Here is a 70,687-nt window from a genome sequence, read left to right as displayed (position 1 = left end):
GAACGTGCCAGGGTGCTGGCATACGTACCGTGTTTCAGAGACACAAGCAAGTATGCAAAACCTGAGGTTGACCGCAAACATCAGCTCCGCTGCCTCTCTGTCGCTCTCACACACGTCGGTCTGTCTTTTTCTCCAGAATTCCCACAGAAAAAAAAAAAATCAAACCTGGTTTATTCAATAATTTTATATTTTTGGTTCCAAGTTCTCATTTCTTGCACCATCACCTTAGTTATATTTATGTATTTGCAAATTGCAGTGGATTTATTATAGGCACTTTACTTTGCAGAGTTTTAATAATTTTTCAAGATTTTTATTCTAACTCATCTTTACCTTTCCACAAGTCTTTTGCAAATGGTGCAGCGGTCAACTGGTTGTGATTCAGCAGGATAATATACATCACTCATATGGGAATACTGGAGATAAGGAGCCGGATTGGGAACTGGTGGGACTTTGCATTCCCACGAAAGACTGCATGTGTCCTCCAGTGGGCAGTCCTGCAATTATGGTCTCAATAAACACTCATAAACCACACAGACATGCAGAGAAACCCATGGGCCTTATCGGAATAACATAAACTTGAGTGCGAAGACTGTACATATATCATCTGTTTTCACAGCAAGATAAGCACAGACAAAGAGGAGTGGAGAAAGAGTGACGTTTTATCTGCACTGAGGAGAAAATAAAACATCTCCATGAGATTTTCCCTCTTGTGTCCAAAGAACACAATAAAGGGCCTGTGGGTGTTTGATGAGTTATTTTGAAATCAGCCCCTGTTGCACAGAGGAAAGCCCACACACTCACACTCACACACTCACACTCACACACACACACACACACACACACACACACACACACACACACACACACAGCGAAGCATATTTCTGTGTGCAGCTTGACAAGAATCACAGTGTATCCTCCTGCTGAGGGCCCACACCTCCACTCCACATCTGTTGTGATGAAGGGAGGCTGGACGAAAACAATAGGCTGCTTTTATGTCGGCCTCCCACATCTGAACTTTGTTGCCTCATTAGCAACAAAGTCACATGTAACATCTGTGTGTTGTCCTGCTTTACACGACTCTGTCAGAGGGTGAACTATGATGTTAACAGTACAGAACCAAATGTTTTGCTGTCCCCTGCCCTTTTTGTAGTAAACTATACTGATAGCACTCGTTAAGTCATTGACGCAAGTTGGTCTTTATCTTGACCCTATGAATCCATGATAATAATAATAGCTTGAATTTATATAGCCCCTTTCAAGAGACTCAAGGACGCCATCATTTCCCAACAGGGAAATGCTATCAAGCCTATATAATTATTATGTCTGCAACCCTTTTCTTTACTAGAACTCATGGAAAGCTGTGATGGGTATAGAAAAACCAAACAAAGAACAAAAAATTGCTCTGCAGATTCCCACAACATGGAATTTGACATATTTTTTAGTTCAACAACAAATAAGACTCAGGGTACTTTCACACCTGAAAGTCCAGACCATGGTTCAAACCAAGGTTCATGTCTTTGTTAATGCATCTACAACTGATCCAGTTAGTTTTGGTTTCACGTTGCAATTTAGGGAGCAGACTAAAGACTATTGTCTGACATACGTACGTCCTGTCAGCATCAACTATGTGACACTCGTCTACTTATTTTCGATTGGTTTGTAGACATGAACTGGTTCAATAGCAAAATGAACGTCATTGCTTCTTTTTCTTCTCCTATTCTTTAATCCTGTCTTCACTTCCTGCAATCTGTCCTGAAGTCCGAACCATCCCAAAAAGTGTTTTCACACTGCAAAACGAATTGAACCACAGTTTAGTTTAATCCAAACTGAAACCATCTAAATTTTGATAAATTTTGGACTGTTGGTCTGGACTCATCTGAGGCACCTTTCACTTCTGTTATTGTGGTTCAGACTTAACTGAAAAGAAGAAGGTCTGGACCAAACAAGGTAGATGTGAAAATGCTTTCAGAGTCTACAGCCATAGCAGCTCTGTGAGGCTGTATTAAGACACAAAACTGCCTGGAGCTCTAAGATAAAGTCAACATGTCCTCAAATTCACATCTTAAGTCTGACATAAGTTCACGTCTTTGCGATATGAGGTCAACATTGAAAAAGAAAAATCTCATCTTGCAAAACGTACATCAGAAAGGAAAGGAAAAATTCCAAAAGGGACGTATCTCAATAATACACTCAATAGTTGTATTTGATCAGTGTTGCACTCCTGGAAACTACATCCACCTGGGGGTTTTGTGCAGTGATTTCTAAACATTTAGGAGTCTCCAGCGGAGTTATAATACCTGTGTCAGCATGTGTGCAGGACTTTATGGTTAGCCTGACCGCTCTAGAAAGAGAGCTTGTGACATTATGGCAGGGAAGTTGCTTCCTCTTTCCACAGAAGGCCAAGTCATTGTCTGAGTGGTGGCTATTGGATATTTATCACTTCTCCTTTGCTGCAGTCTTCACAGGCCACAATATGAACCACAGAATGAAGGACAATGCAGTTGGGGCTCATGGGAATGTGAGCCCTTGTGATTTGAGTTTTTGCTGAACATCAAAACCAGAAGTAACTTCAGTGTGCTGATAAAACACGGTAACTCCCCATGGGCTTTGTTGTGTTTTATTGTTTTCTAACGCTGAATCACAGGGATTTAAAAAGTTGTGATTAATATGAAAAATTTGAGTTAAAAACACTTGAAGTTGGACAGTTAACTATTTCACAATACCCACTGCAATCTAAATGGAATGTGAATGGGACAATCAACAATCAACTTCTGTGTATGATGGTGATAAAAACCCAGGACATTAAAATGCCTCCTAATAAGAGAAAACATATGGAAGAAGAATTCTGATGAAAGGCAAATAACTAATAATAATGGAGGACAGAAATCAGGCTTAGAAATTCTTTGTAAAAGAGTAGACTTAGTTGTTTTTAAAACAGCAGCTGATTGAAGTGGTAGTATTATTGTAAAGTTACGCTTTACAAAAAGCATTTCTACACTTCAATTATCCAAAAACGCCAACATTTTATTTTCCGTTCTACAGTAATAAATAACCAGGCTCAATAAGGATTGTTTTAGGGAGACACCACTATTGATATTTGTTTAAGTAATATGCATGTATATGTATACAGTTTTTTCACATAAATGTGTAATATAAACAACATTTTTGATGAGGATCCCTTAAACTGAGAGCCAGATATGTCCTGAGTGGGTTGAAGAACAAACTTGCATTATGTAATGGAGACAGATTTGTGCTGTAGTGTTTGGTTACTCATCATCAAGCTCCTAAAATGCGGAAGATTGGCTCTGATGATTTATTAGATGAGGTCTGTAAAAAGTTCAGACTGACTGTAAAATACAGTCAGTCTGAACTTATAAATGAAAAGAAGCAATATGTATTTGTCACTATATGAAAAGCACAGGTATTATGAATAACATCAGCTGTTTCTGTTTTAGTCAAGTGTCCCCATAAGTTGTGACAAGAACACGACCATAAAATGAAGCAGCTCAAATGTAATTCAGCCATCACTGATTTTATTATTTATTTATTCCTCCTCTAAAAACTCACAATGTAAATAATGAAAAAAGCCTCTAGGTTTTCTAACAAACGTCTCACATCATCAGATTAGATGTTAATGTCTCAGTGAAACTTTTTGCTGGCTGGAAAACATCTGTGTGACTGAGTGGAGCCTGTGATAATCAATACTGTGCAGCATTTTGAAACCTTCAGGATAAGGCAGTCCATCATAAATGTTATTTATAAATATATTATTGATAATTGCATATACAATGTTCAAAAAAGGGGGTTTCATCACTGGATTTAAAACATTAAAATTAAACCATTATCTATTTATTATTTTTCAGATTTAAATTGTGATATAAAAAATATTTTTAATAATGTTTGAAAACATTGTACTTTTCTTTGGATTATTTTCTAACTAACACACTGCAGGAGATAATATGCTTGAAAGGAAATGAGAGGAGACATGTTATAGTCATGCATAATGTAATATAGCATATGTGTATTTAACACATTAAATAGATTACTAAAATTAATAAAATCCAACCCACCCACTAGGTATCACTGTCCAAAGTGACTTTTTCATGTTTATATATTTAATAGATCAGTGCATAAGGATCTTTCAATGAGTCAAGCGACCTGTTGCCATTAGCTGGATGTTTAGTTCCTGACTTGTTGCACTGATGCTGTTCTGTCTTTTGGCTGAAGATGGCGCCATTTCATCACCTATTTGGGAATTCAACTGTGGCTCCCATAAAGACGAGATCACAAAGCATAATGGTATGATTTAATAAGATTATTGTAATCATGCTGTCAGTGATGACACGTTTCATACCTCACAGGTGCCTAATTTTTCCTTTTAATAGATGTAATCTGTCAACTGCTGCTGTGTACTTTACAGATGACTGGGATTCTCAGAGGCCGGCGTGAAACAGACAATAATGAGGCTCCTCTCGTCATCTCGCACTACATTGTGTTGAGTCTCCTGCCAGTCCTATCTGGGTTCTGCATGGATGAGACTGTGTGGAGACAGTCCAATACTTTGAGTCACTGTTAACATTCCACATCAGTCTCCCTCCACACCGACACTGCTGATGCTATCACGCAGAACTGGGTATGACTACAAAGACACACAAGCATTCATCACTCACACACATGCACTCACAAGTGCATGTGAACACACACACACACGCACACACGCACGCATGTTTGAACTTCTATCTTAGTGAGGACACTCAGTGACATAATGCATTCCCTAGCCCCTAACCTTAACCATCCAAACTAAATGCCTAACCCTAACCTAAACCAAGTCTTAACCCTTAAACAGTCCACTGAAAAAGTGAGGACCGGTCAAAATGTCCTCACTTTCCAAAAATGTCCTCACTCTGTAGGGTCTATGCCTAAAATGGTCCTCACAAAGATATAAGTACAGGAACACACGTTTGCACAGCAATCCTCATTAGGAATGTACGTTGACTTCCACTCATGGACAGGGATGAGAACCGTATTCCTAACCTTAACCATGACCAATTCATGACTCACCCTTACCTTAACTTCACACCTTATCACTAACCTTAATTAACCAGGAATATATTTGCCCTTAATTACAAAATGAGGCACACATAAAGGCACACACAAAGAGCCATGATTAGAGGCTTTAGATAATTGCTGTATTTTTAGGTCAATAAACTTTTAATAGAGAGCATTTAGCATGCAGGTATAAAAGTCACACAACCAAACAAGCACACCTGCAAACCCACTGCAAAGCACGCAAACACGCACACACACGCAAACACACACACACGCACGCACGCACGCACGCACGCACGCACACACACACACACACACACACACACACACACACACACACACACACACACACACACACACACACACGTGATTGCAGTGCCAATGGCGTCATTTAGAAGAGCATCAAACAGAGAGGAGCATCTCTGTCTTCGGTATCCTACAGGCGCAGACCTGTCGGCTTCAGTCAGCCTATTTCACCATATTTACCCTCGTATATCTGCATATATCTACTGTCACTGCAGAGAAAACAAGCAGTTCACAGATCAAAACACAATAAAGCTTTGTCTTGGTGCCACAGTGTGACTGAGACCATCCTGGACCACAACCTCTTCCTCACTGCAGAACCTTGTCAGCTTCTAATTGGCGAATTCACTCAACTTGTCCGGGCACGATCACCACTGGATTCATGACAAAGAAAATAACTGCCATGTTTTCTTCATGGTGTTTCACGTCACCGCTTCGTTTTTTACTAAAGGCCCCCTCTTTTCAGCCTAAGTTTGACTTAGGTAAAAAAAATAACTTTCATTTACCCTGAAACATTTTCCACTATCATTGAATATACTGTATATAAACCAGTTTGACTGCAATTAAATAAGTTATTCTCCTTTCTTAAATGCTTTTAATTTAGGCCAAACTGACTCATTGTTTCACAGTTGGTAGAGTGATGCTTTTGAATTTATGAGGTAAGAATGTTTTGATTTGCTTTCTGTACGAGAGGCGACGCTGCATCACTCAACTGTTGCTGGCTCATGTTCATGCTGTGGACCATTTTGTCTTTGGTTTCCTCTTTCTTTATAATCACCCAAAATTCAAAATCTTCAAAATCAGTTCTGACATAAAGTGTATTTTAATGTCTTTTATTGTATTTTCAATAAAACCTTGACTAATGCGTTGCATTGGGTTTTTACGATAGAAAAACTCAATATTTTAAGGAGCTTAAAAATTATTAAACTTTCAATGAAATTGATGGTACCTCCAATCTGTTCAGCATTTCACTCAATTTCACTCGAAAAATGTGTTTCTCTATTATCCGCCTAAGATTATTTTCACATAGAGCCAACCATTAACATTTTAGTATTGTTTTGCCAGAAAACCAAATTTCTGTCAGTTTCTATTTTAAAGTTTAAATAAGGAAAAAGTGTGACGTAATCATGAGTTCATCTGAATTTTTATTAAAGACACAATATGGGAGGAATAAATAGACTCTGTTGTTTTTGCTGCTTCTGTCTTCACAACCTTGTTTCCTCTTCATCCCCATTCAATCCCTGTGACTGACCATGTGTGCTGCTGGCTGGGCGTGGCTTCCTGTTTACTGATGTCCTGCCAATACTGCGATACCTGAGCTGCATCTCCTGATCAAGACCACAACACTTTGCAGTTCATAAGGCTACATCCACACTTAACTAAAACTGAAACTAGCGTTTTATCTTCGTATCAAAAGTAATCTCCATCCATACTAGCTCACCTGAAAATGCAGATCATATGTCCAACAGACATGCACATGCCAGTGGAAACAGGAAGCCATACTACAAATGAGATACAGCAATGGTGATAAGTAAACGCATGCAGGGATTTCCTTTTTTTGTTTGTTTTAAGTCTTGGAAGGAACATTTGCAATGTTTTGCATCCACCACCTGTAGTTGTGACTCATGAGCCAATCAGGAGGGGAATACAGGTGACAGAAATGCATATTTTCTAATTTGGACACAAACCTCTGATGCTCTATCTCTCCAGCCTCCAGATGCAGTGCTTTGCTGAACTCCATGACCCACAGAAACACACAGGGATATAACTGATATAACTGCCCACTTGCCAGCAACCCCTCCTCTACAACTCTCGCACGCCCCACCTTGCATCCTCACTACCTTACCTCATCCCCCTTCCTCTGCTGCTTTTTCTTTCATTCATTCCTTTCCTTTGTACTGTGAGATGCAGAGAGGAAGAGAGGGACGGGGGGAGGGATGGAGTGAAGGAGAGGGACCTTTTGTTGGCTTTCAGGTGGTTTCACATGAAAAGCCAGAGCACACACCTTGGTTGACGCCACCGGCCACTGCGTCTCACTTACTTCCGCTGAGTATACCTGAGTTGGCCTTCAATCGCTGCACAGCTCAGGCATGCACAAATACAGACACAGGCACATTTGAGAGCGCACTCATCTGTCGACATGCACATACAGGTGTGCACAGATACACACACACACTTATGCCGACTCTTGGCAAGTTTAGATTGGAAAGGTGCTTGTGGGTGTTGGGGGAGGGGCGGGGAAGACATTTTGGGTGTGTGCGGAGTGGTGGGTGTTGGTGGGCGAGGGGTGGGTGCGGAGGTGAGGTTGGATGGAGTGTGTGTATTGGGGGTTGATTGCACGGCTACTTTCTCTTACTGCAAGGAGCTTGCATAGCCTTGTGTGTGTGTGTGTGTGTGTGTGTGTGTGTGTGTGTGTGTGTGTGTGTGTGTGTGTGTGTGTGTGTGTGTTTTATTCCCAGGTAGACCACGGTGAGTGCTCTCAAGTTAGTGTCAGGTGTCAGGTAGCTACTTGTCTTTGTGTCTTCAAGGCTGCCGTTGCTTGGATAGTGTTTACAGCCCAGGGAGCACGGTGGAGAGGGGGGGATGATGGGGGAGTAGAGGGGAGACAGCACCGGCTTTGATCTGATGCAGACTGTTTGATAGCGTGTAGGTGAGTGAGAGGGGTGAGTGTGAGAAAGAGGGAGGGAGGGAGAGAAGGAATATAAGTGCATGCATTCTTTATCCGTGGCATGTTGGATTCTGCACACTCGCCTAAAAACTGTGAGTTTGAGCCATTCATTTAATGCAGGGCCGGGCCAAGCCTCTTTGGGGCAACAAGCAGAGGAGGCTCACATCAAATGCCGCATGTCACTTGAAGCATTTATTGCAAACCAGACGCATCACAGAGCAAGTACCAAGGAGCAAATGTGATCAAACTGCTGTTTTTCTTACAAAGTGATGTGAGGACATGCAGGGAAATAGAACACTGACATATTGTGGTAAACATTTTCCGATGTTGTTGGTGCGTGTCGCCCTTAACGCTACTGGAAGAAGCAACTTAGTTTAGTGAAAAGCAAGTGATTCCAATCCGCTAATGGTGAACATCAAGCTACATGATGACACACATGAGCGTGTCCTGAGAAGCACCAGACAAAACCACAACATCAACAACACCCATAATCCCAATGTCAGACTGCATCCTTTGATTTCTGCTGACAGGCCACACAAGTATTAACTACCTCAAACAGCAAGCACATTAGAGTAGTTATGATTGCTGTGTCAGCAAAAAGTCTGAACCCAAGACCCTGGAGGTGACAAGACCTTGTCCAGTTTAAAAGTTGGGTTGGCAAGTGCAGGGTACATAAAATTGCAGGTGATACGTCCCGTCCCCTCTCCGAAACAAATGAACGCAAACTGACTGACAACTGCTAGAAGCCGACCTTTCAGTGACTCGCTCACTAACCTATGGCTTCAGTGTTTATTACCGTCCTGCGAGGGCCACAGACACCGACATTAAGAGCATTTCAACAATTAGGCTGAAGAGTTTCAGAAACAATTAGTCAACCAAACCTTTAGTTTGATTTGAACTTTTCCACCTCAAAAAGTTGAACTGCTGACGCCTTGGCATCAGTAGCAGCTTGGCTCATAAGGTAGGGAAATGCTCTTCAATGCCCCAGGTTTAGTACAAAATAGACCAGTATTAACATAATTTGAGACACACAAAAACTAAACTTAACCTCTAAACATAATTATACTGTCAATACTGTTTTTTGTCGAGGGCAAAGGTGAACAGGAAGCTTGTCAATCAAGAAGAAACTGAATACATCTAGAAAGTCAATACAGTTTAGTGAGTGGAGCTGCTACTTAACCCTTAAATAAACGGACTAAGGAGATAAATGGGTTTATCCTACCTATCCTACGTATTTCTGGATTGTTGCAGTGTATTGTTTGATTTTAATAATGTATTTTACTGATTTGCTTGTTTTATTGGGTGTGGTGGTTTTCCCATTGGTTTGTTGTACAGTTAGTTTGGGTGGTCTGTATAGTGCACAGGAATTTTCCATAGGTATTTGTAATAATTTAGGTCATTTTACTTTATTCAGGTTGACTTGTCTATAGGGTAACAGATGACAACTAACTCTAGCTTATTTACAGCATTGATAGAAGCAGTGGAAGCTATATATCATAATTTGCATTCCTTCTGATTGCATATGAGTGGTTTACAGTCTCTCGCATATAAACCTGCACACATCCATCAAAACGGCGTCAGAACAGGTGCAATGAAAACAAACACGTACGTTATTTTTGTACCAGTAAGGAGCGCTGTGCTTGGTTGTGTGCGTATTTGTGATTGAAGGGGAGGAGGATGACAAAAAAGGAGAGGAGAGCGGGAGACAGACAGAGACAGGCAGGAGACCAGACATGCAGGTTATTACAGTATGTGTGTTTTAGGGCTCCCCCGGGGCCAGACAATTAAAGAGCATTTAAAAAGATGACAGAGCTCGGTGCGCAAGAAGGGGAGAGGTGGAGAGCCCGGGGAGTGGAAGAAGTTTGCAGGTGCATGAGGTGCATGTGCATGTTTTCGTATGTGCCCATGGGATTGAGTGTGCTCGCGGTTTTCCTGTGAAGAGTCCATACATATCTGCCTGTGTGCAACTGAAAAGTGAAAGAAAGATTTATCATAAAACATCACTTGAAAACAATTTGCACAACTGACAATGGACAGAAGAAGCAATAACAGACACACAGCTACAAAGAGGAGGAAAAAAGAGAAGAGAGAGAGCAAGAGAGAACTGCTCTGAAAGAGTTTTTGTGGGGCCATAACAAAGGCCCCTCAGAAAACACAGTGGCACAGGAATGTTAATTAATTAATGAGAAACTATTCAGCCTACAGAGAATTGTGGAGAAAGAACGACAGAGAAGGAGAGAGACGGAGCAACATACAGGACGAATGGAGCTGTAAAAAAAAACAACTCAAACTGGGTTTAGAGACATTTAGTAATGAATGTAATCATAAATTTACTTTGGCTTTGCATGTGTGCATTTGCGTGCGCATAAATGTGCTGCTGCTGCTGAATTAAATCCTAATTTCCCCAAGCCTCAGATTTCCAGGAATTGAGAAATGCATTTTTCTGTTAATCCACTGGAGCTTGAAAAGATTTTACGAGCCAGAGTGGTTGTAAGATTTTATCAATTCGCCAAGGACTATGTAATCCCTCTAATAAAACATGAAAGTCACAAAAACTGGAGTTATTAGGTGCGATTAAATGCTAAACCCATTGCTCAAGTGCATTGTGATCATCGGTTGGTATCGTGTTTTAAAATGTTTTCTTTTAGTGGAAAAAAGTCATTATCGCTCCTCCCAACTGCAACATTTTTGTTTATACATTATTGCTTCCTGAATGGAAATCCAGTTTTTCTTGCTTTGAATTGTTATAATTACAAAATGCATCATTAGGGTCTCATGTAACATCCTGTTCTTTCATGAATCACATCCTGTCATCTATAGGCTCCTTATTGAAAAGCTCAGTTTTCATTTTTAATATTAGGTCTACGCCAGCAGGACTTATGTGCTGTAATTATAAAAAGGGCAGTTTGATGAGAACATTTTAACGATTATGTGGAAAAACACAAGTGCTTGCAGATAAACTGTGAAATATACAGGCTTTATCCCAAGGCACGTTTTCACAAATCCACAATCTTCTCTCTGTATACTAGAGTGTGTGCATGTGAAACAGATATGAGGACTACTTTGCGCCGGTCACTCATAATCTTTTCTTTTCTATGGGTGTCTGTGTGTGTGTGTGTGTGTGTGTGTGTGTGTGTGTGTGTGTGTGTGTGTGTGTGTGTGTGTGTGTGGCAATCGTGACATTCCAGCAGCAGAAACCTGAGAAGGTGGGACTCACAAGACACTGGATTCTGCTCTTTCTGGGGACCGAGGGGTGCTGAAGTGTCAGAATTCCAATTTCCGAAAAAACTGTCACTCCCAGTCACACACTCTGACCCTCTGCATCTCTCTCACACAGCCAAACACACTCTGCTGCCTTCATTCTTATCCTCTGGAGCTTGCTTTTTTCCCCCTCTTTCCTCTCTTTCAGCTGTAAACACTGTCTCATTTTCTCTCAGTTCCATTCATAAGGTCCCACAAGGAGAAATCGTGTCCCACACCACTGTACTGCGTTGCCACCCCCTCCTCTCTCCTTCACCCCTTTCCCCTTCCTTTCAAACTAAACACTCACTCACTCCCTTCACAGAGAGGCAAAGTAAAACAGGCAAAAGGAAGAAAGGGAGAGAAAGAGAGGGAAGAGTTTGAGAATCACGGGCCCCTCCTACTTTTCGGAGATGCTCCAGCCCATCCCTAAATTGTGGGCCAATGAGGGTGGCTCATTCACAACTCATGCAGTCCTTCTACAATAGGTAAGGAGAGAGAGACAGAGAGAGGAAGAGACATTTACAAGGAGAGAGTGAGAGAGAGAGAGATAGAGAGAGAAAGGGAGGGAGAAAGAGTGACTGTGTTTGGGGGAGAAGGACAGTGAGAAAGGAGAGGGCAGGGTGAGAGGGAAGACAGGAAAGTGGGGAAGGAAGTTACAGCAGAGTTAACCCCTGGGAATGAAGCGGTGAAGAGAATGAAGAGATGAAGAGATGAAGAGGTAGAACTTATGACAGGGACAGACTTTCAGTGAGGACAACCTGCACAGGAGGAAAAGATCAGTGAGGGGCTTCCAAAGGGAGACAGCAGATTTAGGACAGAGAAGAATCAGTGGAACCTCCTCATCTTATCACAGCTATCTCTTAGGACATTAGAGAGGACAAGAGAGAGTGCAACAAGACAGGAGACCCTGCTGGTGTAGATGCAGACAGGTGGACAGTCAGACATGTTGCCTGTGCTTCTGCTTCTCTGCGTGGCTGGAGGAGTTTGGGGTTCCTCCCCTGGAGTGTGGGGGTACGGACGGGTCCAGGACAGACAGGGGCCGCCGGCATCACTTTGCCCGTCTCCATGTCAGTGTGAGGAAGATGGGATATTCGTCATGGCGGACTGCTCAGAGTTGGGACTATCATCTGTGCCAGCCAACCTCAGCCCCCTCACCACTTACCTGTGAGTAACACATGCTACTGTTGAGTTAGGGTGCTTGATCTTGTCCTGTTTCATCTTCACCTTTCCACATGCAGGCCTCTGACTGTGTCCTGCATTTCCTTGACCTTTTGCCATTCTTGCCTTGTGTTTCCACTTTGTGTGTCATCCTGAAACCTTCTACTTGATCCCTAAACCTCCTATTATGCATTGTGGTACCAACTCATCTGATATGAAAAAATGAAAACTTGACTGCCAATAGTGAGTCCCAACTTAAACATTAATTTGGAAATGAAAATACCTTGCCAAGTAAGATTAGAATCACTATACATTGCATCTGGGATTTTAAAAATAGAGCAGTGGGCAACAGTCAGTTGGATGTGTTACCAGGAAACTGCGTACAGATAAAAACGGACTGGGGCCAAGTGGGAACATGTGTGTGTGTGTGAGAATGTTCGTGTGCGGACCACTATAGCAAAATTACTTGACCACTTCGTTCAGTGTCAGGTTTCCGAGCGCCAACTGGAGACCCAGCGTGAGAGTGTGTGTGTACATGAGCATGTGTGTGCCTTTGTGTACATGTATGCATGAGTGCTTGTGCTTGTGTGTCTGTGTGTATGTCTTCTTCTAGATACTTTTCAATATCCTGAATATACAGTAAACATACTTGTATATATATATAAATATATAACAGACTGAATTTACATATTCAGTATATTATATATGAGTAGGCATAAGTTGCAAGCACATGACAAGCATGTGTTTGTGTGTGTGTGTGAGGAAGAGTTTGTGCAAAGATGTCTAAATGTGTTTGGGATTAAAGGTGGAGTAAGAAATTCAGGAGAAAGACTTTTAATATTTGAACTCAACAGCAAAATAAATGCACCCCCTATCAGTGCTCCTGCAGTAGCCCCGCCCCCCAAATTCATGGATGTGCATCGATAAGACGACACAATGGTGAAATACTGAATGTTTTATATGGCCTGGAAGTGGATACTGTCGGCTAAAGCAAAAACTTAGAGGTAAAAATGTCATCAAATAAAACACTAATGGAGTAAAATGTGTTGTTTAGATATTATTATTTATTTTTTTACAAAGCTGAATCATTGGTTTGTAGCTCAGCTAACAAAGAAGGTAACGTAACCTGCCACAACATTTTGAATTATGCATCCAACAAATAAACTTTTATATTTAGACCTTGTGGCTTTAAAACCTATCACATATGATGATATGGAGCAAATAAGAAGACAAGCAAACAGTTGTCACAATTGCCGTTTCAAAGTTAGCATGAGCAGAACATGTGAAGGAGCATGATGATACTGATAGCAATACTCACAAAACTCCTGGTACTATAGGTAACATCATACCAACAACTTGGCAAACTAGAAATATCCTTGGGCAAGAACTTTAACATTACCTGGCACACAGATTTGGCACCTGTACCTGCTTGCTAGTTAACCCAGTAATTAGCTAACCAGCTGGTGAGGTGGCTATCGCATTAACAAACGGTAACCCACCTATTAAGCAGAAACAACCTCTGCAAATGTCTTTATGCCTTTCTACTCACTGAGATCTCTCCACCATAATCCATAAAAGCCGTTTTATGACATGACCTCTGGGTGAAATCCGGAGAATTGGCTGCTGACTTTATCCGCAGTTTGCCTTTCACGTGCGTTATTCAGGCGAGAGGTGGAGCAGCCAGGTGCAGAAGACAGAGGCAGAAAGTGACGAATTAACTTCGCTGCGTAGATCATGTGGTTACAGGATCCCGTCACTGTCGTCGTCTCTTATCACCACAAACTCTCTTGACATCTTCGTCGGCGTCTTCTACGCGTATGGCACCGCTTTTTCACAAGGAGATATTTGTTTTTCTTTTTTTTCTTTTTGCGTCTCATCATCATCAACCCCCCATTCGCTTGCGGTGAATCCAGCTTGGATCCCCTGATGTGTTCACATATCAAATTCTCAAGGATTTCTACAGACATTATACTAGGAAGCCAGGCAGATAAAGTCCGTAGAAACTGTGGAGCGTCTCACTTGGACATTTGTGTTCACACATGCACGTCCTCCAGAGAAAATATGGAGGAACTGCAGAGTTCAGAGAATGTCTGAAAGCAGTTTAAGACTCATGGGAGAAATCTCTGTGGTCTTTCAAGTCGGCTGCCATATCTCCCATTTACTGAGCCAAGGTTGTGTAGGAACACCAGATTTTTATCAGAATACACAGAATCAATATTGAATTAGAATCGCTTACTCCACCCTTTGATGATGTGTTTTAGTCTACATACATGTAACTTACTGTTTTGTAATACTAAAACTCAATAACTAAAAAGGTGAGAATTGTTGGCATTTTACCTAGGAAACTCTTAATTCTTTATTTTGATTGATAAATTGACAAAATGGTTTATTTGTGGGACTTAATTTGCAAAAGCTGACAGCTCAATTTTAAAATATGATTAGTGATTAGTTATGCTTGAAAGCTCAATTGGAGCACCTGGCAGATTACTAAACATACTGTAAGTACCATTAAAACATGATTATTAACATTATTCATCAATATTTTTTTTATTTTACGATAAAAAGTTGGGGAAATCAAGCCCACTTCCAAAACACCACCCTGCTGTGGCCTACAGCCAGATCTTTCAAATTGCCTCACTGCGTAAGGCTCTGAGGATAGATTATAGGCACTCTGTGATAACTGATATTGAAGTGATAGAAGTCGAATCCAGGAAACAGGGTGTGATAGAGCAGTTGCTCACTAGGGGCTCTGCAAGTATTACAGGAGTGGAGGGATACAAGTCAGAAGGAGTGAGGAGAGATCAACAGTTTATGTTGCTAACGACTTTTAAAGAGGGACATAAAGGAAAGACAACTCCACTTGACTGATGCCCAACTCTGCAGCTGTCATGTGAGCCTGGGACTCCAGATATCACTGTGGCCATTTGAACGTTAAAACACATGTAGAGTTTATGGTGTTGCTAACCTCATCCAGGAATCACAAAGGGCATGCCACACAACTAGGCCAGCACATACACATGCACACACACACACACATACACAAACACACACACACACACAAACACACACACACACACACACACACACACACACACACACACACACACACACACACACACACACACACACACACACACACACTGGAAGTGACTCAAAGAGGAAGAGTGTCGAGCCTCTTAGTCCTCCTCTAATATAAAAACAGTGATGACCTGAAACTCCCTCTTTGGAAATCTACTCTGCTCTTAAATGAACCACTATAGCCACGCACACACCCACACATGCACATGCGCGCACAAACACACACACACGCTCTCTCTCTCTCTCTCTCTCTCTCTCTCTCTCTCTCTCTCTCTCTCTCTCTTCCTCACACACACACACACACACGAGTAATTGTTCATTTCCCGTCGTTACCTAACGATGGAACTGGACCAATTAGTGAGTTTGAGGGCTGATTTAGAATAAGATAAATAAACTCAGCGACCAACCGCACATGCCCACACACATGCAAACACACATTACTGCAGACGAGAGAAGGAGGGAATGTAGGGCAGCAGGAGAGATGCCGCAACAAATTAAGATACCGCACACAAGAGTCGCAGATTTCTCGTTTGCCTTGCTGATAAAAATCATCAAACGCAAACAAAACAACATCCCCTCCCTAACCCTGCCCACATGCACACACACACACACATAACCCAGAACATTGCACAGCAGGCCAAAGTTTCTCATTTCATCCTGGAGTATAAAAGGTTACAACAGCGGAGAGCCGGTCCAGTCCCCACCAGGATCTGTCAAACCGTCCAGCACGCCCCACTGTGCAATGGAGGCTGGATTAGCCTTCCGGCACATACTGTAGGCTGCCGAGGTCACAGAGATTTGCTTGGGAACAGTCCACATTACAAACCACATCCACATAACGCTGTGAAAGTATATGACATCATCCACCCATGTCATTGGAGAGCTCTTCAAAGTGAGCGCAACTGTACGTGCTATAGAAACCAAAGGGGGCAATCCAGGCTATGAATGCTTCTCTCCATTTTCTTGGACGACTCCAATCCATAAAGGTAGAAACATAATTAAATTATCATCAGAGAAAAAAAACTATTATAACAAAATAGTGAGGTGAATGCAGGTTTACTCTGCAAAGGAATTCAACTCTTCGAAGGCAAAGATGCTTCAAGCAACTCATAACAAAGTGGGTAGAGATTTATGGCAATAATCGTTTCCGTGGGCAACGCATAAAATGAGCTGTCATATGAAACGCTTTGAAAGTACTTCTCTTTGATATCAGATTAGAGAGGAAAAACACTGCCCGAGGGTGTGTGTCTGTTCGGGGTGATGTGCGTGCATGTGTGTTGATGTGTGATGAGTTGGAGAACACTATGTGCATCGGGGTTTGGTGCTGTTTTATGTGTAGCTGCAAGCAAAGTAACATAAGAGATGGCTCCACAGTGACACGATAAGTAGGCTGTCTATCACAACTGTTGGCCGAGGTGCAAGAGAGTTAGTCAGCTGACCCCTAATAGACTTACACCTATTTAGGAAAGAATTTAATTGTGATGAAAGTAAGTTATAAGTTCATGCTCTGGCTGCTGTGATATCCTGTACATAAAAAGTCAGTTTTGGAAGGTTGTCAGGTGCTTATGTTTACACATCTCACGTTTCTCTCAGCAGTGTTCACTGTGTGCACACAGGTGTGTGAGAGGGATGGAGTGTGTGTGCATTCGCTTGTGAGTCTGAGGCTGGAGTTGAGCACCGATTAGGTGATGCTTTGTGGTAGTGGTGAGTGCGGCGAATGTCTAACTGTGTTTTAACCAAGGCCAGGAAACCACGACGAACGCATTACTAGACAGAGGAAAATCATGGAGTGTGCAAACGCATTCATATGTGTGTGTGTGTAAAGACCACCCAGACTGCTGAGGGTTTTTTTAGTCAGTGGAGGTGAAGCATGAAAAATTGAAGGAGGCAAGATGAAGAAAAAGTGATAGAAACTGACAACGCGAAGGGCGAAGGATTCAAAATCGTGACAGAAAAATATGAATAGGAAGATTTTTGAAGACTTAGGTCAAGTTTAAGCAGGAGAGCGCGCCCACTCACACACAAGCATGCAAAAACACATGCGCATACTTTACGTACACATGCAGGAGAAAACATCCTGCCTCTTTGTGGTGGCCGAGACTGTAACAGTCGTGTGCGTGTCATTTAGCCATTATGTTGATGGAACGATTCCTATCATGAGCAACCGGGGGTCATACTGTAAACAGCATGTCTGAGAGAGTGAGACACACACACATGAAAAGAAGGAGATGTTGTGAGGGATGGAGGGGGGAGGAAGAGTTGAGGGGAATGAATGAACAAAAATAAGAAAATTGCAGAGAGAAAAGAGAACTGTGTGTGTGTGTGTGTGTGTGTTGTCAATGGAGGGTCCTCTATACAGCCGCTATCAGCTCCAGCATCAGTGTCCTGGCTCCAGGCGTCTATGGTAGCCCCCCACCTCAACTACACTTCCCTCTCTCCCTCTCTCTGTCTATCCGTCTCCCCCAACCTATTCTGCTTTCCTCACCTGTTCCCTCTGGCCCCCCTTTAGTTAGAAGAAGAATCCATACATTAAGAGCTTGAGTGTGTGTGCGTGTGTGTGTGTGTATTTCTTCAGAGCAGGTGTTGAAGCTGCTCATACAGCGCTAAGTGCAAATGTATGATCACTGATGTGCAATGTGCTCCTCAGAAATTCAAAATGAGTGCATATAGCTCAGGGCAGCGGGCTGGAAAAGGGAAGGATGTGTACCCAAGCCAAATGGTGTAAATGTTTTCAAGGTGTGTGTATGAGGAGGTGTGTTGGATCTAAGCCGACGAACTGCCAGCTGTGATCAGAGTTGGAGAAGAGAGTTGGACCTCAGAATATACAGAGGAAGTTGGACACATGCGATCACAGTTGGATAAAGATGCACAAATGTTTTCCTTTCTCATTTCCTTCAATCTTTTTTTTCCAGCCCTTCATTCACTCTTTTGTTGCCGACTTCCTCCCAGCAAGGTTGAAGTGTTTGCCTCAACGTGTCTCTCCTAAACTCCCTGGAGGCCCTGCAGTGAACAGAAGAAAAAGCCACTTCCGCCTGCAACAAAAGTGATATTTATGCCAGAAGGGTGTTGGGGAGAAGGGATAGGCAGTTAGCGTCGCAGTGCAGTGGTTTGTGGTTTCCCGAGAGCAACCTGGGAGGCTTTTAAATGGCGCTCAGGGACAGACGGCAGGTAGGCAGGTAGGTCGACAACAATGGAAACAATGAAAATTCCCTTAGGAGCGGCAGGCAGAGGCCATAGTGTGCTCCACCGCTCCATATCCTGTCCTTTAGAAAAACGTAGAAAGCAATCACGACACGAGATCTCGGAGAGAACTAGGGTGGAGGAGACAGGGATCAGGGAAGTGAAGTGGAGTATGTCTTTGGACTGTGTGCACATGAGCCTGCATGTCACAAGCCGACGTGGACTCCACAGAACGGTGGTTGGTATTTGTTGGGGTCAGAGCCGTGCTCGTTGACTGAATGTGTGAATCTGTATGTTTCGTGTGATCGCAGCATGACGACACAGGGGCTGTGGAATGTGCTCCCTGTGACGTGTGTTTGAAGGGTGAAGGGCTGCCTCTGACTGAGAGGATTCAGAACGCCTGCATGGCCCAGATTCCTACTCAGCCCCTTTCCAACCCTGGAAATCCATGGGAATGTGAGTGTGTGTGTGTGTGTGTGTGTGTGTGTGTGTGTGTGTGTATGTGCATGATTTGCACTAGCCCTCTTATTTCCACTACAGAGAAGGCATTGTCCTATCCTGGGCCGGGCCACGACAAATGTCCCCAACTGTCCTGGTGTACATACATGCATATGTGTGCATCTATACGCATGTGCACCCATGACCCATTCAAGCTGTCATTTGTATCTGTATATGGTGGGTTAGATAACACATGGGTTAGATGAGCTGTCTTAATAGTAGCAGATTGATTTAAACCAAACTTATCATTTTATGTCCCCACATATAAAAAAGTTACCTTGTCAGTCTCTTCTCTTCTCTCCCTCATGTAAAGCAAGTCAACAACAACCAGTTTGAAAAGGGCTAAAAGTGAAACCACTACCTTTTGTCAATTAAAAAGGAAAGAGGACTCGGCTACTGATTAACTTCCTTATTTTTTATTTTTTTATTGTTTTTAAAATTCTAATTAACAAAACAGATTTTACTTGTCAGATTTATTACAAGGCATAATTAATGTGCTACAGTAATACATGAGAATGCATGTACATGAGTGCTGATAGCAGTACGTGTAAGACATAGCTCTCTAAGTTCCCTCTGTAGCTCAACATGAGTCTGTCTCTGCCTATCTGTGTGATCGCTGGCCAGGCCTGCCGACTAAAGTGGCTCATGTGGGGTTGGCAGTGTGCAGGTGATGACTAGTAAGAGCTAATGATACTTAATGCTGTTTCCAGCAGTACACACACACACACACACACACACACACACACACACACACACACACACACACACACACACACACACACACACACACACACACACACACCACGACTGCAAGACCTTCATGTGCACATTACACACAAAGAAACACATTGCACAAGCATGGATATATGAACACATATCCGTTCTTCTACACACACACACACACACACATGCTAACGTAATGATGGGTAATGGCCTGTCCAATCTCCCTGTGTAGCATCAAAGCATCCCATAGAGCAGTGCTGATACAGTGAAAAGCAAGAAGGGATTAGGTTGGGAGAATGGACCACTGGTACAGGAGTTAGCTGAGGAGAACAAATAAGCTATTACAGACACACTTAAATGTCAAACACCTCAGGGGACACGCACACAGCGCATCGCCAAACGTGGGTATAACGGCTCAGGAATGTCCAGAGGGTGGAAGACGGGATGCGGAAAACAGAAGGTGAAGAGGTGAACGAGGAGGGAAAGAGGAAGGAGTGATAAAATCTTTTTTTCAGAGGTCTTAATTGTGGAGTTTTAGGTTAACTGACCTGAATGCAGAAACAGCAGTCAGGTCACTGTGAGGCTATAAGGCAATATTATTACTTGTTGCTACGAATGGACACAGGTGTATTTTCCATCTGTTTTAAAGGGAGGCTGGAGGCAGCTCTGCCACTGCAGCACTTCTGCAACTGAAACCAGACTCGCTCACGTCTCTATAACATGTCTGAGAAGGAGCAAAAGAGGAAATCTGGACTTTTTACATGCATGGCAAGGGGCCAAGCTAAATCTCTTTAAACCAACAGCAGCCACATGTCCTCATTGGTATGGGGTAAGATTTCATCGGGTGCTGATCTAAGTTCAGTTCTAGATGTTATCCGCGGATGCTGTTAAATATATGGAGCAGATGAGCTGATCATAGATCTGTGAGTGCAGCAGTTAAGGAGGGAGCGAGAGCCAGGAGCGGATTTGAGCAGTCTTCTAACTAGATCCAGTGTCCTCCTGTTTCTGCCATTCAACCAAATGAAGTCATAATAGAGCCTGACACTAATACTCATCGGGTTTCATTTACTGTTGTATCCACTGCTGAGAATCTGCCTTGAATCAGTGTGCAGGAAAAAAAAAACACCTCTGTAAGAGATACCTTTTCAGGATTTTTGGAAAAGTGGTGAAATTTGTAACCCTGTTCCGCACATAAGTGGCATGTGTTTGTCCTGTGTTCTTGAGACAGGTTTTTTTTACTCTGATTTGGGAAGAAGCAATGGGTCATGTGACAAACCCATATGAAAGTCAGATAAAACGTACATGCCGAACAACAGATAAGTGACAATGGGCAGGGCTAGGAATGCCTCTCTGCCTTCCAAAGCTATGTGCTACCCACAACAGCTGCCTGTCAGTCCTGTCCACATGTTGGAGTTAGTTGTATGTTGTGTAGCGCCGACTGTTCCAACACTTCCTGTTCCATTACTTAAGTGCTTGACCTTTCACCCCCCCCACACACACACCCCTGGTCTCATGACAGGGTGTGTGTGTGTGGGAGGACAAGGAACGGACACAGAGTGTGTCCATGTATGTGTGTATGTGTGTGTGCAGTATACCAGCGTATGAATAAGTCCCAGGGGGCATGAATATGTTTCCCATGACATGGCCTCAGACTAAACAGCCGCTCTCTCTACCCAGACATCCGCCTGTCATTCTCGGCAAAACCACAACGAGCAGGAAAGGGCACAAAACATGGGAACACAAAAACATAGACGCATCTCCCTTTTTCTGCCTTGTTATCTCGTCTTTTCTCTTCCTCCCTCCCTCCCTCCCTCTCTGTGGCCCTGCTCTTTTGTGGCCCGGTCCTCTCCGTGGCCCTCCTTGTCCAGGTGAAAGACTTCTCCTCACCCTCTCCCTCGCTCTTTGTGCCCCGTGAATGAGAAAAAAAGGGAGAATAAGAGAGGCAAAGATAAAGAGAGAGTGCCTTCGGACACAAAGGGCAGTGTACCCCTCCCAGGAAGTCTGAGAGAGAGGGAGAAAAAAAAAAGCCCCACATCTTTAGAGGAAGGAGGAGGGCAGGACAGCATTGTACCCTCCTTCCTGACTCTTTGTGTGTGTATGTGTGCGTGTCTGTGTATGTGTGCGTGTCTGTCTGTGTGTGTGTGTGTGTGTGTGTGTGTGTGTGTGTGTGTGTGTGTGAGTGTGTGTGTGTGTGTGTGCAACCTCATGTGTGACTGCGAGAGAAACTGAAGTCAGTCTATTCAGATATAAAAAAGAAGCAAACACACTTAGTCTTCACCCTCACTCAAAGTACACACACACGCTTTTTCTGTCTCTGTCGCTCACACACACACAAACACACACAACCGTTTAGGCCCTCTTTAAGGCGGCGCCCGAGCATTGACTACCAGTTGCATTGTATGGCATAAAAGATCCCCTTTCATCGTGGCCTTAACTGTTTCAAAGAGCTAAGCGGAGAGGATCTATCTGGATCCAACTGAAGACATTACTGTCATAGTTACTGTAAAAGACAGCCAAGGTGTGGCTCAGCCGCTGCTAATGCAGAACTCCTGCCCTCAGGGCAAGACTCGAGTTGTTGATTTCCACTAAAGATCTATTACTCTAATGTTCCTCACAGATAAGCTGCCTTCAAAGGCTCAGAGCTTACTGCCATTATTGGCTGTTTGTTTGGTAAGAGTCTCCACCTGAGCGAGGGAGAAAGGAATTGGCAGGAGGGAGCAGAAGAAAGAGAGAGAGCAGAGGAGGAAGTGAAAAGGAAGGCCTCAGGATACATGGCTCTTGTGCAGTGATTTTGTGTGTGTGTGTGTGTGTACTGTATATGTAAGAGAGACAGTTATGAAAAACATCCCTCTCAAGGGCAACAATGTAAGCCTGTTTGTTTACATGCTTTCGCCTGCATTGTTATGTATGGTACCTGCATGCAATTTCATGCTTGAACAACATGCCAGAAACTTTTCCATATTTTTTACTTCAAGTCAACAGAATTCTCCTAAGTGAAATGGATCAAACCATCTCTCCTCCTGCTGCTCCTGTCTCCGCTTTGTCTCGCTGACACATTTCTGCGCCGATGCTAGAAACACACCTGACTGATGATCACATCAGTCTGAGGGTGTATTCACTCACCAGGGTGGTCTATCATCCACCTCACAAAAGCCACCCGGGGGCCTGGAGTGTGTATGGGTCCCGGTGGATGTTGCGTGGGTGTGTGTGTGTCTGTGAACATAAACAAGGGTGTTTTTCATATGATGTGGCCAGTTGTTTTGCTGCGCTAAATCACCAGCTCTTGTCAGAAACGCTTCCAGTTTGAAATCGGCTACAATGGAGCTGAGGGCACATTCACACCCACACACACACACACACACACACACACTGGCTTTGATCACAGGAGCGATAACATACTTCAGTAGTTCTGTTGACGGCGAAGAGGAAATATGATGAATCACATTATTGTAACTACTGGACTGTGTAACTCCACGCTCCAGTTGAAATTTGAAACACAGATGGGGAGAAAGCGTGAGTGTCGGCGATAGAGTGGCATAAGAGAGAGGGAGAGAAAAGGGCCACGGCTGATGAATGGACTTGTACCTCTGCTTCTTCATGCTTCTGTTCCCCCCTTAAGACAGGCTCCTTGCCATACTTACTCTATTCATCACAGCATAAAGCGGTCTAATATCCAGTGTTTTACCTTTCTTCCCATGCCAAACCCTCTTCTCTTACACTCAAACGCACACACTCGTGCACACACTTTGGAGAGGAAGGACAAAGATCTGTCAGACCACGTTGTGTATCTGCTACCGAATTTTTTTTTTCTCCTGCGTTTGCATAAATATTGGCATCAATTTCACCCAAGCTACTGTGCTCAAATGCACAAATTACATGCGAGCACATGAAAATCTAATTCCTCTCCAGGGAACCAGAGAGATCACTGGGGGCTTTGACACTCATTGTGCAGATTCAGAGCAAAGGGGGATAAAAAGATCAGTTGAGAGGCACATTTGTGAGTGTGTTTGTTGAGGGATGAACATGGGTCTCCGTGTCTGCATCTCCTGCTCCTATTGCTGCTCTGGAGTCTTTAGTTCGTCATTCAACGGGAGATGGAGATCTGAGGGGAGGAGATGGCCTGTGTGCCTCTGTCGGTTGAGAGATGTGTTGTTCTGCGAGCAATATCAGGCTCCTTTCTTGACGCCGCAATGGCCAAGATAGGGCAGGACAGTTCCCCTCCGAATACTCACATGAAAAATAAAGAGAACAAACCACATGACCTTTGCTTCTGTCCCTCACACACACGTGCACGCACACACACACACACACAGAACCACAGAGCAATCTGTTTCCATGCACCCGGCAGAGTCCGTGTGTGATGTGGTGAAAGCGCAACCAGGGACTGTGCCCACCACATCTGCAGGCTCACTGGAAAACAATAGGGGTGTGAAAATGAGCGACAGACATCTTACCACACACACCGCAGCCACCTATAAATGGAAAGAAATATTGGACTGCACACACGGACACAGATACTGACACACACACACACACAGGCACTCAGTCTCCCTCTCGCTCACAGGACACACACTCATGCCCATAAAACGGGGACGCAGAAAAACCCTGATTGTAATTGTGAAACTCCCATGCGCCGAGCAGCCTGCAAAATCTTTAAACGCTCCCTTTCCCATTTCTTTTGTGGCCGTTTATTTGCGTTGAAAATATCTGCACGTCACAGCGCCAGCCGACACAATGCACATGTGGTAGTCATCAATCATAATTATCATGGTTTAAAAAAGCCACAGCTGTTATTTGATTTTAAAAACAAGCCATAGTGCAGAGCCTTCCAACGATACGTCAAGTTGTCAGCGGAGGCCTTGGCCTGCGCAGCAGATACGTCTCTCTCTCTCTCCCCGGGTTCCCAATGAGTTGGTTGGAGAGCACAGCCGAGCTGAGCTGCATTCAACCTTTCCCCATGACTCACCACTGTGTGTCTTTATTTTTAAACATTTTCTCTCTCCATTGCTGCGTGTTTATTCTGTCTGAGTGAGGCCGCTGTTATGGACTTCACACAACGTTTGTTTATGGCTTCTTTAATCAGGACCAGATAATGGAGAGTTGTCTCCATCCATGGGCGCATCCCAAGAAGATTTGGGTTTTTGTGTGTGTGTGTGTGTGTGTGTGTGTGTGTGTGTGTGTGTGTGTGTGTGTGTGTGTGTGTGTGTGTGTGTGTGTGTTCCTGCATGGCTGCGTGTGTGTGCCTGCCTGCATGTGTGGATGTGTGTGCGTGCGTTACTATCGTTTAATGATCAACTCGTGAATGTTCCAATAAATATTTTTCTCAGTAGCAAACTCATGAAATGCACAGGATTAAGGTTTGCATGTGCATCGTTCTCAAGGACCCAGGAGGTGGTCGTATATTTCCTGTGCCATACGTGATGTCACCCAGTCTTGATTATGTCAATTTGTTTGCTGTTACTGCTCGCGATGTAATTTCCATGGCAACTTTGTTATCACTTATATTTACCTCTGACTTTAATCAAGCAGTAGTGCATCACACTTGTATGTATTCCCAAATCTCGGCCTGGAGCCTGAGCGGACTGTGCCAAAATTGGGACAGACATGAAGCGTATAATTTACATGACATCACCACAGTGCTTTAGTGGAGAGCTTGACATGAGGTCCCAGGATAGCATCCCACATCAGCAATGGTGTTTGGGTTCGTCACAAATGAAAAGTAATACATTCTATATTATATGTTGATTTGCTATAAATTTTTATATTTAGAATTTCTTAAGAAAAGTACATTGAATTACATGACATTGGTTATAGAAGTCAATTAGATGCACTTTAAGGAAAATGTTATACCTTAGATTTATACCATTTACCACTGGCATAGTTTACTTTGACTTGTAATCCCCCTCTTCTCCTCTTTTATTTGCCCGTTGCTACATTTTTACAGCATATTCCTTGCACAAGCTCATCAAAACTATTTTCCACAGTTGGCGTGAGTGTGTATTATGTCACCCCTGTCCCCGTGGTGCCCCAGCAGAGGTACAGGGACCAGCCAATCAAAGTTTAGGTCAGTAAAGGTGATTGGAGTAATGGAATTTGAAGAATAATTCACTTCCCTTGTTCTGTTAAATCATTTTGCTTCAACACTGATTGAAAACATCCGCCCTCTACATATATCTGTCCTTGAGTTACACCTTGAACCACTTCCTCCGCAGTCAGACCTCCCAGGAGGGGGGCATCCGAAACAGGAAATTCCCATGCAAGGAAACTAACATGCCATTATTATGCTTTCATAAGGAAAATATTCAAAGTCAGCAGAGGCTGTAAAAAGACTGCATCATTATCTGAAACCTCATGGGAAAAGGGCACGGTAAAGATTGCAAGCTCATCACATGTGGAGAACACACCTCCTCTCACCACATCCCAGAGCCTGATGTCAAACGTCACCTCTGACAAGGTAACACAGTGTTGCCGCACCAGTTAAACTCAATTACGCACATTTTTGAACGGAGTGTTGCTGTGGGTTTTTTCCACATCCTCCCCTGAAGCTGAATATAGATCCCGCCTGAAGATAGATCCATCCAGCCCCCCGTCAGCTTGGCTGCCTTGACAAACAAACAGCCAGTGTGTCAAAACTCCCAACTGCGAAGGGCTTCTGAGAGCACAGTTTACACTTGCTAGCCCGGTGGTCTGGCTTTATGAGCAATGGTTAGTGTCATACACGCACACACACATGCAGACACTCACGCACATACAAGCCTCACTCCTAAAGACTCATGCGAGACCCCAAGGGCCGTGAAAGCAAAGAAGGGGTGACGTAACACCTCCTTGCTTTCATTGTGTTTATCAAAGCGATGACCTTACATGACTGGGGCCATAAGGTTATATATGTTTTCTACCAGAGGCTGACACATAAGATGTCCTTGTAGGTTATGCGTGCGTTGAAAGTGTGCATGTGTGTGCATGCATGCATGTATGCGAGCATCCTGCACCTCACCCTCTCTGACCGCAACACAGCTGCGTCAACACTCACCCCCCAACACACCCTCTCACGTCAGGAGTGTGTGTCAGAGAGACGGAGAGAAATGGAGTGTGTCTACGTTTCAGCTCTGAACAAAGGGGAAAGGAGGTGGTCTCCTGAGGAACCTGGGGGAGAAAAAAACAGAGGAGAGAGAGAGACGGAGAGGAAGAGAGATATAGAGGGAGACTGAGGGGTCAGATCTAAGAGTAGGTAGAATGAGACATCTGGAAAAGAGAAAGAGTCGCTGGGATGAGGAGGAAATTACAGCTGCCCAACAATGATTCATTGGGGAAAATTCTCCTCTACATCTCCTTCTCCTCCCTTTTCGTACTCCAACCTCTCTACCTAACCCTCTAACCTCTCTCTGTGTACTACTCCCACTCTCGATGATTGATCGCCACGTGAAAAGCATTTAAACATCTGCAATTTTACATGTTCCGAGCACCTTCAAGGAACATTGATAAGTTGCACATTGATTGATACGTTGACACTGATTTCTCTCTCCAGGGATCTGAGCATGAATAACATCAGCGAGATCCAGCCCAGAGCCTTCCACCGACTGCACCTGCTATCAGAACTGTAAGTACAAAATCAATCAGCTTGAGTTCGATTAATAAACCTCCATGGCCACAACTCACTAATGACAAGAAAAAGTCCTTCCCCTAGCCGCTGACATGTGCAGACGTCAGTGATGGGAATTGATGGCGCTGGCCTGCCTCTGATCTCTCCCACCAAGAAGCTGCCTGCAGCAATGTGATAGTATATCTTGGGATGTCTGTATCCGAGAGGGAGGCAAAGGGAACCTGATATTCACCCAGAGAGTAAATATATATGCTCCTTAAAGTTTTTAGAGAGTGGGATCTGTGCAGAGCATCCAAGCTGATGATTTCTTGCCCTCCTTGACTTTGTTTCTGCTGGACAGCTCCGCGGGAGCAATAGACACGTAGACACAAGCGCTTGCCAAGACAAACACACACTATAGGAGAACTTCAGGACAAGGTTGGAGAAAATGAAAGAAGCAAAGATATATGTTTTCCTTGCTTATAGCATTAAGTAGGCTCTACGTGTGATCATTGGAAAGGTTTTCATTTAGGTGCCAAGACACTAAACGCTAAAACAGTCACAATTCTTTTATTTTAATTTAACAAAATAATCAATACGATGCCAGAAGACTGTTAAAATATGATATGAATTCGGGAATATCTGATCTCAAAATAAGCAAACAAGAAATAGAATTTGACTCATGCCACATGTGCCAAATTTCTTGACATGTTCTCTGTGCTACAGAACGCAGTTTGGTCAGCACTTGACCAAGCACGAGGTATTGGTTTCATGCTCTCAGCACTGATGAAAGAACACACGAGGTAGAAAAATCACAAAAAAGTTTTCGAACACGTTCTTTGGTCAACCTCACCGATATCTGATCCGACCACTCAGCAGAATTCAGCTAAGTCTTGGTTTGACAAAGGCTGCCCACAGATTTACCCTCAGGGTGTGAATGTGTGTGTAAGTGTGTGGAAATTCGCGGGGGCTTACAGATTGTGTGTGTGGCAGCCTTCACCTGGTTCTTTTACTTCTGAGCCCTGCAGTTCTGTGTGCGTGTTAGAGAGAGAGTCTGCACGGGGTGTTTGAACAGTCCACTGTTTTCTTTGCTAATTCTTGCAGCTGCAGCCTGTGAGGCATGAGCTGATGATGAATGTAAAAGGTTTGCTGGATCACCATTCGGCTGACTCTGAATCCAAGTAAAAACCTGGATCTGAAGAGTAGAGCAAAGCTGAATGACGTTTTGTGACTCATTGAAGTGAGAGAATTATTGATCTTTATAAATAATTGAATTGCTGATCGGAAATGGTAAAAGTTAAATATAACTGGTGCCATATTTATCATATCCACTGTGCAGAGCGATGCCAAACGTCAAGGTTGATATTTGCATCTGTTGGGGGAGAAGGGGATTGGCCGTCTTGGATGCAGCTTCACCTGCAGTGTTTGTCCGGACACAAAAACCCAGGGTTTTACAACCCTGTCAATCTCGCTTCCTCTGCGTCCCTCTCATGTTCTGATCTTTTATGGATATGCTCTGTTGCTTTGTACCTCTTCCAAAGAGGATGTTCCTGCCCCACAGCCAATTTTTATAGCCCTGCTGACCATTTCTGGAGACATGCTGGGATGGCGATGATGATGTTCCAAGAACAGGGAGGAGCACATTTCTTGACATTCACCCCTGTCTAGAATGTTGAGAAAGATCATGTGTGTTGAGTTATGCTAAACACAATATAATTACAGCAACTTATAGCACTTAGAAAAACTGTCTCTAAACACAAACCCAGTTGGTTTGAGATGGAGCGTTTGATGTGGGTCTGCAGCACTTGTTGGTAGCAAAGAGAGGCAAAGGGCTGAGCATGTTGTGACTGGTTGAGTGATAAATTGTTTGATGTTGGGATCTACCTCCCTGCCTGCCCCTCCCTCCCTCACTCTATCTCCCTCCTTTCAAATTCATTTCTATATCCCCCCATCTCCATTTTACTGCAGGCTATTCCAGGCTGCAGTCGCTGCCTTTGAAAGTTTTTTCACTTTTTTTTGCCCTCTTTTGGGTAATCTCTGCTTTCTTACAAAACAAATGTGCTTATGGCAAGAAGTCCAGCTTTTATCTGGTTTTACAAAATGGGAAGGAGAGGAAATATAGTATTACTAGTAACATATATGAGTACGTTTCTGAAGCGCCCTTGAAATTATTATTATGTCTCTCATATCTTCACTCTGTTCTCAACTCTTTAGTATCAACGTGCAAACACAATAATTCTTTTGAACCTCAAATGAGGTAATTAAATTTATTCACAAAGCCGGTCGCAAATCTCACTAGGCTAAACCTCCCTTTGATACACTGCGGCATTAATATTGATAAATTAGATTCAAGTTTAATCGTCCCACCCTCAAGCCGTTTCTAATTCTAAGTAAATCTTATTCTATTGACATCAGATCCCTCTCATTAAGCCTTCATTCAGCACTTTGATTAGTGAATCGGCCCTTAATTCAAATACACAAACCGGCACGCAAGTTTCAGTCAGGCGGAGCACATACTGACTGCGTGCCCATGGAATAATGAGAAGGCAACAGGCACAGAGACTGGTTACTCATCAACCTGATATATCAGAGACATCACCTCTCGTCAAATGTTCAGCTCTAAGATCAAAGATTAAAACTTGGAGCGACCAAGCCCCCAGAAGCCCTTCCTGATAAATACTTAAGAAGGTGACTGTTTTCCGCCCATCATCAATATCAAAGTCTGTGCTGTTCGTACCTCCGGAGATCACATTTCGCCTTTTCCCTTTGACTCTCCTCATAATCAAACGTATAGGATATCTCTGTCATGCTCATCTTATCATTACTTGTAGCCACTACTCACGTCCTCAAATCAGAGCATTTAACGTGGCCTCACAGGAAAATGTGTGCCTAATCTGAGTGTGCGCAGAATACGGGGCTAGCTCCTGTTATCAGCTCAAGTCTGAAATTGCGATAAATCTGTCTCGTCTTCGGCAGTATCCTCCACCTCTGGAATAACCATTCTGCCTGGGCTTTTCCAGCCCTGTGCGAGTGCTATCCAACTATCACACAAATGAAATCCAAATGTAAGAGGAGAGAAGTGGTGAGTGGAGGCCAGTGCTGCCCTGCTTGCCTTCCCCCTTGGTGATAAGATTGTCTGCTGATAGGCCAGGGGAATGACGTAGGTGAGGGTTAAGGGCTTACAATATTGGCTGTTTTGATACTCCAGGTGCACAACACATCTGGGGCTATCTAGGGCAATTAAAACTTTCCCTTTTAGTGTTGCCAACATTGGGTTTTGTCTGCTTGTATCTTATTCTCCCACAAACATGCAGCCACATACACACCCACCCACACACACGTGCTGTTTCAACAAGTCTATATTTTACTCCAGTAATTTCAGAGGTTAACGCCAGGTTAAGTGGTTGACCTGCTGGCTGGACCTCTGAACAGAAGGAGGGATAAAATTTCTATTGATGGACTCAGGGTGACAAAGGTCACACATGCATATGTACTTACAAATACACCGACACATGAACTGCCCCTGCTCTGTTAAAACCTGTTTATTCTCTCCATCTTCTTTGATTCATCGTCGACTCCTATCAACCATCCTGGTCCTGCTGCCACTATGATGTCCTATCACTACCTGAGATAGCATGCCAAAATATGATGCTGTTTCTGCTGTCTCGCTCTTTAATCCATCTTTTTGTTTATTATTTTGAGGCAAGAGGACATGGCGATACATAAGATAATCAACAGTCGGTATGCTTCAGTAAAACCCTGACTGATCAGCTCTGGATAGCAGGGTGGTCTGCACCTTCGTTACCAGCGGAACCCTTCCCACTGTTCTGCCATATACGTTTGAACTGCACTGGCTTCTATTATTTTATCTGTGAATCACTTCAATAAAGCTGAATTATGCAGAGGTGGAATTTTTATCTGTTTAGTCCAGGGGCCAAGAACAATTTTAACCATCCCCAAATCAATTCGAAAGAAAAAACAGTCGGAGCCATGGTTTGACAAGCGCAAGGCGCCTTTCATTAGAATGAGATTGATGTGGAACAACTAGGAGGCTAAGTGTGGAACATTCACTCATACGTACGATCATTTACACACAAGTACACACATAAATACACACACTGATATCATGGAAACACTTAGTCAATGGCAACTGCCGGTGTTCTGTTGATGTCTATCAAGAACGTCTGAACATTTCTTTCCTTTTTCAATATCCATCTTCACTTTCGACATAATTATCCATTTGACAAATGAAGTCTGCAAAAGGAGCATGATTCCACTCTAATGCTCTTTTGGCTTCAATGGTGCAGCTAATAGAGAAAGGCTGGGCTGGCAGTACGACATGCACATCATACCATGGCCTTAACTACAATGTTTGTTTTCTAAAACTCAAAATTACTGGCACTCCTCGTCCCCCCATAGAAAAAGACATTTATTTTTCTTTGGTGCTACCTATATCTTTTTTCCCTGTGTCTGTAAGCAATCACTGCATTTGAGCAGGGACCAAAAGAAGGCACTTAGGGTCTCTGCAGAAAGAGGCTCAGATACATTTTACTGGTGTCAGGACCTCAGCAAGGCCTATTGAAACCGTTACCTCTGGAAAAGTAGCTATTGAAATGCTCCCTGGTGAGCGCCTTGTGCAATAGCAGAAACAGAAATGGTATTGAAGTAGCAGACCTATTGTTCTCAGAGGGACAACGGATGGAGAGTATACAGGTTTCTTTATGAGTAAAAAGTCTGATCTAAGTCTTGAACCATGAATGACTATTAGAATTTGTGAGGTCAACGTGCAGCAGTAATGACAAATCAACCCTCTGTCAACTGCATCTTTTATTTCCAAGGATATATTGAGACATCATGTGGTGCAGTCGAAGTCTGTTTGACTGTGGTTCAAGCAGCATAACTAAAAGCCACCATAATAGCTTGGATAACAATCAGTCCATTTTTCTATTCTAGCATGCCGATGTGGGTCTACATCCATGTGTGTGTGTTTTTATGTTTTGTGTTATGAGCTCTATAAGAGTTCTAAACTGGGCTGAGTGTGAGATTTGGCAGGCGCAGGTGGGGTTATGTGGTCTGCCACTGCACAGTAATAAGGCTGAGACATGTTGACATGAGTATCACATGTCAGAGGGAGTTTGCTGGGAGCCCTCGTCCATTACCATCTGGATGATAGTGGTTTGGAAAAGGCAGACCGTGCTCTCAATCAATATTTCAGTATCCTGGCACTAATGGAAAAACTCAGCCGGAGGCAGGCTGCTTAGCATAAAGCTGAAATGTCAGGCAAATGTCACCTGTAGAGCGACGGCGCGAGGAAGAGGATGCCAGTGAGTAACGTTTAACTATGTGTGTGTGTGTGTGTGTGTGTGTGTGTGTGTGTGTGTGTGTGTTTTAATAAAAGTGGGTGGTCTCGAGCTGTGAAGACCAAATCTGTGTTTAAACTGTGCTTCCAGCTCGTGACCTTGAGAGTTACTCCGCTGGACTGAATGTTATTTATTTGGACATCTTATACACACTCACAAATGACCATTAGGTGCTGTGTTTGATAAACAAACTGATTGGATTGCTTGTGTGAACGTGTGTGGTTTTTCTCCCTTCGCTGTCCTCAAGGCCCCTTCAGAACGAGACCAATTTACCTCAAGGACATGGAAAATAGCACAAGCGTTGGCAACTGCGCACACATGAGCCCCCGCACACATACACAGCGTACACCTTACACGCACACATAAACACACTCACGTACGCACAAGCAAACATACGTCCACGCTGCACTTGTTGACCCAGTCTCAGTCTCATTCAATTCAGTCTTTACTCACTCATCAGAGCTCCCAGCATTGGTTAATGTTTCAGGGTGTGCTCTGGGCCAATAGCAACCACACTGAATGGAATAGAATATTGTTATTTGCATACTGCCCCTACAGTAACCCCGCAGCAAGAACTGAAGGATGAAGTCATATCACAGCTCAATCCAAAAGCACAGAATAAAGCAGAAAGCAAAAGTTATCTTGTGAGACTTGTAAATTTTTTTGTGTGTGCATGTGCTTATATTTCATTTTCCTCTTTTATATTTTGCTCTCTCTCATTTTGATCTACGTGTTTCTCTCCTAGGCGTATCTCAGGGAACCAGCTGAGGTATATCTCAGGCCACGCTCTCCAGGGTCTCCACAACCTCAAAGTTCTGTAAGTAACCTCTTCCTCCTCTCTCTCTCTCTCTCTCTCTCTCTCTCTCTCTCTCTCTCTCCCTCCCCATCCCACTCTGGTGGTTCAATCCTCATCATCCCAGGTGGGTTGTTCCACTCCAGCATTTTTGGGGAGGAAAGGGGGGTAAAGCTGTGCTCCTGCCTTAAAATAAAACACACAGGCCACGCATCATTAACTGCAGTTAAAGTTTATGGGCTGGGAGAGACCTGCCCTGCTTGCAGCTCCTTCATTCCCAAACAAGCTCTGTTTCAGTTGCAATTACACACACTCACAGGTGTAATGCAGGGACCCCCCAGTCACACCACCCACTGAGATTACAGCAAGTGACAAACAAATTAACCAAAGAAAAAGCCACACAAGCCCGTCCTCTTAACACCCCATTTCTCATATTGTGTTCATGGCCTTATAATCCACAACCACCAGCTGTTAGTGCCGCTGTGAAGTATTAAATCAAAAAGAAGTGCGAGGCAACCATAAAAACCATAGCACCTTCTGACCTGTGAGTGCAGCATCTAATGAGTTGTGGTCGTACTTCCAGTGGGTGCAAGACACGAGTATTAAGGAGGTTTTCACGAGCCTTGGCAACCGACGTCAATCCCTTTTGGAGCATGGCTGAGAACAGTTTGAGGAGCCCTGCCGCAGGAAATAAACCCAGCTAGAGAACTGCGGTTTGTAATTTGAGGGAATCAGCGGGGATTACCAGGCGCACAAGTCGATCCTCTTTCACCTTGTGTTGTGAAACTCACCACGACAGAAAGATTGAAGCAGCCGTGAATCCTGGGCTATTAAGTCATTATTGCGGATGGACACATACATCCTGAAATCATAATACATGTCTGCGAGCATTCATGCCTCACACAGAAACACCCAGGAAAGCTTTGGACAGTCCATTTGTCTTCAGAGCAGCTGAGCTATTGGTTTCCTTTCTCAATATATTTCTAAAGTCAGAACAAATGGACTGCTGACCTTGTGTAGGGTAACCGCAAGGTCCCCGCCCATACACACACACACACACACACACACACACACACACACACACACACACACACACGCACAGAGTAAAAGGTTATGAACCCAGAGTGCATTACAGCGAAGCTCCCCATGGGCAATTTCTTTAAAACAGGAGACTCAATTTGGTGTATTTATCATGGCATCGTGATCCCACTGGAAACATTCCCCTGATCCTCTCGAACCTGAGCAGCATTTTTTTCTTCACTGAAGCAATCATCATATCTTACGCAGAGGGCTGTTGTGAAACACTCTATGTGACACAATGAGTTATGTGAATAAATATTAAAAAGATATGCTTTTTATACCTCGAGACATCCAGAATGGACTGTATTGCCAACTTTTCAACCATCACCTCATGCCAAATAAATGAACGCATAATAAAAATTGTAGAAATTAAAAATCTGACTGGTTCATGGCAGAGGACGGCTCAAGATTGTGTCAACAAGAAAAAAGATGCAGAGCTCTTATCGTATATCCTGTAATCTCAACTGTTTAACTGTTGCTGTGACAAAAGGTTTTACAATTTAAGACTGACTGCGTCACCACGATGCCACGATAAAGGCGATCATGGCGCCGCTGACAGTGACACACCGGAACACTATACGCGATAATGTCAGATGACTGGTCGCTATAAATACATAAAAGAAAAGAGAGAGAAAGACAGAGAAAGAGAGGGAGGGAGGGGAAAGAGAGGGCTATTGTTTGCGCCCCACTTCCTCCCTGCTTTTTGCTCCATTCTTCTGAGAATGACATCAGCAGCCCACCCAAGGAGCGTCTCTCTTTCTTTTCCTCTATCCTTCATTCTCTGCTTCTCTTCAAGCTTTCACTGGCCCTTTCCTTCTTGTGTCAGATTTCCCTCACTATGGAATTATTTGCTCCGCCTGACTTGCCCTGGTGCACACACGTACACTCTATCGCCTACAGACATGCAGTTTTATCTGCAACTCAATTATCTGCATGTGCCTTTCAGAATGCTGCAAAACAACCAGCTGGAGAGTCTTCCAGATGATGCTCCATGGGACCTGCCCAACCTACTGTCCTTGTAAGTCTCTCTCACTCACACGCACAAATACACACACTAATCATGCTACTCTACCGCATCCAGCAGGGAAGGAAACATCCCCTGGCCACCCACCCACACACATCTGAGTTCTAACCGCAGTGCAGGTATAGAGTACCACTGACATACTACAGACCGTACCCCAACGCTGGCTGCAACAGCTCTGCATTCAGCGCTGTGCTGCCTGGCGGTGGGAGTCACAGCCCGAGTGTGTCAGTGCAGTTCCTGGTAGCATCTGGAAGCCATGAGGGAAACAGCAGACACTACAGGCCGGGGAGAGCATCTCCAATGAGCTGTGAAACAACCCCATTTTCCATCAATTCCCCCTCTCTTCCTCCTCCGCTCCTCTCCTCCGTTCTTCTCCCACCACCCACACCGCTATCCCCCTGGCTAATGAGAATGTTTGGTGACTTAATTGTTTCATCTGGTCTTCATGGGGTCAGTGTACATTTGTGTGTGTGTGTGTGTGTGTGTCAGTTTGCATGTGGACCACCTCATCTGTAATTCCTCCTCCCCACCCCCCCCCCCACCCGTCTCTTCCCAACTATGTACCACACACGTACTCCAAATCCCCGCTTTCCAAATTAATAATTCTCTGTAAATGTCCATCAAGCCATTTCAATAATCACACAGACACACTCAAATTGTTGGAGGTGTAACAAGGGGTGTGCACATGTAACTCCGCTACCACCTACAACGTTTCCTTGTCTGGTATTAAGCAGGCCTGCTCTCCCTCAATACAGCCACCGAGCCTGCGCACACACACACACTCACATGCTGTACTCCCAGACAGGCACTGCATCTCAGGCTGTACTTATCTGTGTGTCTTAATTAACAATTTTCTGTTATGATCATGTGCCTGTCTGTCTTTAGGCTGTGTGTGTGTGTGTGTGTGTGTGTGTGAATGTGTGCAATTATGTGTGTGGTCTTCATCTTAATTTCTTCAGATAGAGATGCTCTGAAGTAATGAAAACACACACACACACACGCACGCGCACACACGCACACACACACACACACACACACACACAGCCTGTGAACAGAGACGCACCTTGTCATTACAGTAATGATAAGCCCAGCAGAGAAAGATTACTGGAAAGGCTTTGGAGAGTGAAGCTTGTCGGCGCCTCTCAGTGATATAAAACACACCAGGTAAAAAGAAAGAGAGACAGCATCTGAGTCAGCACAGGGGTTTTAGATTGGTATAAATGTATAAAGGAGGCTTTCAACCCTAATAAATAATGACTTAATCTTGGACAAGAATCCTTTTATCGGCAGAGAACTGAAACTGAGTCAATATTTTTGTCTCACTATTTGGAACAGGCTAATTACAACGACCCAGTGAGAGTTCTGTTGTTTAGTTCTGTGCCATCATAAGCAGACAGATGTGTTTTGGGTCCCAACCCACAAGTTAAGTAGCATAATCACGACTGATGAGTTCCACAAGCCACATTAAATCAACATTACCCTGTGTTTTTTATAGATTTGAATCAATGTTGTGAAACGCGCTTCTCCAAGTTCCCCTGTTGTGTAAAACTTTAGCCATCTGGAGAATTAAACCAGTGGAAGCAGGTCCACAGATCTCCTGGATCGTTCAAGAGAACTTTCTCTTTCAGCCTCTATTTCTCTCTCCTGTAATTGTACCTCAGACTTTGATGTGATGGACAGGAAATAGTTGCTGCTTTATTGGCTTCTGTGGAACATTCCGCGTTCTGTCTGGACCTTCTACAGACCTGGCAGGTCCACCCAAAGGAGCAATTATTATTTTGCCCTGGAGAACAAACCAGAAAGTTGAAGGGTCTTCCGTAGCTTTCATCCTGTGATTTGGGTCAGGGACAAACAATGTCCACAGTTGGAGAGCACATGATGCACAAGGACAAAATCTGTGATCAGGAAGTGGAGAAATGAAATTTTCTCGAAGCTGTTTGTGGTTGCGCATGCAAACGCTCATGTGAATCTATATACGTATGCGGGAGGGTGTTTCTCTGTGTGCTTGTGTGTGAGCGTCTGCCAGTGTATACAGTTGCCTCCTCTGATGGAAAATTTCCCTGGGGAGAAAAGCCCAGAGTTCAGAGTTCAAGTTCAGATTTCACTTTGATGATGCTGTTTGTTTGGCGAAGCCTCTGAGGGGTGAGGAGGCTGAGGAGGAGCTGTACGCTGTAGCGCGGGAATCAAAGAACCTCAGCCGAAGATTGATAAGGGGGGATGTTTGAAAGATGAACAAGAGTTAAGGAGTGAGACGCAGAGGGGTTTGCAGCGGCAGGGAGTGCATCAATGAAGATGTAAGAAACAAAATGTGAGTGTGAGAGGGGGCCGGAGGGAGGAAACGGAGATTAATGAATAAGTGTGAAGGGCCAAAGAAAGAAGAATAGCAGGAGGAAGTGGTCTCAGCTTGTCAACTCTGCCCTGAGGGGATCATTCATCACTTTGGACCATGTGTATGCATGTGTGCATTTACTTGTGGTGTGTGTGTCACAATCCACACGCATTGCCTGTGGGGTGAAGACACAGTGAGGGGGAGACAAAGGTTTGTTAGGTTTTCTATGGTTAAAGAGATAAAAGTGCATGTGTGTCATCAGCTGAAATGTGTATGTGTGTGAGACATGGAAACACCAGGGACTGAGTGCGACAATGAGACTCCAATGGAAAGAGCAAAAGAAGGAGAAACAGCTGAAGACGCATCTTTAACTGTTCCTCCCTTCTTCTGTCTTCCCATTTTCCCAGACGCCGAGGGAAGAAGGCTTTACACAAGATAAATAAGGCAAAGCAGAATAAAACAGGCCTCATCGCAATTGTTCCTACACGTTTGTGTCCGTGTTTTTCTCATCTTACATTTCATACATGTCTGTGCTAGTGACGGTAGACATGGCTTAATTAGCATGGGAATAAATCATAATGAGATCCTTCTAAGAAGCTGCAGCGAGGATGAAAGCAGGAGGATTAAGGATGTGTAATTCTCATAATAACCTTCCTGTAAGCCAAAGTGTTTCAATGCCACAACACACAAGCACTAACACAAGCACAGATACACACGCACATAAGCAAACATACTGTACTTAGGCTTGGTGATTATCTCGCTAATCTCAGTTCCTCTCACCCCGCAGGCGTCTCGATGCTAACCTGTTGTCTGAGGTTCCGGCCGGGACCTTTCGAGGGGTTCGCTCCCTGAGACATCTGTGGTTGGACGACAACTCCCTCACAGAGATCCCCGTCACGGCCCTGGACTCCCTGCCCGCCCTGCAGGCCATGACGCTGGCCCTCAACCAGATCACATATATCCCAGATTATGCATTCACCAATCTCTCCGCCCTTGTTGTACTGTAAGTGGCATCTTGAGTTGTTTACGTGAAACTCTCCTTTGTTGGTTTCTCAGCTTACCAGATAAATGATTTGTTTTGCTGACTTTGAAAAAAACGGGAGCGGTGATGATTGCAGTGTGTGAAATGTTTTTCAAAAAGTTACTCTGATTTTATTAAAAAGGAAAAATGTGTCCGTTTTATAGCCATCTCCATAACAACCAGATCCAGAGCATGGGCGCGAGGTGTTTTGAAGGTCTACACAGTCTAGAGACACTGTGAGTATCTCACACACATGATACACAAATATGTGCTTTTAGAAACCTAGGTCACTATTACAAATTACACATAAGACACACAATCCCACAAACACACACACTCCTACATGCATGCACCATCGAAAGTTCATTTCATAGGCCTAAATGAGTACCTCCACTGTTTCCCCAAAACAGCAACGCAGGCTTTGAGATGATAAAGTATCAACATTCATTTTGTACAGTAGTGTTTACAATAATCACATAACCTTAGCGTTACCCCGATGGATATGAACAACTCCCTGAAATATAACCTCAAAAAGTTAACCAAGCTTCCTGCTGGTTGTTATTGGAGCACTTGTAATTAGTTGTATCTTAATTAATACCAAGTGCAATGAATAATTAAGTGTAGTGCTAAACTAGAGTCGTAAAGATTAATGTCCTGGTAATTTCAGCAGGTTCTTGAATGTACGCCAAATCACAACCATCAAATAAACGGGAATGTGCAAATGAAAAGTTCCTCTTTGATTACCTCCAACAAATGTCAATAGGTTCCTCTGTGTTTTGTGAAAAGTAATTGTTAAGTGGCTCTGAGGTCAAACAGGGCTCAGCGTGGCTAAGGGAGAGTTGTTTGAGCGTACGTGCCGCAGCTTCGATAACTAGATCCTAACCACACACCGATGTGGAAACCGCAGAAAACTGACACGGCCTTATGAAGGAGGTGGCGAAAGAAAGCCAGAGAAATTCAGACAGCGCAACTGTGTCTTCGTGGTGGTCCAATGGAAACACCGTTACTGGCATGCCGCTTAACAACCTGTTGAAGTGCAAGAAAAACTGCGTTCCTTTTTATAAGCATGTGTGTGCGTAAATGCATTTGTTTGCAGCTAAGAAAGTACTTCTGCCTGTGCACTCAGAAGTGTATGGCCAGATTAACACTTAACTTTAAGCAATTATTCTTACAGCGAAATGTGAGGGAATGGTGTGCAAGTCAGAGGGAGCCATGGTAAAGGGATGAAGGGAAACTGGAGAATGAGAAAAAGAGGGATGGAGACCAGAATAGTGTGTGTTAAAGTGTTTGGGCCGTCAGCGGTGGGGAGAGACAGATGATTCAGCGGGATAAGATGACAGGTGTCATTGACGTGGGGATTGCGCTGGTATGAGGGGTTAATCTCTCACAGCGGCCTCGCTTATGAGAAATACGAGAGACCATCTGCATCACAAGCACTCTCCCCAACCCCTAGTGTGTATTATAAAATCATTACTACGAAAAGCCATCCAGAGGACTGCTGGAAAACGAAGCAGCAGCATACGCAAACAGGACGGAGAAGCAGAACCAGACAGACTAACATTTCACAACATCCACAGAAAAACACATGAACCTATCAGGACTTCGTCAAAGGAATTTTTGCTATTTTTAAAAGAATAAAAACAAATCCAGTCGAGAATGCCTTTGTCCGTTTAGGTATCCTTTGTCCTGGATGGCTGAGGGTCTTAAAAGACAGCACACATGGACGGGCATATGTCTTAAATACTTAAATACTACTAAAAAGTATTTAAGCACAAATGTGCACACACGCTCATTTACATACAGGCAAGAAAAACGGTAAAAAAAAAAGTCTCATTGCCACCTGAACACGAGCAGTCAATTTATAGCAATGGTTGTTTTGATACGGTGTTTCCTGGGAAACTAATCAGAGACAGACCTAAATAATCAGGTCAGAGCAGCAGAGGTCAAGGGTCACATCCAGACTTCGCACTCTACAGCTGCCTCTCGAAGTGGAGAGGAAATGGCATACATGTGCAATCAGACACACTTTCTCACACACCGACTATCACATATTGATGCATTATGATTGGCGCTGCAGTGACATTGATCCTTCATCATGGTTTGGATTTCAACTTCATAATCATGGTTTGTTTATCTCCGTTTCTTTCTCAGAGATTTAAACTACAACGATCTGCAGGAGTTCCCTGTGGCCATCAGGACACTCAGTAAGCTTCAGGAACTGTGAGTGTACATGCACACGCACACACACACACACACATTCACAAAAACACACCTGCCTGACATGACTATCATGGTTTGCGTTATCCCAAGTAATCCCGTTAAGTGATTTTAATGTGGCACTCGGATACAATCTCTCTCGCCCTGAGCAGGTGTTGGCTACACACCCCCGCTCCGGCTGGCCTGCACGTACACACAGACGCACACACACAAACCATGTTTTCCCCCGGCTTCAGCAGATGTTCAGCAGCGTGCATATGTGTCACAGATACAGGCGTATATGTGTGCGTGTTTACATCTCATGTGTCCAAAAATGTTTTTCAGCTGCGCAATGGCAGGTGCAACACGAGGAGATATGACTTGCCTCTCGCTCACAAACACACTGTTGCTGCAGCCAACACACATACACAAACACACACACATACACAAACACACACACACATGTTTTATCAGAAACATATTGATAGACTGCCTGACGAATGATATGTTCTTATGTTTGCAGGGGCTTCCATAACAACAATATCAAAGCCATCCCTGAGAGGGCCTTCGTGGGAAACCCTCAGCTCCAAACCATGTGAGCTCAATGCTTATTCTTGATGCTACAGTGTGCACATATTAGATAACACAAATTTGACATTTCGTGACATTATGCACAACACGTCTCATTCACAAACGCAAATGAATCTGAAGAATGTCTCTTTCTTGCAGTCACTTCTACGAGAACCCCATCCAGTTTGTGGGAAAATCCGCTTTCCAGTTCTTACCCAAGCTGCACACACTGTGAGTATGCGGTCAGTAGAAACCATTGCAGCGAGTTAGCCCAGACACTGTTTAAATCATCCTCGGTCCCTTGCAGTGAGAGTTGAGTGGACATGTGTAATGCCCTACTGAATGATGTTGTGTTAGCGTATCGCTGGGCTCTGTGCTGATGTGGTAAGGGAGAGTGTGTTGTAAGAACATGTTGAATGGTGTGACTTATGATGTCTGGTGAGACAGCCAAAACAGCCTGTGTTGATGTTGGAGGAAAAGTCAGATGGCTGAAATGAGCTGTTAGACAAGGTCTGTGTGCATGAGCATGAGCGTGTGTGTGTGTGTGTGTGTGTGTGTGTGTGTGTGTGTGTGTGTGTGTGTGTGTGTGTGTGTGTGTGTGTGTGTGTGTGAGATTGAGTGAAGGAGAGAGAGAAAGAAAGAAAAAGTGTTTCTCTGACAGATTTTCTCCCCATTTGACTGCAGTTCACTTAACGGGGCAACCCAGATTCGTGAGTTTCCCGATCTGAAAGGAACCACCAGCCTGGAAATTTTGTGAGTGTCTCCTTTATGCCCCCGCACACACCACCCAGCGCAACACACACGCATGGTATTATTTCACCGACTGAGCGTTCAGCGCATGCAACAACAAAGAATGTGAGAAGAAGACACAGAGGTTAAGGGTTGAGGGCAGACTGGAGAGAGATAAGAAGATGGAGAAAAAAAGAGAATAATTGTGTTTTAGGATTCCAGAAAACACAGGGAAATAGCAGAAGTCTCAGAGAAGGGATAGGGAGGGGCAGGCTAGTTATGCCAGCCAGTGACAGGTTTGGCGAACCTTTACAGCTCCCTGTCTGACCAAGTTAGACTCACAGAACTGGGGAATCCTTTCGCTTGCTTGAACTTCAACAATGATCAGAGGATTCTCTCTTTCTCTATAGGACGCTGACCCGGGCTGGTCTCTCAGCTCTCCCTCTGGATCTATGTGAGCAGCTGCCTCGCCTCAGAGTGCTGTGAGTACATACGCACACAATCAGGAGGGGGGTGGGGGAGTGTGGGAGAGGGTGAGAGGTGCAAAACTGATACACAAAACCCCACTGTGGAGAGCCGTGCCCCCAAGCAATCACTCGTACAGTCACTTCACTATGAAATCCAATCACCACCCCCCACAAAATCATTGTCCTGCTACATGTATATCGCCTTGCTCGCAGGGCCGAGTGTTCACCCAAATAATCCTGTCACCCCCATAATTTCCCACGCTATAAATCCACAGCTGGTCACTGTGTTTATGTGTGTGTGCTTTGTGTGCTTTGTGTGTTGTTGTAGGGAGCTGTCTTACAACCAGATAGAGGATCTGCCCAGTTTTTACCACTGCTCCGCCCTGCAAGAGATGTGAGCAATTCAACTCCAATACATACACATAAGCATCACTATCAATGTTTGTGTGTCCCCCCCCCTAATTTATATGTTTATTAATGTTTGCCTGTACATTTCAACAGAGGGCTACAGCACAACCTTATCAGGAGGATAGAGTCGAGCACCTTCCAGCAGCTCACCTCTCTCAGAGCACTGTAAGTCAACTTTTCAACCTGTCATGAATCATTTTCATGAAAACACATTGTCTATACCAGTGGTTCCCAACACGGGGGTCAAAAGATTTTTGCTTATTCATATGAAATACTACAATTACCTCTTTACAGTCATTATTGTGGGATCAGGGATCTCAAGTAGATATTGGTTGCTTTTAAGAGGCTCATATGACAGGTTGGGGATCACTGGTCAAGATACAACTATGTATACTTATGACCCGTTACTGTCATCTGGTGGTAATACAAGATTTTAAGTGTAATTTCACTTGCTTTCAGTTCACTTTATTATTTTCTTTGTCAGTGATCTGAGCTGGAACATGATCGAGTGGATTCACCCGGAAGCCTTTGCCTCTCTTCACTCTTTGATCAAACTGTGAGTAAACACAGACACATTGCAGTCACTTCTGGTCTTCCAGCAGTGTCACTTTCAAATTTATTGTATCTTTAATTAAAGTTAGGCAATATGTCAGAGCCTCGATCTTACATAAACACTCCATATTGTGTGTACCACAAAAAATGAAAACAGTTGTCTTTGGCTGAGTCTGCAGAGAACACTCATGAATTTATTGTTTGGAAAAGTGCTCAGCGAGGCCAGGAGACGCATCCAAGGTCATGCCAAAAAAAAACTGCTTTACTATGTGAGGAGTGATTGAAGTATGTCTTGCTAAACAAACACATACACTACATCTGACAGGACGTGTTATCTGAAGGGAAACTGATGGAGCCTTGTCCGACCTGTTAAAAACATCTAAGGCACCGACGCTTTTTTGTTACCCAGGATGAACCTTTGCTATATCTGAAACGAAAACAGGATCGTAAACACTAGCATTCGGTCTGATCTGACACTTCTGTTCCTTTCTCAATTTCTTTCTATATTTATCTCAGGGACTTGACAGAGAACCGTCTAAGTTCAGTCCCCGTTGCAGGATTGGCGGGGCTCACCCATCTCAAGCTGAGGGGCAACACAGATTTATACGACGCTTTCAGCCCTGATCATTTTCCCCGTATGAGGTAACACAAACACACGCAATCACGCATGCCTTATTCTTTCTTACTGGGTGTATTCTTCGACATGAACTTGAAAAGTTCTCCAGAAAATGATCAAAGTTTATTAACCTACCCAGGTGTGTATCCTGTGGCTGTAAGGAAAATGCTTCCCGTCCCATCACCTCAATTATGTTTCCACTTACACGTTTCTATTAATATCCAAGAAATTCAAAAATTAACTAATTACAACGTTTCCCTGCAAGCCATTCCTGACGTGAACTTTAACAATGAGGAAGCATGCATGGGTCGCAAGTTAATTCTTGTTACACTGATCCCTGAAGGCCTAGAGAGGTGCAGTGAAGTGAAACTGGAGATTGAGTTTCAAAGAAGATGGCAGGTGATCAAGTGGCAATGTCAGCATTACTGTAGAACATGGTCCAAAACAGAACTCCTGGCAGAGAGCTACATGAAAAAAAACTGCACATGCACAGCAAATGTTTGTGTACAAGCATCCACACCAAAGACAGTAGAGCCAGACCTCAGAAAAATAGATGTTTTTCCAACAAATGATGGGTAATTTAGTTTGATTTGCGATATGTACTTAAAAAAAGAGGTCCACATTTTCTGAGTCCGTCTTAAAACAATATTCCCAGGCACATGAGTATATTTCTTGCTGTATTGATAACTTCTGTTGGAAAGATATCTATTTCTAATGTATTTCCATGTGCAGTTTATCTGAGGATAATATGAGGCTTCAGCAACATGTTGTAATCAGGGTTGTTTACAATGTAGAAAGTTCCCTCATTTCACACAGAACAGGGGCTGTGGATTTTGGTTTCATACATCTGTTGTGACGTTGTTTTTTCTGGTCTGATGTAAATACCGTGTTCACCTGTTTTTTACAGGGTGATAGAGATGCCTTATGCCTACCAGTGCTGTGTATATGGCTCCTGTGACACCTACAAGCCAGCCAGTCAGTGGGACACAGAGCAAAGCAGCACCGATGAGGACCTACACAAGAGGACTGTGGCCATGTACCCAATCCACGCTGACACACACTGTAAGAAAGCACATCCTTACAACATCTGTGTGGACGCATATAGAGAATAAAACACGCATGGAGCACACCGAGGGGTAAACTCATAGATGGAAATCTGAGCCCCATATGTCTGGGAGCGCAGGCGAATTATTGACACAAGCCGTCTTGAAACATGTCAGAGCCCCGCAGAAACCACAGCTACCTGGCAGCCGACACACTCTTACACTCGTGTGTTGACCCTTCCAACGCGTTCCTGTGGCAGGCGTGAAATATAAACACTAATAAACCAAAATTAGGTTGAAATTAAAACCATTAAAACCTACACCATTAAAAGCTGAAAATAAACAATTTCTGGGTGAACCAAAAAGTAACAATAACAAAAGATGATTGAACCATAGCATGCCATTGATTGAAATGTATTCACCTTTAATTGTTAGAAAAACAGTCGCGATAATCAAATTTCATGCAAGTGCTTGTTATCTTCTAGATGTTTTTTTTTCTGTCAGTACAAAAAAATGTGAGAACATCCCCCATATTACAACCACCACCGACAGCCAGTGCCACACACACTCTAACATGCATATACTGTGTATGTGTAGCTTTTCACCCTTACGATACTTTCTTCCAGATGACCCTGACCTGGAGGAGTTCCAAATGGAAATAGAAGAATCCAAACTACAGACCAGCGTCCAATGCACACCCACGCCAGGTAACAAATGACACCTTCAGTGATCAACTAGCTTGCAGACTGTTTTGTCAAAGGAACGATTCAGTGATTTGTTTGTTTGCAGGTCCTTTCCGTCCCTGTGACTCTCTGTTGGGCAGCTGGCTGGTCCGTGTGGGCTTGTGGTCCATCTCCCTGGTGTCTTTGCTGGGGAACTCCATCCTGCTCCTGTCCCTCTTTGGCTCACCTGGCTACCTGTCGCCGCTCCGCTTCACTGTAGCCTGCATGGGCGCCTCCAATCTTCTGACAGGTGTGTGTACGTGCACCCTGACCCTTGTGGATGCTCTTACCCTGGGAGAGTTTGGTCACCATGGTGCGCGCTGGGAGGGGGGTCCGGGGTGTCAGGCAACAGGATGGGTCTGGGTGTTTGCATCTGAAGCGAGCGTGTTGCTGCTGACTCTCGCGGCTGTGCAGTGTGGCGTGAGTGTGACATGCGCCCGGGCCTATGGGAAGTCACCATCTCTTGGAAGTGTACGCACGTGTGCACTGTTCTGCCTTACTCTTTCCCTCACCCTGGCCTCTCTCCCACTCGTAGGAGTTGGGGAATATGGGTCCTCACCTTTCTGCCTTCCCTCACCTCTACCACCCCCATCCTCTCGGCTGCCCTCCTCCCTGGGCTTCCCCTTGGCGCTCATTATGATGAACACCCTGTGCTTGCTTATAGTCACAGGTTCATACATCCGCCTTTATTGGGAGTTACTTAGGGGAGAGTGTGAGGGCTTGTGGGACTGCGCCATGATCAAACATGTTGCCTGGCTGATATTCACCAATGGCCTCCTCTATGTACCGGTAGCTTTCCTCTCCCTCTGCTCCCTCTTGGGTCTCCTCTCTCTCGGGGAGGAGGTGCTGAAATCGACCCTCCTGCTTCTACAGCCCCTGCCTGCCTGCCTCAACCCCCTCCTCTTCCTACTCTTCACACGGGACCACACGCAGATCTTCTTCTGGTCTCGCCCCAAAGCACGTCCGCAGCTACGCCGGGACCACACCCTGGATTCGCTGGTTTCTGTGGAGACAGAGAAGAGCTCCTGCTCCGACTCGTCGACACAGACGTCACTCTCCGATGCTGATGCTCTGTACAGTGAGGGGTCCTCTCTCCAGCCCAGACTAGATCCAATACGATTTTCCCACTGCTCCTCTACTTCCTCTGTCCCCCTCATCCCTTGCCAGATTCCCACTCCTGCTGCCAGAGATAGAGACAGAGCGACAGAATGGGGAGGCCTGAGCGAGGATGGATGTCTGAGGAGTTTGGACCAAGATGGGATTCATAAGACTCGCCCTCTGTATTACTCCACCATGACCCCCTCTCTCAGCTCTCATCCATGAGACTCCAAGCTAGCTGTTTGAATAGCTGGGACACTATGGACACTCAAGGACCATAATCGAACAGCAGCAGCAATATCAGCTCTGGGTTATTAATCCTCATGCACCTAAGAGTGAGTTCACAGAGAGAGACAATAGTACTTTATAGACGTCTATGAGAACACAACAAAGTGCCTCTGAAATAAGAGAGTGCAACTTAAAGTTCCCTTCAGAATAAAGACTATTAAAATGAAACACCACAATACAGGGTGACTGTCAAAATAAAGCACTATTTCAGACACTACTCAGTGGACTGCGACTGTCATGTACTCGCAAGACAGAGAAATAGAAGCTGTTAACCACATGGAAAATCTCACCGCCAGACAAATCAATGATTTAGTGGCTGGATGGGGATTTAGGTAGATCCAGTAGAATTTTATGTGTAAATGTTTATAATGAAATGTGATCACGAGACATGCAAATTAGAGGTTACAGACTGTTCGGCTATATTTTTAAGTGGAGTTATCTTATTTGTCTTTGTTAAAATATAAGTTCTTTACTATTGCTAAAGTCTGTTTCAAATAAAAGGGATTCATCATCGATGTGCCGGGACATTTTTACCAGAGTAAGCTAACATGTTTTTGCTCACTGAAATGTTACTGTCGGATATATATTTCTCATCAACTGTGTAGTATCGGTTATAAAAATGCACCAGGAGACGGATCACTCATACAGTTTTACATGGTTTACAGGATTTTATCTCAGATATGCAACTCTGCCCAACAGGAGGCAGGCAGTCATACAGACTGAATGGGATGTAGCTATCTTTCTACAGACATTAGAGCAGGCTAGCAATATGTACATACAATGTAACTACCTCTGAACTAGCATGCTATTGACTCAATACAGCCTTATGATGTTTGTCTTTCTTTTTATACGATAAACAGCAAATATATGATTTTATATGTTAAGAAATAAATGCTTAGTTTGTAAAGAAAGGTGTCTTGCTATTTAGGATGTACATACTTTGCATACAATTGGTAAGCATATGTTTGAATAAAATTATTATCTTCATACTGTATATACTTCTTACTGAACCACTCTGCTTATGCATGAAGCACCTCCACAATAGGAGACAAGGTCTGGTGTCTAACATATTTAAGAAAATCAATCAATTCAATTAGTTTTAAATAAACTTTAATAACACAACACAAACATAAAAAATAAACACATTTCTGAATTAAGAAGAGGAATACACATAATAGGTGGAAGTAGGTATCAGCACTAAATAAAACATTAAATTGTAATTCACAAGTGCAGACAGGAGTAAAATGTATGGTGGCTCTGGACCTGTGAGGTCGAAACTAACTACAGGTTTTCTTTGCTGACTCCTCTCCCTCCTGTTGTGCACCGAGTGGATGTCTTTTGCGGGATGAAATTTTCTGATCTGGAGTATTTTCTTTGTTTCCCTCCTGAACTTCCTGGAAAAAAAGACAGAAGCAAGCTATTTTAAATAAAGACAGCTTTGCTCATCCACACAGCAAAACTGAGAAGTATAAAAAAATGTATGTAACAACTGAATATATACATATCAAGCTGCATCAATTTGTTGCAGGTGAATTTAAGTCAGTAGACAGCACGATATTAAGAGAGCACAGCACCACCTTCTGGGTAAAATAAGCCCTACACACAACACATACAATAACAGAAAATTGCTTTGAAATAAGGATAATTAATTCTGAAACCCACAAAAAAAATGCAGCCGACCTAAAGGTTCAGTACAAATTAAACTAGAATGACTCTTAGTAGAGGGCATAAATATTCCAAGGCCCAACATTCCCCTTTTGAAACATTTAAATTCACTAGATCCTGATTTTTACTTGGATCTGCATCAGATTGTACAGACTCATAAATATCAGTCCCCTAAACATATCAGATTATTTTTCCATCAGGATCCATGAATAGGTCACTTAGAAATCAATGAAAATTTTGACAAAGGCCTAATCTCACAATGTTAAAAAAAGTGAAAAGAATTCCTGGATCCACGCCAAAATGTAATGGTTTCTTCAAATTTGATGGTAATCTGTCTAGTAGTTTTTGTATAATCCTGCTTAAAAACAAACAAGCAAACCTCCTTGGCAGAGGTAATTGAAAAGCTTCAAGAGGAAAACTGTTGTACAACTGCATCACCATCACACAAGTGACTTACCGTGTTTTTCTGAACGGCATGTTCCTTTGTCCACTTCCTGGCCGTCTCCATGAACAGCTGTTTGTTGTATTTGAACTCTGATGACTGCATTCACAAAACGTCAGGGTCTCTAGAGGTTACAACTTTTTTTCTATGTATTATTGAAATGCATTCTACTGCAATTTTGAAATTTCAAGAGGCTGGTGTATTTTATTTCCTTATTAGTTAGTTTATCATTAAGAAAACCACTGGCTGCTATACTAAAAGATAGTGTTCATATATTTCAGTGTTCAATTCTTTTTCAAAGTATACATTTGGAGCACAGTGTTGTTTAGTTCTCATTGTAGACATTGTAATGTCACAAAAACATTTTTGAGAAAGCTCTTCTGTCACATATCCGTATTGACATCACACTATTCACAAAAGCAAATAAACCTGTATCAGAGTTATTCTCCTCTAAAAGACAGCAAGATACATGTTGATACAAGATTAAATGTGACTCACTATATCGGCCATGAGCGGGTCATCTGGATTGGGCTCAGCCATGAGCAGCTGAATGGAGGAGAGGACTGTGGAGATGTTTAAAGACGGCCTCCAGGCACCCTGGATGAAAACAAAAGGCAACATTAAATCTATACATATGCAGGTGTAAGTGGCCATTCTTCTTACTGCATTTAAACAAACAGATAATGTGAAAATTATAGTGTATTTAGTGCTTGAAATCTTTAACGACCTTTGGCGGGAGTTTGAGAGCATCGTGGCAGATACGTCCGGAATTGTCAATATTTGGATGGTAGATGGGGGTCAGGAAGCGTATTTTGGGAGGCTCAAATGGGTACCTAAGAGAGGAAAACAACAAGTTAATAATGCAACTGGTTTAAGAACAGAGAACTCCTTCATCAATGTTTAACCTCTGTGAAAATGTACCTATCTGGGACCTTGATCTCCAAAGAGAAGAGTCCACCTTCATAAGGAGTTTCTGTTCCACCAACTATCTCTGCATATAAGAGGCAGATAAAACAGATATTAAGCTTGACATATGTGGTTTGATCTGGAGAAGAAATACATTCAGAAAATAGTAAATATTAATGAATAATACATGAATTAAAATGCTACAGAGGTTTTCTTCATATAGCTCTTTTATTTTATGTGTTTCTAAACATTTTAACTGGTTACTGCTCATGAAGAGCCATTATGATGAGATAATTCAAACAAAAACAGTGACATTTGGGGAAAATTTAGAATTTTTTTTCCTAAATGTTGAATCATTTAGCTTCGCTTAACAGACACTAGACACCACCTACATCAGTATAAGGCAACACAATTCAACGCAATCAGCAACCTTTAAAATGACCAATTAACATCTATGTCAAACAGTTGCAAGTCAAACTGAATATCATGAGACTGATGAATTAGACTGCATAATATTTTAGCTAGGTGTACCTAATAAACTGGTTAATGAGTGCATGATATAGTAGGCGGTCTGTGTCTTTTACCGATACAGGTACAGGTCACTGAGTGTCTACTATATATCAGGTATCACATTATATATCATCTATGACCTTTAACAGACAGAGTGGATTCAATGACAAACTATCGTGTAATTGGCCTGAAAAATGTACTGACACGAAAAGCATCTCAAGTCATTTTACATCCAGAGACAGAGAGTATACATACGTGCCCGGAGGTCGTCCATCCGCTCCTCCGTCTGCCAGCATGTTATTCCGGGAGGTGGCTCAGTGCTCAGCATCTGAAGTTCACGCTTCAAACGGGACGTCTTCTGCATTCTGCAAAATGGAGAATGGAGTTGATTATCTGCTTTCATGCATCACAAAGAGATGACAATGATGACAAAAGGTGGGATTCTGACCCCTTTCTGGAATTTTTTAAAAACTTTATAGCTCACAATAGAGATTATAACAACATCAAGGTAGAAAAATGTGTCCACAAATAAAAAATATACAAAAAAATTAAAAGGTACATGTTAATGCTAGGGGCATAAACAAAAGTAAAATAAAATATACAGCATTTCAATATTTTTGGCTATTGCTTTTTGGATTTGTAGAATGTCAAATTGAATTGTGAATGCAACAAGGCACAGTTTCCTACCGGACAATTTCCATTTTTTTATATGGAATGTATCCATTATAATAACAACAATAATCATAACAATGTAAGAATCTGTCTTTGTCCAATCTTCAAGGTGACCAAACAAGACGAAACCTTATATATATAACCTCAATATAAAAAGCACAGTCTTCAAAACAAATGAACAACACAATCATTACAGAAGCTACAGTTTATACACAAGTCTCTGTTGAATGCTACGGACATTTACAGGCTTTAACGAGGCTAATTCTTCTGATAAGTTAATTTGAACTCGTCTCTTTGTGGCAGTTCCAGCAATTGTTGTTTCAAATTGACCAGAGTTAGGCGACCTGGTTGAATATTAACCAGCTGCCTCCTGTCGCCATTAACCTCCCTGACAGAGCGTCTTCTGAAGTCTAACGACCACGCCGGAGTTTAAATGACACGTGTATTTGACATTAAATCACACTCGCTTACTTTTACACCCTCCTCAGAGTTTGTTGTCCACTTCTTCTGCTTCTGTTTTCACCTTTCAAACGAGCAGACTTGTGTTTTTAGATTTCCCTCTCACTCTGCCCTCATACGTCACAGCCGCTCCGCTTCCTCTTCCGCTACTTCTTCTTCTTCTGTTATACGGTGGCGCATTGTCGCCACCTACCGCTGCAAACATGTGTAACAACCAGGTCAAATTACAGCAACTGTGCTTAAGTTGAATCAATATCAATGATCAAGCTTCCACTTTATTCATCAGATGACATTTTATTTTCATTCACAGTTATCACCTGGGAAAACCAGTCTAATGCTTCTCTTCGCTTGTTGTCCTGTCCGTCCTGGGAGAGGAATCCCTCACATGTGGCTCTCCTTGAAGTTTCTACGTTTTCCCCCCATTAATGTTTTCTTTTGGTTATTTTTCCTCACTCTTAAGGACAGAGGATGTCGCACCTTGTCAAGCCCTATGAGACTAATTGTGATATGTGAAAATGGGCTATACAAATGAAATTGGATTGATTGATTTATCCAGTTTTCCATATTCAGTACGATCAACTTCAGACCCAGTTCACCTGTATATTTTATTTTCACTTTTTCTTTTCTGTATATTTTTGTGTTTGCAATTTGTATCTTTGCACCATATTACCTCACATTCACAACTGTGTATGTTTATCTACTTATATAGAAACAATCTCTCATGGGCCCTTCATGCAGAAAAACCTGGTGAACCAGAGCTTGTCAGTAAAAAGTTTCAACCATCTTGAAATACTGTTATTAATTGTTAAATGTTTTTTTTTTTTACAAATGTACTCCATGCAAACTGTAGTTAAAAACAAAACATTAATAACTATTAAAGTCTTTGTTTTACACACATGCAGACTTTGGTTTAATGTAATGGACACAACAGTAGCACAGTCGTCATTACATTTAACATTAGTTGAATTATTGACTTTGCATATATTTATATATATTTGCCCATTTCTGAGTGTAATTAACAAAGTAGATAGATGATACAGTTCTGATTATGTATCTGTTTCATTATGATAAATCAGATTATGAAAAGAAAAATGCAAACCAAAAAGAGGGGTATAATCTCTATCTCTAGACATCTCACTTCATGGCCGTGGCGAAGATGGCCTGAAAAGTGATGTTTTTGTACGGTTTGTCTTCCATCCTGACATCAGTGAAGCCAGAGTCTCTCAGAGCCGCCATGTAAGTATCCGGGTGCCAGTTCTCAGCGGGAATCATCTGCTTTCCTACCACCTGCGACACAGCGGACAGCTTCAGCGTGGTCACCATCAGGCCCCCTGGTAGGATTCAAGAGAGAGAAACATCATTTCATATATTCACAGAGGCATCACTTAAAGGCAGTGATTGGTCAGATTGGTCTGTCTCACCGTTACAATGTCATATCCTACCTGGTTTCATTACCCGATGTATCTCAGTGGCTCCCTTCCTGAGGTCAGGCCAAAAGTAATAGCAGTTACAGTGAAATACTTTATCCACTGTGCTGTCTGCGAGAGGCATTGCTTCTACACTACAGTGGTGCAGTGTCACTTTCCCACTCGCCACAAGTTCCTTCAGTCGCTCACCTGCCATCTGTAAGTGAAGAGCAAAAGAAAAAGTCTAATATTGTCTCTTGATGTAAAATATTGTTATTATAACCAGGGCTCCTTCAGGTTTCAAAAAGCAGAAATCAAGACTTTTTAATATAATAATAAATTGAAATTAAGATCTCTTTCCCAGCGGAAACCTTGTATAGACTGCAACTTGTTCAAAATTCTACAGCTAGAGTCTGAACCAAAACCAGGAAAAGAAAACATATCACACCAGTATTAGCATCACTTCACTTCTGGTAACACTGATGATAGATAAAATCTCTTTTTACTTGTTTTTAAATCTTAAAATGGGCTGGCTTCATCTCCTTAGTTTTTACATTTCGTATGTGGTATGTGGCACAACATAATGCACTCATGCCACAAAAACATATAGGCATTGAATTTCAATACTTTATTCCCCTCTGTGAGAATGTATACCTCACCTTATGCATGTACTCGGAGTAATCCACCCCAATAAGACGGCCTGTGGGCTCTGTTAGCAGTTTTGCTGCTGACTGCAGACCCAGACCTGGGCCATGGCCCACTTCCAGCACGGTGTCCGCAGGTTGGATCCCACACAGCTGCACGGCGTTCTCCTCAAGGAATTGGTTGTACACTTTAAAGAACTTACTGACCAGCCACCCTGCTACCGATCGGGTTGGGCGACGCAGCTGTTGTCCCACTTTTTCAGGCCACATCACTTGAGAAACACAACAAAAAATACAAGAGGGCATTTTTGCACTTGGTTGTACAACTAAACTTAACAACTTCAGAGATTTATATCAAACAAACTGCAACGCAAATCGGCATTGGGGACCTTATTATTCAGACTTTATTTTTATTATTCCTTAAATGCCTGAGCCCTTATGACAAAGAAATAACTGAGGCTCAATATTTTACAGTTTAACCAAAACACAAATACAACCAAATATATAGAATTTATATTATAAAAATAAACATATTTTTTAATGTTCATTACATAAATGCACGTCTTTACTGGATTCTTTATTCTGTAAAATAAACTGGTCTGGCTCCAATTGGCACAGCCAGCAACCCCAGCAAAATGACTATTTTAAGCCATTTCATTACTGTACATTTATATTTGAATATTTTGGACGAAATACATTTTGGGTGATGACTGTACAACAAACAAAAAATCAAAATATACAGCATATTTTTCTAACTTCAGGTTTTCCAATCCAAAGTCTGACCAGACCAAACTACATGTTTGATAAAGTGGGTTGGTTAATCTGTAATCAGCTTTAGACTTTGCTCAATTCAACACCTTAAACTTCCTGTGCTGTGTTAAATCTGCTCTATAGGCCGATGTATACCAGCATCATCATTACCATTACAGCCAAACAGCTATGATCATGTCCATAATATGTATATTTTTAAGACTTTACCTCAACATAGGTACATTCGATGAGTATTGCATCTTATGTTGACCCCTGTGTTACAAATACCTGTACTACAGTGTACATGTCCAGTGTATATTAACCAGTCACAGCCGATTTGAATAATTTCTATACTAAACAATGTATCTCACATGATTTCACAACATAGTAAACGAGTCACTGGACACGTATGCGGCATTTGCGTACGTTATCTGGCGAACAAATGTGTAGTGGATACGATATTAGGTTAGATGCGCAAACATAAGTTTCTCACGCACGAGCCTCTCACCGTGGTCCAACGTGTTTTCACTTCACGCGCTCCTGACTCGGGTGTTTTTGTTTTGCTGTAACTCAGAGGAGAAGTACGGAAAGCCTGAAGTGCCTAAAAGCCTCAAAGACGATTTCTCTCCTATCAGCGCGCACGCTTCTTAACACTTCAGTAAAGGTCCCTCCCTGTAAATTCCAACCACTCACTTTCCTGCAGTTTTTTTCACGTTTCCCATTATTTAAATCTTGTTTATATATTTTTATTTATTTATTGTACATCACCGGGGCTTGGCCTGGTTGTTTATATACAAAATGAACTTCACTTTCCCACCATAATAAACTTCTGTTTGGAGATGATCGGTCCTTTCTCGCTTCCTCCAATCCGCCTGTGTGGCGCACGCCCATCTGCAGGGATCTGGTTCTCTTTCGTTTTCATTTCCCGGAAGGGTCGAATGTGAAAATAGGAGTTTTATTTCTTCGAGAGTTATTTTCATTCTTTGTCTGTAATGGAGTTCTGAGAGGACTAACCAGGAGTTTTAGTTCGTGTTTGGAAGAGTTTTATGTCTGATTACAAGGAAATAATCCTACTTCTTTTAAGGGTTTTTTTCAAATGGAGAACGTTTCCCTGTCACCTTTGGACAAGGTAAGTGAAGGTCTCAAGAACAAGCTATTTGTGAATGTGTTATTTTTCAATTTAAAATATTGATAACAACAACAACAACAACAACAACAGTAACAATAATTATAATAATAGTAGTAGTAATAGTAGTATTATTATTGTTGTCATTTTTGGTTGTTTATAATATTGTTTGAAACGTTTTAGAATCCTGCTGCTCTGCTTTTCTACTGCTCCTGTTAAGTGAATGTATGTGTACTGAAGACTGAATGTATGTGTGTTCATGTTTTGCAGCAAGAAAACAAAGCGAACACTCTGTCACCCACAATGCATGGAGAGCAAGCCAACAAATCTCCCAGTGTGCTTCACTCCCCCGCTCACCATCCTCAGGGGGACCTGTGGCATCTACCTGGACGTCTACGTGAGTCAAACTCTCCTCTCTGTGTTTGACTTCTGCTCCTGGAGGAGACAGCTCTGAAAAAACGACTGCAGCAGCATCAACCAGCACAATCTCAACCAGACACAGTGTGGTTTGTTTGAATTTATTGCATTTATTCTGCAGGAATAAACCCGTCTCTGTGGGATAAAGAGGACGTCGCCCACTGGCTCCACTGGGCTCAGAGGGAGTACTCACTGCGACGGTCAGAGAAGGGACGATTCGAGATGAACGGTCGAGCCCTGTGCCTGCTCACCAAGGAGGACTTCAGACGCCGCTGCCCCAGCTCAGGTATGAGTGTGCAAAAACAAGATCATGCTGACTCCCCTCTGATTTTATTCCTGTGTTTTCACGTGCACTTGTGTGGTTCTCTCCAGGTGATGTTCTGTATGAGATCCTACAGTGTGTGAAACAACAGAGGAGGGGTGCTGTCTGCGATCCGCAAAATACGCCTCCCTCCTTGACCCCGGAAAACGTACACAGCCAGGGCCAAGTCAGCTGCCAGGTCCCCGCACTCAGCGTCCAAGAGCCTCAGCCCCCAAGAGTCAATGACACCAAAGGTCAGAAGGTCAAGGAGTATATTACTGAACATACTCTAAATCAATGAGAATCTGAATCTGCCATGTATATTGACACATAGAGTGAATATGTCAACTTTATTTGTACCGCAGCTTTCAAACACATGGCTACTTCAGTGAAAATGTTAAAAAAATGCAGTATCTCGCAATGTTAAAGAAAGTGAAAACAAAATCCTGGATCTGCCCCCTGGTTCCTGTGAAAACTCATAATAATCCACTCTGCTGGCGATGAAGGCATGAATGTGTACCTCTCAGCTTATGACACACAGACAAACACATATACACAGATATCCATCTGAACATCTGTAGCATAATCGAATGTAATCAAATACAACAAACTATGAACTGTAAATGTCAGATTGTTTTGTACTGCGTGTACAGACTGTGCAGAGTGTGAGGCAGTGATCTGCACACACTCATAAATACACATCCAAATTTGTGGCTTGTCAAATCAAACTTGTTTTTCTTGGTTAGGTTGTTGTTAATACTTCCTGATTAACCAGACGAAAAACATCAGGCTGCTCTTTCCTGCTTTGGTTTTACTCTGGACATGTAACTGGTCCCTCTTTGTTAATTGTGACCCCTTTATGACCCCTTATTTAGAAAGATCCTAGATCCTCCACTGGACCAGTGCCTTGCTGGGCAGTTTACAGGATCGCAGTGCATCATAGTCTTAATGTTATGTCTTGTATGTGAAAAGTAGAGGAACAAAAACTGGGGCATTTTCCCTATAAAGTTGCAATAAATGGAAAGTACTGGTAACTCAAATCTGTGCGTAATGTGTACTGGAGTAAAATATCTTACTCTTTAATAGAGAAAAACAAACACACACTTTCCTTGTTTGTCCCTCAAACACACACATTCCCTACCATCGCAAGGTACTTTCCAAAGAGGAAGTACAGTGTGTGGGTGTGTCGCGTTTACCTGTAAAACCAGTGATTATTAACTCCACAGTTCAGAACAATCACTTCATTCTCTGCACTTTATCTTAGTAATAAAATGGCCTCTTCATGTCAAACATTCACTAACCTTCATCACACACATTGATGTGAAAAGTCCAAGTAGCTGTAAAAAATCACTTTTGCTTTCAGTTTAGCTCTTTTTTTTCACAGTTCCTCATGTTTCTCTCTCACACAGCTTCCCTCGCTTTCACCAGCGCAGCGTCGACAGCTGTGGTGACCGCTGTGAGCCAATCAGAGCCCGCGTCACCTCTCAGAGATCGTCAGTCGATCTTTCACAATCACCCTGCTCCACTCACACATACTAGTGGGTATATCAAACTGTTATAGCACAGTTGAAATGATTTACTGTAATGTCTGATCTGCTGTCTCTCTCTTTTTGTTTTCCTATGAATCCCCCCCCTCCCCCTCTCTCTTACATGGATCAACAGCTGTCCCCACATCTCCCCACAGCAAAGCTCAGTGTCCTCCTCCAACAAAGAGCATCAGCCAGGAGCCTCTCAACCTGTCCAGTCGAGAGAGGAGCCCAGTGCACAAAGTCAACGGCCGCATCCCAGGTACTGCTACGTTCATTTATTAATAGTTCTACTACAGTGTTCTCTTGGAAGATATACAAAACTGAAGTATTTTGTCTAGAGAGACCACTAGGGGGTAGAAAAACTCATATAAGTCTGACACAGCTTTTAGACGTGAGACATCAGTAAGCCTCAGAGCAACACGTGTGAAAACGAGGCTCTTTCTTGGCAATTCAAGACGAGGTCTCATATTTACTCTTTTGTCACCTTGTTCATCTGTTTTCATTTTGTTTGTGAGGCAGAGCTAGAGCTGGGTAATAAAACAATATCAATGATTTCTGCTATATAGTTTTTATCACGTGAAATGTAAAAAAAAGTTCAATATATATATATCGATATATAATGTTTATGCAATGTACAAGCACAGTGAGGAGGTTTCACACATAATTGAGCTTCTTCCGATTTTTCATTATCTGCTCATGAAGAAGAGGTTGAAACCACAACCTCAATCAGGAGCAAAAATCTGAAAAATATAATTGAAATAATAGCATGACATTCATCGTGAATATTTCGATCTTGATATGATTTTATTGGCCATTTCGCAGCCTTTGGCAGAGCAAACAGCACAAACTACAAAACTTCAAACAATGAATTAAATTGGCTTTAAGAACAAATACACAAGACTGGGTGTTTAGTTGAAATAAGTAAATTTATACACTAGTTTTTAAATGATCTTTGTAAGATTGACATAATTAGAGCATGCATGCTTGGGTATGACCAAGTTTTTGAGTTTGGGTTGTATTTAAAAAAATTTATCCCCTGTGGGGTAAGACGATATGACCAAAAATGATATCAAGATAAAAAAAATTCATATCAGTAGATATTGATAATTGTCAGGATAAAAGTTTAAGCTTAAAGACTGACTTTTGCTCCTGAGTGAAGGTTTTAAACTCTTCTTTATGGCCACATAATGATGAAGACTTGAGCATCTTACAAATCTGAGGTAGATTAATTATATGTTATATATCTCCTCACTGTGCTTGTACAATGCAAAAGCATTATATCAATATATACTGACCCTTTGTTGTATTACCATTGATCAAAAGTATATTGCAATATTTATTGAAATCCTTTTATTGCCCAGCCCTAATCCACTGCATATAAGATACCTAATAGAGATTTAAATGTCAATAATTGCTCATAGTCTTGCTTTTGTTTTCATTATTTATTCACTGTCAGAGTGCAGACTGCTATGGGACTATGTGTATCAGCTACTGTGTGACGACCGTTACCAACAATACATTCGATGGGAAGACAGGGACAGCCTGGTGTTCAGGGTGGTCGACCCAAACGGACTGGCGTGTCTCTGGGGAAACCACAAGGTGAGCACTTCGGTCTGTGTGGTTCATCTGACAGGGGACATCGTTGTAAGAGGCGTTACGCAGCCCGTTTTATAACGTGCGATCTGTATTTTACAGAACCGAGACAACATGACCTACGAGAAAATGTCCCGAGCTTTGCGGCACTACTACAAGCTGAACATCATCAAAAAGGAGCGAGGTCAAAAACTCCTCTTCAGGTCTCTGTCCTTTTCTCTTTCTCATTCACTGTCGATATTTCCCCCAATGAAAGCTTTGACAATTAGTAGTTATTGCTTCCTGTCTGGCTCCCCTCAGGTTTCTGAAACTCCCACACGACATCAGGAAAAAGCAGGCCGACCCCGCCGAGTCCCCGGAACCCAGTTCACCTCTGTACGGGAACCTTCCATACAGCAGTCCCACGCACGAGACCCGTGAAGACCATTTCGAGATTTCCCCTGATCGTATGTCTCCACAGCCTCCTCTAACTGATGCTCCTGTAAGATAGATAAAACTGTGGTGTGTATTTCTTCTGGTTTCAGCTTCAGAAAAAAATAACCCAGGTGTTAAAGGGGACATAGCATGCCCATTTTACCACAAGTTGATATGGTTCCTTGGGGTCTTAATGAAATGTCTGTAACATACTTTGGTCAAAATACCACAAGGATCATTTAAAACAGCACCCTTTTTACCCTGTATAAAACAGCCCTCCACCGAGTGACCTGTTTTGAGTGCCTGTTCCTTTAAATGCGAATGAGCCAGCTCCCCCTCCCTCTCCCCCCATGATTTTAAACGATATAAATTACATATTTTATATGATATAAATTATGAAAATATGCATCCCATACTTTGTATTCCCCTTCTATTGTCCTGGAGTTTTAATTTTCCCAATCACATAATTAAATGTCCCCCTCTGCCCATCCACTACAAGCACACAAGCAGACAGACAGAGAAAGAGAGAGTGGGGGGGCTATGAAGACCATCATTTATCCCGAACCCCGACATTCAACGGGTACAACAACAAGCGGGAAAAACAGAATCGCGGGCTGACCTTATATATACAGTCTATGGGGCTGACCAGCGCGGAGAAATGCACGTCCCGTGTGAACAGCCAGGCAGCTGCGCGCTTGAGAACGGCGCTGCGCTGCCTCGCAGCCTCGCTTCCGCGTCCGGTGTAAACCCGGCCTACAGTAGTGCTGAACACTGCGGAAGTCTTCCACTGCTGGCTGTGTGGCGCTGACACAAATTCCAGCTCACGCATGGGAGGCGGCGGTGCGCCGAGCATGCTGACTGTAGAAGACTGCCACATGTGGTGAATCGCGGCTGACCACGAGAAATGCTCGTCCTGGACAGCCAGCGCTGCCGCAGGGCGGGCTCGCTGCCGCAGCCTCGGTGGGCCAAGCCATGTAGGGAGACTTCCAGTTCCTTGTTACGACACAAAACCCAGGAAGCTCAATCGAGTCGCTCAAGCATGACGTTTCTGACTTAGAGGAACCATAACAAAACGCGCGAGTGTTTTTTTCCCAGAGTTTTTGGGTTGGTAGACATGCCAGATACCCACATTAACGTGTAGAAGCACTAACAAAGTGGAATTTGCATGCTATGTCCCCTTTAAAGTTTTAACAAAATGCACTGTTAGTTGTATTGTCAGAAATTGTTGCACTGTGAGATTGCTTTTTATTTTTCAGTTTTTTTTTTCTGTGATCAGAATGAACACTAAGGGATAAGGAAAACTGTGAGAGAAATCAGAGCAATAATCCCCAGAATTAAAATTTCTCAGGTGCACTCAAAATAATAGCATTACAGTTAATACACAGATTCTCATGCACTAAATCCTGCAAGTCTTGTAGGTAAGTGGTTTAAATAGATGGCGATGGTGTTCAACTTTTCTTTTTCTCAGATTGGACGAAGAAGAATAGATTATTCATGTTCACACAAAAAAAGTGTTGTAGATCAAAAGCCAGGTTTAACATGAAAATGTTATTTTACTATAGTTTGTGATGAATCAACTTGAAGATGTATTTTTTTGTGTAGTGTGTTGTATTGCATTAAAATGGAATGTGGATAATTGAACATTCTTTCTAACTATTTTATGTAGCATTTTTCAAATGATTAAATTACATGTAAAATATGTCATTCATTTGTTGTTGTGATGCACAAAAGTATCATGTACTGTGGTACATGATACTTTTGGCACTTTAATGGTGTTGAAAGGTCTTGGATTGGGTCTTAGAGCACAGTGAAGCACAAAGACAAATGAGACAGATCAAAACAATGTGGTCCATTTACATTTTGCTTAGCTGTATCACTTAAGAGCAAACACAGCCTCATGTAATATAGGAAACCTGTGAGCTAAACACACTCAATCACAGTAGCCTACTTCTTGCTTACTCCCCAAGTCAAAGCTGGCCTCTCTACCTGCAGGGGGTGCTGTGGTAGCACAGGAAACAGCAGCTGAGATGATGAGAGTACACCCCCAAGATAATTATTTGATTGTATAAAACCAATGACTACTTTCATGTTTGTATCCTTGATAAAGTATTAGACAAATAAATGTAAAAAAATAATAATAAATGTATTAATAACTGTTGCAAATTACGTTGAATTCTCAACGCTCATAATTTTTGACTAAAATGCTTTAGTTGTCCTTTTGAAAACTATGTAATCCTAGATAATGTTTCTCTGCAAGTCTGTACCAAATGTACTGAAGTGAGCTGCTGGTTTAAGTCTGTTTTTGTTGTTGATTTGAACTTTTGTTCATTCATTCAGGATTTCCAAATGTCTGGAGAGTTTTGTTTATATTGGCTTCACATGGAAGTCAGTGTGAGATAAGCAAACCAAAATCATGTTTTATGACTAGAAAGAGAAAACAGTAATTGACAGTACTGCATGCCGTACCACTCAGTGCCTGAATTGGACCAAAAAGGTGCCAGTACCCTATAATTCAGCAGTTCACAACATGATCATCGTATGTTTCTTGGATATATTTATATGAATATTTTGGTAATGTATACCACTTCAAATGTATTTTGAATGCGTGTCATAAAACCTTCTGAAAATTCGATATCTGTTGGCCTGAACCTAATACAAGTGTCCCAGATTACCAAGTGACTTGTCCCAGATTATCAAATTCAGGCAGAATTTCTTTTTTGGCACAAAGAAAATTAAAAGCTGTGCCATGTCTCCTCTGAGTTTGATATCTCCATTCTTTCCTCTGGTGTGGTTAGAAAACATCCTCAGGATTATAGAAAGGTTTGTTGATCTAATGTGTAAAACACATAATCCACATGTTTCTATATTTATTTGGGTGAGATCGAAGGGCAGAAAGTCTGTCGAGGATACGTACCCTGGCACAACACGGTGCGTACTCATGTGTACATGTGTGTACCAAGACTCCCCAGGAGGTGGCGGTACGCAATAAGAAGTAACGGTACTCATGAGGACAAAGATCAGAAGTACCACTGAGTACCGGCACATTACTGGTACCACGTGGGTATGACCAATATGGTATGTCTAATTGAGATGTGCTTATTAACGCTCAGCCATTTCCCACTGAATAACTTATCTCAGCCTGCTGGAACTGGCTCCTCTTTAAAGCAGAAGTTGTGCCACAGCACAAATGTTTTTCACCATCTACAATTGAAACGGATCGTCGAAAAGCTTCAGAAAATGGCTTCAGGAGTTGTCAATTGCAATAACGGTGAAGTTCCTCAGTCCGTCTCCTTCTCCGGGTCTGGATTCATGGCCACCTACCAGTTAGGGGTGGCCCAGTGTTTCCTGAACTATGTTCCCTGGATTCTGCGCACAGCTCCGTATGTTCTCGGTGCGTCTGCTGGATCTCTGGTGGCAGCTGCTGTGGTCTGTGAGATGAGCCCAAGTAAGTGACTTGATAATTTCTTCAAAACTGTTTCATGATGATTATCATTTCTTTAGACTCACAGCTCTCTGTGTTTTACAGTCACCATTCGGGATGAGATAATACACTTTGCCAAACAGATGAAGGCATTTACACTCGGGCCATTCAACCCCTCAATCAATGTGCTCCACTGGTTGGAGAGTATTTTGAACAAGTACCTTCCCCCTGATGCACACCACTTTGCCAGCGGTCGTCTCGCTGTGGCTATGACCCGTCTGAGTGATGGCAAGCACATAGTGATGACTGAGTTTCAGTCCAAAGAGGATGTAGTACAGGTGAGTTTGCACTACAGGTCCCTGAGTATAAACAAACACATGGACATGTGTAATTCTTGCATGTTGTCTTTAGGCCCTGCTTTGTAGCTGCTTTGTGCCTTGGTACTGTGGAATTCTGCCCCCATCCTTCAAAGGAGAAGTGAGTATATTTTATGCTTTTCCCGCCGACTCACTTGCAGCCCAGTTTTTTCGGTTTACATCGTAATATATGTGATCATGTCTTGCAGTATTATGTAGATGGAGGTTTCAGTGGGATGCAGCCTGTACTGTCCTGCAGCAACACGTTGACAGTGTCCCCGTTCTCCGGAGAGACCGACATCTGCCCCTCGGACACGCCGTGCATTTGGGACATGGTGGTGAGCGGATCCACGCTGAAGGGCAACATGGCCAACAGCTTCAGGGTCATCAACGCTCTTTACCCCATGGCTTTAGAGGTCAGTCCCATGGTGTCTATCACTGGATGTAACACTCTCAGTGGACGGTGCTGATTTATCATTGTGGATCAAGGCCACTTATGCAACAATAACACTGAGAAAAAGACATTTAACTATATTTGTACGTCTCTGTCTCTGCAGACGCTGGATCAAGCCTACTACAGTGGCTACAAAGACACCATTGATTTTCTTAAGCGCAATGGTTGGTCAAAATACTATGAAAAATTGTAGACCCAAGACACAAACTTTTTGTTACATGCACTCAACCTTAACCTAATTTCTCTCAATGACATGTTTTTTTCTCCCCGTGTGCAGGTCTTGCCCCATATTTAATGAGGAAAAACATATCCCAGGGGCCACTTAGCAGCAACCAAAGTAAAGTGTGGATGCATCTGGAAACCACCACAGAGGAAGAGGAGGAGATGAAGGAGAAGCAGGATAAAGCCACACTGACATCTTTTACAGACAACAGACATATACAGACGGGCACTGCCAAAGTCCACAGTAAGCAGAGGTAATAAATACACTGAAATATACTGTACACAACACCGACAGGACTCACGGCTGAGGTTGTCTGCTCTGAAACATTTTATAGGGAGACAAGGGGGTGAAAAATTATACACTTTTCATCTTTCGTTTAACGGAACAGTATTTTGGGGATCGGGAAAACCACTCTCATACATGTTTGTCGAAAATTTAGGGCTATAGCTATAGCAGCTGAGCTTTGCGTCAAGATATATACGTAATACACATATTTGTGTTGAATTTACTACATTTTATTATGTCAAGTGGTTGAACAAAATGCATTTATCTAAATCAAAATATATATTTTAAGTTCAATGCACATATTTTTTAAGGTAATAGTGCTTACTTAAACTTCATTTGATTATATGTGAAGGGTTCAATAACACATTAAAATCAGGTAAATAAACCAGGTTGAAACATAGTCATATTCACCAGGGGTTTTCAGTGAGACATCTATACAATATTTACTGCTGATCGACCCGTGTCACACTTTGCACTGGGAAGTCTGTTGAATTTGATCAATGCTCTGGTTTGTACCTTGTGCAGAAAAACAATTTTAGGAAGGAGGTGGTATGGGTCAGGGAAGAACAAATTAAATTGTGGTTGTGGATCCAGTTTTCACTTTCTTTGACATTATCACCATTTTCCCATGGAATAATTCATGGATTTTGACTGAGTGTTTTGAGTATGTCTTTTCTGTCTTCTCCTAGATTACAGATGCTGCCCAGCTTCACTCCAGAGTTGTTTTTCTGGGCCTGGCATAGCCTGAGACATTTTTTCTTCTTCTTTTTCAACACAGTTGTTTATAGCCTCAAGAAGAACACCAAGGACAGGTAAAACAATTGAAGTACTATCCTGGAAACCTGTTCACTTGTTTTCGATGTATACATGTTTACTTATTTTGCCACCAATTTTAATAAATTTCTGCTGTTCCTCAACCCGACTGGACTTGATTTGTTTCTTTGTTTTAGGGTTATGCCCGTCATCTGGTTGTTGAGGTGGCTGAAAATCAAGGCCGTGTTTGAGGCTGCACGACAGACGCACTCATCGACCTGCAATAACTCTTCCGCCCCATCAGATAATATCAAGCGTGGATGTTCACCCAGGCAACTCATCACTCCGTCACGGGATTACAAGAAAACAAAATCTAAATAAAAACTTTATTCTTTGTACAATCGATCACATGTTCTACATCGAAAAAGAATCCAAGGCTGAGTTTTGTTTTTTACTTTGTTTCATCTAAGTTGGTGAAAATGCTTCTGATGTTTCATACTTTTTTATTGTATCAGTGGGAAGCCGGCCTCCACTAATGCCATGCTGCACATGTAATCTTTTCTTTTACACTCAACACTGTACTGGATATGTGGTGATATTATTACAGCACATGAAGCTAACCAAACCCTTCAAATTAGTACCAGTAAACCCAAGACTCAAGACTCAAGACACAAGACTCAGTACCAGTAAACCAGTGTTTAGTCTGAAAGTGACTTGCTAACCAGACTTTATTCTACCTGTTGAGTTCACATTGCTTGGTCACTGTTGTGATGATTGGCCTAAAAAAAGTTTTATTTGTTATGTTTGCTTTAGTGGAACATACAAAAAAAATACTTTTTGAGTCAGGTTTCGCTGCAGGGCTCGTATTTACTGTTTCTAATTTAATTTGCACTTAAGAGATGACAGCCAGTCCTGTGACGTGCTATTTGAACACTGCACCCTTTCACTCCATGTCCCCTTGAGTGGTAAGCATTCACTTTCCACTCACACAGATCCACTGTTAAGCTTCTGGCATGAGCTTATTTCCTAAATGGCTGCAGGAAATTCTATGAATCCTGACAAATGAATTTGTAACCGTGTGCTGTGACACACAAATCATCGACTTCCCTTGGCTCCTGTAATTAACATAAAAATAGCTTTTGGAATCCTGTTTGTGACTTCAAATGAATAAATCACGCTTGTATAACTTGTACAATGTCCTATTTTTATTTTATTTGCAAAATTTTACACCACAATACACAAATTAAAAGGACGTATTAAAACACAATAAAGAACAAAATAAACAAGCTGCCACGTCACAAGAAATATAAAGGACGATCTTGGATGTCAGTCCGTATTGTCCAAAAAGCCCAGAAGTGGGTTGAGGGCCAGAAACACAGTCCATGAGGTAAAAACCAGGTGAAGTGGAGGAAGGCCCAAAATGAGTCCCGGTGGATCAGGCACAATGCAATAGCATTCAGTGGTAAACAGTTAACAGTGTAATAAAATACAAGCAATACATTTAATTCTCAGACTGACACCTCTCTTTGAAAATATGCTCAATGAAGGGTTCCCAGATCTTTATAAACTGAAAGTGGGATCCTGACAGAGTGCAGCGGATTTCTTCGAGGTGCAAACTTGAAGCCACGTCATTACGCCATTTATTTATTTATGATTGCTGGCTTTGATCTGTCATTTGGAATCAGTCAGGTATCACATTTCTTTCAGGATGCAGATGTTTAGTTACATCAACTCTTTTAGGTCAATAAATATACAGGTTTACTCTAATTCTTATTTATTTTTACCATTTAGAAATGCAGTATTTTCAAGGTGCGTATTCCAGTTTTTCCTATGACTTGAGGTTAGGGTTAAAGGAAAATATCAAACATGAGGACGGCCTTGCCTCTGTGAAATTAAATTCTCACCCTAATAATTTCCTTACAGTCATTAATTTAAAGCAGATTTATCTTGTCCAATATGCCAATAACTGTCTGGACTGAGGCGTAAATCAGTGGTGAGGTGGTTATCACTAGAAAACAATGAATGTCCCCACACAAGTTGAGACCCAACTTAGGCCCCGCTAACGTTTTTCGCACAAGCCACTAAGACACAAGAGTATATTTAGTCTTCTGGTCTTCGTCGCTTCTGTCCTAGTGTTTATCAAGTTTGGATGTTCATGCTTGTGTATACTTTCTACAGTGGTAATCACAGCAACAAGGTTCTGGGCTCAAACCCCTCTTCATTCAGGGCCTTTGTGTATGTTCGCCCTGTGCCTGTGAGCACTTTCTGTGGGTCCTCTGGCTTCCTCCCACAGTTCGAAGACCTTAAATTGCCTGGAGGTGTGAATGTGGCCTTGAATAGTGGTTTGTCTCTATATATCAGCGCTGTGATAGACTGGCCCCCTGTCAGGAGTGTACCATGCCTCTCAGCCAATATCAGCCCTAATTGGCTGCAGCCAACCCCTATAGGACCCTCATACTGTTACATAATATCCCCACAAGATGGAGCTTTGAGCAGCGTGGAGCACAGTGCAGCTGAGAATTAAACATGTGACATGACATCAAAAAGTCTCCCTCTGTAGAACACACATCAGACAAACACGAAAACAGCTCCGATTTAAACTCAAAATGTGATCTCATTGATTTGACTTTCCACACTCTAAGATAAGATAAGATAAAATAAGATAAGATAATCCTTTATTAGTCCCACAATGGGGAAATTTGCAATATAACAGCAGCCAGAGTCAAAAATAAGAATCAGTAAGTAATAATAAGTAACATGCAATATCCAAGTGTAATGATAATAATACTTAAGTGTAAGGAAATATAAATATATAGAAAATATGAATGGAATAAAAACTAATAAATACAGTGTAAAAACAAGAAATATATGTGCAGTGTTAGAATATGTACATTGAATGGATATAATAATGATATATTGCACAGTTAAGAGAGTTAAACCAGAGTTAAAGTGAAGTCCATTTATCAAGCATTAAGATAAATATCATTCTGCTTTTGTGTTGCATCAGTTGTGCAAAGATAATAGATGACCACAATATTACTGCAGGCACACTTTAGAATATAATAGACAGTATTTATCACTGAGAGTAGAAACACTACTGAATGGTAACATGTGTTGGCACAGATCAGGGACAGACCATTTGATATCCATGTCCTTTTCATACAGCTGGTCTGTTACCTGCGGAGAGATCCTCTTATGTAACGGGTGTGGATGCATCACACGGATAAGACACGCATCTGCTGCTGTCCCACACCAGCCACTGATCCAGCCAGTCAGCTGGCAACCAGCTGGCTTTGTTAAGACAGAGCGGAAACACACAAAAAACTGAGCCATGTAGGGATTTATACATTCAGGATAGGATGTGTCAGATTGTGTTGGTTAAGAAAATATCACAAGGCAGTTTGAGTGTCTCTACTCTGAATTTTGTATCCATTTTTTATCATATCATTTTGGTGAGGATGATACCTCTAAAAGCACATGACCTTTTCACTAATCCGCCTAACAAGCGGGTGAACAGAGCGTATTTACGTGATTTGATGGCACATGAGCACGTTGACATTTGCAGGGTGTTTGTCGTAAAATGTTCAATTTTCAGAAAAATAGTGTGGACTGCTTTTTGTGAGAGGAGAGACGGAGGGAGTGTGGCTGGTTTTATGTTGATTACAGTGTTACATCACTGCTACTGATCGATGGAGATGAAAACCCAAGAGGAAGAGAGGATGACATTTGAGATGATGAAGAGGAATTTTGACCTTTACCGCTTAATGACATGCAGAAACTGCCTCCATCTGACTCTGTCCCGCTCTTTTCTTCTGTTCCAAACACAATCACACAAAACACAATCCAAACTGCTCTCTCTCATTGATTTTGTATGTGATGCTTGACATAACATGAGTAAGACACGAAAAAACTGAAATTTTTCAAAAACAACAATATGCGATGTAGCAGCAAGACCTGAAACCATATGGGGAAGGAAATTTTGCAGCTGTAGGCCTGATTTGCTCTCGTAGAAGGAGGTGGAGTCTAATGTTACACACCCACTCTTATTGATCAGGGAGCCAATAATAATAACATAATAACATAAATAAAAACAATCAATAATAACTACAATCAAAATAATGAACATGTGACACCTTTTAAAAATGTAGTGGAGTAGAAAGTACAGATATTTGCTGAGAGTAAAGTGAAAAGTACCCAGAAATAAATCATGTACAGACACATGAAAATGTAGTTGAGTACAGTAATAGAGTAAATGTATTTCATCCCAACACTGTATGACACGCAACAAAGGGCTGCAAATACTCTACAGCAGTTCATGTACGAAAGTTAACTCATATGCTCCCATCTCAAACATCCTCCAGACACGTGCAGGTGTATATTTTTTTATATTCTCAGAACTGAAATTGACACGAAGGAGGTTTCAACCCACTACTAGACCTTTTCATTAACTTTCTTTGTATTTCCTTTCTCAACAACAACATATGTGACATATCGATTTAAACTAATAGAGTCACAATCATATAATGAAACATGGTTATAAAATTAAATTCACTCACAGTTCCCTTGAGCAAATGTGTGCATGTGTG

The 70,687-nt window shown here is 42.6% G+C and overlaps 6 protein-coding genes across 12 annotated transcripts in view; 3 read left to right on the top strand and 3 right to left on the bottom strand.

The window, feature by feature from the left end:
• Positions 1-790, bottom strand: part of LOC118110378 (transcription factor Spi-B-like) — an 8,908-nt gene extending 8,118 nt beyond the window's left edge. For 2 of the 3 annotated variants that reach the window (XM_035158054.2, XM_035158053.2), the window contains exon 1: positions 1-790. This exon is cut by the window's left edge. The gene's annotated coding sequence lies outside the window, so the exon portion shown is untranslated. The other variant, XM_035158052.2, reaches the window with a different exon arrangement.
• A 10,876-nt stretch (positions 791-11,666) lies between these two features.
• Positions 11,667-48,762, top strand: LOC118110656 (leucine-rich repeat-containing G-protein coupled receptor 6). Of its 2 annotated transcripts, XM_035158595.1 has the most exons (18): positions 11,667-12,427; positions 27,426-27,497; positions 33,585-33,656; positions 35,659-35,730; positions 38,853-39,068; positions 39,251-39,322; positions 41,238-41,306; positions 41,806-41,877; positions 42,012-42,083; positions 42,537-42,605; positions 42,992-43,063; positions 43,377-43,442; positions 43,550-43,621; positions 43,941-44,012; positions 44,525-44,650; positions 45,532-45,686; positions 46,294-46,374; positions 46,457-48,762. In XM_035158595.1, exons 1-18 carry the CDS (start codon positions 12,183-12,185, stop codon positions 47,710-47,712), a joined length of 2,931 nt encoding a protein of 976 aa, XP_035014486.1. In that variant the 5' UTR covers positions 11,667-12,182; the 3' UTR covers positions 47,713-48,762. The 2 variants fall into 2 exon arrangements, with proteins under 2 accessions (XP_035014486.1, XP_035014487.1); XM_035158596.2 differs by lacking the exons at positions 11,667-12,427; positions 27,426-27,497 and adding an exon at positions 32,554-32,803.
• A 106-nt stretch (positions 48,763-48,868) lies between these two features.
• Positions 48,869-52,596, bottom strand: ube2t (ubiquitin-conjugating enzyme E2T (putative)). Its single transcript, XM_035158603.1, has 7 exons — positions 52,442-52,596; positions 51,554-51,663; positions 50,804-50,873; positions 50,610-50,715; positions 50,381-50,479; positions 49,898-49,981; positions 48,869-49,169 (listed from the first exon to the last, which is right to left on the bottom strand). Exons 2-7 carry the CDS (start codon positions 51,660-51,662, stop codon positions 49,053-49,055), a joined length of 585 nt encoding a protein of 194 aa, XP_035014494.1. The 5' UTR covers position 51,663; positions 52,442-52,596; the 3' UTR covers positions 48,869-49,052.
• Positions 52,597-52,707: 111 nt separating this feature from the next.
• zgc:194242 (uncharacterized protein LOC100005854 homolog) lies at positions 52,708-56,070 on the bottom strand. 3 transcript variants are annotated; one of them, XM_035158601.2, is made up of 4 exons: positions 56,047-56,070; positions 54,495-54,751; positions 53,872-54,052; positions 52,708-53,760 (listed from the first exon to the last, which is right to left on the bottom strand). In XM_035158601.2, the coding sequence occupies exons 2-4, from the start codon at positions 54,747-54,749 to the stop codon at positions 53,564-53,566; spliced, it is 633 nt and encodes a 210-aa protein (XP_035014492.1). In that variant the 5' UTR covers positions 54,750-54,751; positions 56,047-56,070; the 3' UTR covers positions 52,708-53,563. The 3 variants fall into 3 exon arrangements, with proteins under 3 accessions (XP_035014492.1, XP_035014490.1, XP_035014491.1); XM_035158599.2 differs by lacking the exon at positions 56,047-56,070 and adding an exon at positions 55,738-55,884; XM_035158600.2 differs by lacking the exon at positions 56,047-56,070 and adding an exon at positions 55,727-55,815.
• Positions 56,071-56,082: 12 nt separating this feature from the next.
• etv7 (ETS variant transcription factor 7) lies at positions 56,083-60,847 on the top strand. 2 transcript variants are annotated; one of them, XM_035158597.2, is made up of 9 exons: positions 56,083-56,358; positions 56,626-56,752; positions 56,894-57,058; positions 57,145-57,327; positions 58,483-58,611; positions 58,736-58,861; positions 60,059-60,201; positions 60,298-60,398; positions 60,496-60,847. In XM_035158597.2, the coding sequence occupies exons 1-9, from the start codon at positions 56,326-56,328 to the stop codon at positions 60,683-60,685; spliced, it is 1,197 nt and encodes a 398-aa protein (XP_035014488.2). In that variant the 5' UTR covers positions 56,083-56,325; the 3' UTR covers positions 60,686-60,847. The 2 variants fall into 2 exon arrangements, with proteins under 2 accessions (XP_035014488.2, XP_035014489.2); XM_035158598.2 differs by lacking the exon at positions 58,483-58,611.
• Positions 60,848-63,846: 2,999 nt separating this feature from the next.
• On the top strand, positions 63,847-65,033 carry pnpla1 (patatin-like phospholipase domain containing 1). Its single transcript, XM_035158573.1, has 5 exons — positions 63,847-64,054; positions 64,136-64,368; positions 64,442-64,507; positions 64,596-64,802; positions 64,944-65,033. The coding sequence occupies exons 1-5, from the start codon at positions 63,847-63,849 to the stop codon at positions 65,031-65,033; spliced, it is 804 nt and encodes a 267-aa protein (XP_035014464.1).
• The last annotated feature ends 5,654 nt before the right edge of the window (positions 65,034-70,687 follow it).

This window comes from Hippoglossus stenolepis, chromosome 6 (genome assembly GCF_022539355.2).
Source record: "Hippoglossus stenolepis isolate QCI-W04-F060 chromosome 6, HSTE1.2, whole genome shotgun sequence".
Lineage (NCBI taxonomy): Eukaryota > Metazoa > Chordata > Actinopteri > Pleuronectiformes > Pleuronectidae > Hippoglossus > Hippoglossus stenolepis.
This window is presented reverse-complemented; position numbering and strand designations above follow the sequence as displayed.

Bases quoted from the DNA above. Each gene is read 5' to 3' on its own strand.
- LOC118110656 (XM_035158595.1), top strand. From the start codon at position 12,183: ATGCAGACAGGTGGACAGTCAGACATGTTGCCTGTGCTTCTGCTTCTC. The intron at 12,428-27,425 runs GTGAGTAACACA...TTCTCTCTCCAG, and splicing joins AGCCCCCTCACCACTTACCT to GGATCTGAGCATGAATAACA. The intron at 43,622-43,940 runs GTAAGTCAACTT...TTTCTTTGTCAG, and splicing joins CTCACCTCTCTCAGAGCACT to TGATCTGAGCTGGAACATGA.
- ube2t (XM_035158603.1), bottom strand. From the start codon at position 51,662: ATGCAGAAGACGTCCCGTTTGAAGCGTGAACTTCAGATGCTGAGCACT. The intron at 49,982-50,380 runs GTGAGTCACATT...TTGTGAATGCAG, and splicing joins ACCCGCTCATGGCCGATATA to TCATCAGAGTTCAAATACAA. The intron at 49,170-49,897 runs GTAAGTCACTTG...CTTTTTTTCCAG, and splicing joins ATGCCGTTCAGAAAAACACG to GAAGTTCAGGAGGGAAACAA.
- zgc:194242 (XM_035158601.2), bottom strand. From the start codon at position 54,749: ATGTGGCCTGAAAAAGTGGGACAACAGCTGCGTCGCCCAACCCGATCG. The intron at 54,053-54,494 runs GTGAGGTATACA...CTTCACTTACAG, and splicing joins ACTCCGAGTACATGCATAAG to ATGGCAGGTGAGCGACTGAA. The intron at 53,761-53,871 runs GTAGGATATGAC...GAATCCTACCAG, and splicing joins ACATCGGGTAATGAAACCAG to GGGGCCTGATGGTGACCACG.
- etv7 (XM_035158597.2), top strand. From the start codon at position 56,326: ATGGAGAACGTTTCCCTGTCACCTTTGGACAAG. The intron at 57,059-57,144 runs GTATGAGTGTGC...GGTTCTCTCCAG, and splicing joins ACGCCGCTGCCCCAGCTCAG to GTGATGTTCTGTATGAGATC. The intron at 60,399-60,495 runs GTCTCTGTCCTT...GGCTCCCCTCAG, and splicing joins GGTCAAAAACTCCTCTTCAG to GTTTCTGAAACTCCCACACG.
- pnpla1 (XM_035158573.1), top strand. From the start codon at position 63,847: ATGGCTTCAGGAGTTGTCAATTGCAATAACGGTGAAGTTCCTCAGTCC. The intron at 64,055-64,135 runs GTAAGTGACTTG...TGTGTTTTACAG, and splicing joins GGTCTGTGAGATGAGCCCAA to TCACCATTCGGGATGAGATA. The intron at 64,803-64,943 runs GTCAGTCCCATG...CTGTCTCTGCAG, and splicing joins TTTACCCCATGGCTTTAGAG to ACGCTGGATCAAGCCTACTA.